A 72,089-nucleotide genomic window follows, 5' to 3' on the forward strand; every position below is an offset into this window, starting at 1 on the left:
TTAATATTTATGTGATGTGTATTTATGATTATTGATATATTTTACTGTCTTGTTGGGCTTTGCTCATGGGTGCTCTACTGTGCAGGAAAGGGTAAATTTATTTCTAATCAGCCATGAGTGTGGGAGCTGGGCGATGAATGTACATGTTCGGGCCACACTAGACCAAGTGGGTTGGGGTCTACCAGTGTTGAAACTTTTGTAACTCTGTTTTGCCACTTAGGTCGGCTAAGGAAAAAGACTTGTAATATTTTGCAAAGCAATTTTTTGGATCCCAAAACATGTAACTTTTGTTTGTAAGGTTAAAATTATTACAAGTTTATTTTCATTTTATTTTCGTTAAAATTTTAATTTCTACGCTTATTTTATTAGTAATCTCCTTTGGAGGATTAGGGTTTCTTAATCATCTTGGGTAGCGTGCCTAAATGTTAGGGCGTTACTGTTTGGTATCAGAGCCTTGATTGAGCCGGAAGTGTGGTTGACGAGGATATCGGACCCCGTAAGGGGGGGTGATTGTGACAGTCAGTAGTCCTGTGATCCGTAAGGGGAAACACCGGGTAAGATGTGCAATCCCACACTGCCTAGGGAAGGTCAAGTGAGAAGATTCTAAGACTGTGTAGGTATGGGACTTTACAGTTGAAGAGGGCTCAAATGGATTGATTGGTACTATCTATATCAACAAGGTGCACCTTGTTTTTCGGCAGCCCATCACGAAAGAACTCCATAGATAAGCGTGCTTGACTTGGGGCAATTTCAGGATGGGTGACCTCCTGGGAAGTTTTCCCAAGAAGCGTGTGAGTGAGGACAAAGCACGCTGAAAACACTCGTGTTGGTCTGTAGGGTCAGTCATTAGTCCATGAAGCAGCCATAGTATCGTACTCGTGTATAAGAGCCATTCATTCTGTGGGTGTAAGGGCCCAATGGAGGCTTGAAGCGGGGATGTTACAAATGGTATCAGAGCGCCAATGTTTTTAAACTTCCTGTAGACCGGCCGAACATGTACAATAATCGTCAGGGATAAGCTCGACTCATGGTGCAGTAAGTGTTGAGAGTAAATACTTTACTGCTTATGTGATCAATTATTTACCGCTTTCCATTTTAGGCATTATGTAAGCATCTAGAGTATTTATATGATATTTGATGCCATGCTTTAAATTCTATATGATTAAGTGTTTATTTATATTGAGTAAATTGTTGAGTTAGGGTTTAAGGCAACGAGTGCATAAGTGTGGTATTAGTTCTTAACTCGTTGGGGTTGTTGATTACAGGGGTACTTGTAAAATGGACCATCCGCAATCATTTAGACCACAGGGCGAGCAAGTAGAGCTTGGGGTTGACCAAACCAATCCACCGGCACCGCCTGCACCTCCACAGAATCCAAAGGATAATGTGGGGGTTGGCAATGCTAATCCTCCTATTGACTGATAGCAGATGTTCCAAGAAATGCGAGGTATCATACCTCATCAAGAGGAAGAGTTGCGTTGATTAAGGGAACCGGCATCAGCTACCCCTGTTGAGCAAGGGTTACCACCAGCACCTGTGCTAGTGATGGGTAACCAGGGGTTTATGATGCCGCATAGAGATTCTGTGTTTGAATGGTTTGTGAAGCTGCAACCGCCAACTTTTCTGGGAGGTACTGACATAATTAAGGCTGAGTAGTGGATGAGTACAATCACCTGTATCCTTGACGGGAACAGAGAGAGTGATTTGTGCAGCTTTCATATTACAAGATCATGCCCGCGTCTGGTGGGATATTGTGGGACAGACTCATGTCGTCAGTTTAATGACTTGGGATGAGTTTAAGAATTTGTTTGAAGAAAAATTTTATAACATCGTTGTGATGACTTCACACATGGAAGACTTTGTGAAACTAACTCAGGGGAAGATGTCTGTGGTCGAATACACTCTGGAATTTGATCGGTTGTCCAAGTTTGTTGGTGATTTGGTGCCCCCACATTTCACCAAGAAATAGAAATATGTGAGAGGACTGAATGCCACAATCAGTCGGGACTTAAAAATTACCACTTCACATGACACTTTGTTCAAGAAAGTTGTAGAGCTAGCCTTAATTGTTGAGGAGGCTAAGCAACATGTAGTGAAAGAGCAGACTGTAAAGGATGTCATCACGACATCGAACCCTCCTGCTAGTAGTAATATCAGTAAGGGGACCGACAGTGGTAACCCTGATCACAAACGGAAGGCTAATGCTTCTGGTGTTGGGTTTTATGCCCTAAATAAAACTCATTTCAATATAATCAGATTTACTTATTAATATAGATCAGAAATAACATTTAATGTTGCATGGTTCACATGATTTATTTCATGATTATATGTACATAATGTATGGATTCTATTTAAGTCCAGAACATATCAATTTGTTAATGATTATAGTGTTGTCAACACAATGGAATATAATCTTAATTATATGTTCGAAAGTTTATTCCCTGATTTGTCAGAACCCTGGATTTAGACTGACATGGAATAATCAGCGATAGGTATTCTTACACCTTAGATAAGTGTTATGTCCTTTCCAGGACATTGGCAAAGTTTACCAGCATCGGATGTATGGAGTATACATCGGAAGGGACCAATATTGAACTTTGATTAGATATATTAGACTTTACCGTAATATCTATTTAACTCAATATCACCTGTTGATCCTAGATCAAATGATCTTAATCCTGATATGATTAGGTTCAATCTCAAGAGTGTTATTCGTGTTCTTTGATTTGTTAGTTAAGCCTACTTTTGGGTCAGGGTGATACGTACATTTTGGGAACACGGTAGTGCAATTGAGTGGGAGCGCTAACATAAATATGGAATCTATAGCTTCTATCTGGCAAATAGAAAGTAAAGGATGATTTCCTTCGAGCTTAACCAAACGAAAATAAATGGTGGAGATCTCATTTCACTTAGCTGAAATATCATTTATACAGGGTTAAGTGTTTTAAGGATAAAATACATTGTAGGGTGTTACGGTAATTTAATCCCTTTACAGTGTAAATCGTCTATATAGAGGATCATTGATCACATTAGGGTTATAACAATGGATAACTAATGACGTGTCTATATCGTGGAACATATAGAGCGTTCTATATACTGAGAGTGCAATTCTAAGTTCTATGCGTGGATTCAACGAAGAATTAATAAGTCAGTGAATTTAAGATATAAATTCTTGATCTACTTATTGGACGCTCGGATATATAGACCCATGGTCCCCATACTAGTTGAGGCCATACTGCTTGTAAGACTCCGTTAATTGATTTTGATTAATCAATTATAATTCTAAAGTTAGACTATGTCTAGTTTATGAATTTTCACTAAGCAAGGGCGAAATTGTAAAGAAAAGAGAATTCTAGGTTTATTTATTAATTAAGAGACTTTATATGTCTAATTAATAAATATATTAAATGACAATATTATTTAATAATTAATTTTTAGTTATTAAATAATTAGAATTGGCATTTAAATTGTTGAATTTGAAAATTGGCGTTTTTGAGAAAATCAGATGCACAAATGATAAAACAGCAAAATTGCATAAGTGAGGCCCATTATCCAAGGCCCATGGTCGGCCACACTTATAGGGTTTTATCATTTATCTTTTCATTATTTTAATGCCAAATAATATTAACCTAAACCTAGGTGGTTACCTATAAATAGATAGTGATGGCTCTCATTCACAGTTAACTTTGTCAGATGAAATTGAGCCTCCTATTCTCTATAGTCGAAACCACCTTCTCTCTCGCTCTTTTCTTCTCTAAATTTTGAAATCCTTGAGTGAATGAGTGAGTGCCCACACACATCAAGTGGTATCTCTATCATAGTGTGTAAGACTGTGGAAAATCAACCATCAAGAAGGAGATTCAGCATCAAAGAAGGAGAAAAAAGAAATCCAGGTTCAGATATTGATAATGCTCTGCTACAGAAAGGAATCAAGGGCTAGATATCTGAACAGAAGGAGTCATTATATTCCGCTGCACCCAATGTAAGGTTTACGAAACTTTATATGTGTTTATTTGATTGTTTTAGAATTCATATTAGGATGTTAATGAAACACACTTGTCAGTAAATCTAGATCCTGGTAAAATATATCCAACATCTGGAACATCAGGGGTAATAGAAAGTATCAGGGAAACAGAGGTGGCCATCAGGGCCGCGGATCTTCATTCCAATCTTATCCTGAGTGTCTGAAATGCAAGAAACACCATCAGGGTGAATATCGGGCCAAGACTTGTTTCCAGTGTGCCATGGTGGGCCCCTTCATCAGAGATTATCCTCAGACCAAGAAGGAGGAGCCTAAGAAGAATACTACTCAAAACTCAAGACGACTTTTTACCATGACTCAGGCTGACGCAGATGCTAGTCCGTCAGTGGTGACAGGTCAGTTATCTATAAATGGCTATTCTTATTCTGTATTATCTGACTCGGGAGCTACTCATTCCTACGTGTCAAGTAGAGTAATTGAAAGTTCCCATAAACCATGTGATATATATGCTTCGGGGTTTGGTACCCTGTTACCATCGGGAGACCCTATAGTATCCACTAGGTGGATTCGATCATTGTCATTCTGGATTGACGGTTGTGAATTAACTGCCAATTTAATAGAATTGCAACTGTCTGATTTCGAAATAATCCTGGGAATGAATTTTTTGTCCAAGTATGGGGCAACGATCGACTGCAAACGGAAGATGGTGGTATTTGATCCCGATAGTGCTAACCCATTAGTGTTTGTGGGTAAAGTTGAAGGGACACGTATGTTGGGTTTTGTGCCCTAAATAAAACTCATTTCAATATAATGAGATTTACTTATTAATAAAGATCAGAAATAACATTTTGTGTTGCATGGTTCACATGATTTATTTCATGATTATATGTATATAATGTATGAATTCTTTTTTAAGTCCAAAACATATGAGTTTGTTAAAGATTATAGTGTTGTCAGCACAGTGAAATAGAATCTTAATTATATGTTCAAAAGTTTATTCCCTGATTTGTCAGAACACTGGATTTAGACTGACATGGTATAATCAGCGACAGGTATTCTTACACCTTGGAAAAGTGTTATGTCCTTGCCAGGACATTGGCAAAGTTTACCAGTATCGGATGTGTATGGAGCATACATCGGAAGGGACCCATATTGAACTTTGATTAGATATATTAAAAACAACCGTAATATCTATTCAATTCAATATCACCTGTTGATCCTAGATCAAATGACCTTAATCCTGATATGGGTAGGTTCGATCTCAAGAGTACTATACATGTTCTTTGCTTTGTTAGTTAAGTCTACTTTTGGGTCAGGGTGATACGTACATTTTGGGAACATGATAGTATAATTGAGTGGGAGCGCTACCATAAATATGGAATCTATAACTTCTATAGGAACTTAGAAGTGAAACGATGATATCCTTCGAGCTTGGCTAAACAGAAATAAATGGTGGAGATCTCATTTCACTTTGCTGAAATATCATTTATACGGAGCTAAGTGTTTTAAGGATAAAATACATTGAAGGTGTAGCGGTAACAGTAGTGCCTTTTCAATGTAGATCATCTATTAGAGGGTCATTGATCACATTAGGGTTATAACAATGGATAACTAATGACGTGTCTATATCATGGAACATATAGAGCTTTCTATATGACTGAGAGTGCAATTCCAAGTTCTAAGTATGGATTCAATGAGGAATTAATAAGTTAGGGAATTTACTTGGTAAATTCGGTTCGACTTATTGGAAGCTCGGTTATATAGATCCATGGTCCCCATACTAGTTGAGACCATACTGCTTGTAAGACTCAGTTAATTGATTTTAATTAATCAATTATAATTTTAAAATTTAGACTATGTCTACTTTATGAATTTTCACTAAGCAAGGGCGAAATTGTAAAGAAAAGAGATTCTAGGTTTATTTATTGATTAAGAGACTTTATATGTCTAAATTAATAAATATATTAAATGGCAATATTATTTAATAATTATTTTCAAGTTATTAAATAATTACAATTGGCATTTAAAAGGTTAAATTGGAAAATTGACATTTTTGAGAAAATGGGAATGAAAAATAACAAAATGAGAAAGTTGCAAAGTGAGGCCCAATACCCTTTGTATGGTCGGCTACTATGCACAAGAAATACCATTTGTAGTTTCCATTATTTTAATGCCATACAATTCTAACCTAAACCTAGAGGGTATTCTATAAATAGAAAGTGTTGGCTTCAGGAAACAAACAACACACACATAACTTTGAACATTGTTTCCTTCAGAAAAGGCCACACGCCACCTTCTCTCTCTTTTCTTCTCTCTGTATTTTCGAAATTCCTTAAGTGAATGAGTAGTGCCCACACACATCAAATGGTATCTCAATCATAGTATGTAAGACTATGGAAAATCTGCATCAAAGAAGGAGAAAAGAAGATCCAGATTCAGATCTTGATTATGCTCTGCTACAGAAAGGAATCAAGGACTAGAGATCTGAATGGAAGGAGTCATAATATTCCGCTGCACCCACTATAAGGTTTTCTAAACTTTATATGTGTTTATTTCATCGTTTTAGAATTCATATTAGGGTGTTAATCAAACATACTTGTTAGTAAATCTAGATCCTGGTAAAATAATTCCAACAACTGGCACCAGAGCCATGGTAATGATTTACCTTCATGTAATATGAATTAAAACGATGATTTATATGTTTTTGTGTTGATTTGGATGGTTTCATGTGGTTTATGTGTTAGTTGATGAATGTATATGTTGTACAGTACCTTTTTCTATGAAAAATATTTTTTTTTTCTATTTTTTGAAAATATTTTATTTGGATTCCTTGTGAAAAATTAAGCAATTTTGTTTTTTACGGAACTCAATTCTGATAAAAATTGAGAAAGTTATGATTTTTTTTGAAAAAATTGGATTTCGGGAGTCCGGGTGCTCAATCGCGCGCGCGTGAGCCTCGCCCGTGTCTCCCCTGCATGCGCCGAGAGTTGCCGCACTAACACCCTGCAAACGCCGAGAAACCTCGGCTGGGTGCCCTGTATCCGCGCGCGTAGGAGGCTGCGTGCAGCCTTCTTGGGCTGCACGTGCAGCCTCCTCGGCTGCCTTTCCCCAAAATTGTGATTTTTTGGGATTTTTCCCCAAAAATCAAATTTTTTCATGGGATTGTTACCCAAAATGCATTTTTCCAATTTTAAATATTTCTAAATTGAAATATTTCTAATTTTAAATATTTTCAATTTGGAATTTTTCCGATTTTTAAATATTTCCTTTTTGGAATATTTCTAATTTTAAATATTTCCTATTATGGTAAGATTTAAAAATTTGTTAACTTCTTTAATATTTATTTATTATTTAATTATAAGATTAGATATTTTGATATTTAACATATTTTAAATTAAAAGATAACTTTGCCTTTTTATTTAAAATATTATATTAAAATTATCTTATATGACAAATTAAATAATTAATAAATTTGAAATTAACATAAATATTTTTATAGATATACTTACCATAATATTTTCAAATTCAAAATTTGTTATTTTGTTAAATATTTAATTATTTATAAATTATAAGTATAAAAAAATGATATTTTTTCTATATATATCATTTTTTTTCTTATTGGAAATTTATAAATCATATCTTAAATATTTAAATAACATAGATATTTTTGTAGAGATTTCAATATTGCTTAATTTGAGATATTTTGACATATAATTATGGTAATTATTATTCATTTATTATTTTATTCCTAAAATAATAATTATCTAACAAAATTTATTTTAAAATTTGTTTATTTTATTACTTTAATTTTATTAAATTATAAGATCTGAAAGTGATATTGAAGATTCTTTCTTTTCAAATCATTGATCTTATTTGATATTTAATTCAAATAAACCTAGATATTTTAAAATTAGTTTCCTTTATTTGGTTAGTTTAAGAATAATAATTTAATTATATTAATATCTTATTTTCACATCTGCTACATGGACAATGTTTGTTTATTAATATTGTTTATTCAAAAAAAATTTTAACAAACCTATTTTTTATCTGATCTAAATTGCTATGATTAACTTGTTGACAGATCCAATGATCTGATTTTAATCATAGTCCAATTGTCAATAGATCTTATAAATAATTTGTAACAGGTAAATTTTGTACTTCTTTCATCAGTGTAAACCTAATAACATGATAGGGCCCATCCAAATCATTTGACCTGTGTGAGCCTATATGTTTGCTATTGGGCTTAGATGCATATAGGAAGCCCATTTAAGTTTTACTAAGTAAATGGACTAGGTTGCTAAAATAAATTTTGACATAAGTAAATTTATTTAGGCCCAATTAGATTTGAGCTTATTCAATGAATAATAATTATTTATTTAAAGGTTAAATTCCTCTCTTTTGGGCCTTGTGTGAGAGTTGGGGGCCAATAGAAGTGGGTACGACATACTGAACCCAGCTCCGCCTCACATGAACTACCCCAATTGTGAAGGCTCATTTTTCTTATTTAAATAATTGTATTAGGTTAATTATATTAGTCTAACCTAATTAAAATTGAATTAGCAACATAATTAACTTTTAAAATATATGAAATTTATTTTTCATTTTAATATTTTAAATTTAATTTTAGAAAAACACTTAGTTAATGATATATATTCTAGAAAGTTATTTCTCGCACTAATTATTATTTCTAATATTAAAAAGGAAAATATCATTGATTGTGAAATTAATTGTTTAATAATTAATTTTGGTACAATCTAAGTTTAGTATATTTTCCTAGTATTAAACTAGAATTAATAATTAAGTTTTCTCTATACTTAATTATTTATATCTTGAATTTAATACATTTAATTAAATTAAAAATTCAATATCTAAGTTGATTTTCATCATGATACTTAAATATTGTTATTTTCATGTTATTTAATTAAAGTTGAAAATTATCTTAAGTTTGGAATCTTATTTCAGAATAACTTAAAGCTGAATAATTTTCAAAATATATTTTATTTTATTTTATTAATAATTTCCCAAAATTTCAAAATTACATTTCTTTAATGTAGAAATTTCGAATTTTATTTGAAAAATAGATTAAAGTTGAAAATTATTTATTTTAATTTTGGACCAACTTAAATAAATGATTTTTTCATTAAATGATTAATTAAAATAAATGAACTAAAATATATTATAATTAGAAATTGAATTAATTAGTTTATGAAAGTCTAGATAGTCATTATCTGTTTTAATTGAAGTATTTTTCTAGTATATTTAATTAAATAGAAAATTAATATTTAAGTTGATTTTTAATCATGATACTTAAATATTTGAAATTTTTCTTAGATATTTAATTAAATAGGGAAAATATATTTTTTGTTGAAAATTAATTTTTATTAATTTTGGGCCAACATAAAATTAGAGTAATTTTCCAGGATTTATTTTTATTTTATTTTAAAGCATTTTTGAAAGTATTATTCTTATACATTTTTTTCGAAATGCAATATATATTTATAGAAAATTGAATTTGAGTTGTAAATTAATTTAAATTAATTTTGAAACAACTTAAATTGAATAATTTTCTAAATATTTATGGAAATTATTACTAAGATGGAAATAATTCACGTTATTTTCATATCCATCTAAATTAGAAATTTTAATTAATATATATTTAAAATAAATTGATTAAAATAAATATTAGAAGAAAATACAACCTTCATTAAATAATGAGCTTTATTATAAGGATATTCGATCTCCATTGTTGGTTTTACATAGCTATTGTTTTAGTGAGTAATCCTCCCTAATGGAGGAGCGTTCATTGGCAAGTTAGCACCGTTTAATCTCGAAAGATAAGTAATCTTTTAAGTTTTTTATATAGTATTGATCACCCTAATGGTGGCGACTGTATAAGACTTGCAAGAATATGAAACAATGGTGGAAGCTCATAAGATAGAATAGCCTTGACTCTCGCCTAAACGGGACAATGCGGATTCACATCTTGATCGAATAAAAGGTTGCTAGAATGTTTGTCATTTTAGATGAGCTGACAACTCTATTCAATGGATGGTAGCTTTGACTCTCGCCTAAACGGGACACTGATATCAGTTTGTTGAAAACCTTGGAAATTATTTAGGATTGTATGTTTTAGTATTTTCACTTGTAATTCCTACTTGCTATATGCTTCATAATTTCTGAATTGTGTATGAATTTGTATTGAACCATGCAATTTTCTGTTATTAAATTGTAGTTTAACTTCGAATCTTCATTGTTGGTATAACTTGGTTTGTTTTTCTAATGAGATAAATCCCTAATGGATTTTTCACCATTAGACTACCATAATAGTGTTAGATCTCGAAAGATAAATATTGTATATGCAACATCTAGCTGTTCATCAATTGATGACACCTTAGACTAGTATTTTACAATATGAAATAAGAAGATTGTATAAATAAGATTACTTTGTCTCTTGCTAATCGGAGCATCGTTGGATTCTCATCTAAAACAAAATTATCCTAATTCCTCTTAGCTTATTCATTTCGAATTAGCTCAATGACATATCATTGGATGAATGGTCTATAAATCATATAAAGTCATTCTATATTTTCTCTTAAGAAATTAAATGACGCATATGATTATATTCTCGAAATTCTAACCCAAAATGATATAAATCCTCAATCTTAGAAATCTCCTACTTGTATAGGCAAATCATAGAGTTAAATTAGTAGTCGTGGTCCAAGAAAGAATTACTCATTATACAGTTACACTTTCACAAGTGTTTCATAACTATTTTCTATCAATGGATTCAAACTGTATGAGTTTAGTATTCTGTGACCAGAATCCACTTGCGTTATTCTAAGAACTCTTTGATGTAACTAAATTAAGTCATCAAAAGATACAACTACATATTTTATAAATCTATGGCATTTGTATCTTGTTCATAGTGGTTTTGACAAGATCATTCTCTGCAAAGAGTTAATATGCCTATATCCACTGAAATTAAGTTCATCTCATTCGCAGATGGATGTACATTCAGGGGTGGATATGAGTTTTCGTTGTATTCTTAAAACGATCATTCTAGAATTTACCTTATGCAAAAGAAATTTGAAATGTTTGAAAAATTTCATGAATTTCTAGCAATGGTAAGTAGTTAAAGATCTTGCGAACTGATAGGGGTGGAGAAAAAGTTAGTAGATATGCAGTTCAAAGATCATTAATTTGATTTTGAATTATATCCAAACTTACCTCCCCAGAAATTCAAGTTGCATATTGATGATTAGTTACTAGTCGTTGCCTAAATCCTTCTATGGTAATATAATTTCAGAATGATGCAATGGTTGTATACTTAATGTAAATCATTACTAGATTCATGGATGACCTAATCGAAATCTGAAGAAAAGCTAAAACACCTAACCTTGGTTTGCATGTATGTTAGCTATGCTAAGTGATTAGGGGTGGATCATCCCATAGTCATTAGATAAGAAAGTGTTTGTTTAAACAAATACTATTTTTCTAAGAAAATGACTAAGTCTGAAAATAAAGTAGCAAATAAAGGAGATAATTTTTTTTACTTGATTCCATAAGTGTTCTATCATCTTATTCGTTACAAGATGACCCCACTGCCTCTGTTGTCTTAACACAACAGAAGAGGTCAATACCATTTAGTTTTCTTAGACATAGTTCATGGTACCTTGTCGTAGTGGGAGAGTTTCTAGGAACTCAGTCTTCTTATGACTTGGAAGACACTAGTGATTAAAATCCATTGTGAGTTTAAATAAGTAATGGATTGTCAGGATAAGAAACTAAGAAGAAAAGTCAAGAGAACTATGGTTTGATCCATTCACATGGAGTAACCAAAAGTTTTCTATTACAAGGACATAAAAGAAAATTTTCGTTAATAAGTCTATTCAATGGACTTAACAAAACTTCCTGTTCCTAGTATTATAGGTTTGAATTTATCTAAACCTATGGCTTGTGGTATACCTGGTAATTACTTACTCTAATACAAGCAGCTTACTTTAGTAAGATGCTGAAGCATTTTCTTTCCAATGGCAATCTATAGAAGCTTTACAACTTCTTAGATATAGATTTTATTTATCTAAGGAAAAGTTTCAACTATTCCAGAAAAGATAAAGCCATGAAAGAATTTCTTAAATCAACAGTGAGAGGTCTCAGATATGCTTTTGTATGCCTTAGACCAGACACCTGCTGTTAAGTGGGAGTAATGAGTAGGTATCAGATTAATCCAGGAGAAGAACATTGGAAGACAATCAAGTAAATCTTAAGATTAAGAAGAGGAACTATATGTTAGTCAATAAGGGTGATTTTAAGACTCTTAGACTACACCACATCAGATTTCGAGACTTGCCTTTGTGCTAGAAAGTCTGCTGATAAAATGGTGATTACTCTGGGGTTGGAGTAGTGATTTTGGAGAAGTGTAAAAACCTATCTGAAATCTCTTAGTCTACCAGAGAGAGACTGAATGTTAAAAGTTGCAGGAAAGATACTTATTCAGTCTAAGGAAAGTTCTATACAATTGTGGCACCGTTCCAACATGTCTTAACTACTAGTGTTATTTCCTAAATAACCAAAAGTAGTTGCCAAAGGTATAGAATCCAGTATCCCAAAAGAGTAGACATATAGAGAGGAATTTCACAATATCAAGGATATTGTGATCAAGGGAAAGTAATGGTGGAGAAAAGGTTGTTGTTAATTCAACCTGTCAGATCCTATTACAAGGAGTTTACTACTATTACACTTGATTTGTATATCAAGGTGTTAATGATTATTTGAAATGCATATTTTGTTTTATATTAGTGCAAGTGGGAGTTTTGTTGGGTTTTATGCCCTAAATAAAACTCATTTCAATATAATGAGATTTACTTATTAATAAAGATCAGAATTAACATTTTGTGTTGCATGGTTCACATGATTTATTTCATTATTATATGTATATAATGTATGAATTCTTTTTTAAGTCCAGAACATATGAGTTTGTTAAAGATTATAGTGTTGTCAGCACAGTGAAATATAATCTTAATTATATGTTCAAAAGTTTATTCCCTGATTTGTCAGAACACTGGATTTAGACTAACATAGTATAATCAGCGATATGTATTCTTACACCTTGGAAAAGTGTTATGTCCTTGACAGGACATTGGCAAAGTTTACCAGTATCGGATGTGTATGGAGCATACATCGGAAGGGACCGATATTGAACTTTGATTAGATATATTAAAACTTACCGTAATATCTATTCAATTCAATATCACCTGTTGATCCTAGATCAAATGACCTTAATCCTGATATGGGTAGGTTCGATCTCAAGAGTACTATACATGTTCTTTGATTTGTTAGTTAAGCCTACTTTTGGGTCAGGTGGATACGTACATTTTGGGAATATGATAATATAATTGAGTGGGAGCGCTACCATAAATATGGAATCTATAACTTCTATAGGAACTTAGAAGTGAAACGATGATATCCTTCGAGCTTGGCTAAACAGAAATAAATGGTGGAGATCTCATTTCACTTTGCTGAAATATCATTTATACGGGGCTAATTGTTTTAAGGATAAAATACAATGAAGGTGTAGCGGTAAGACTATGGAAAATCTGCATCAAAGAAGGAGAAATGAAGATCCAGATTCAGATCTTGATTATGCTCTGCTACAGAAAGGAAGCAAGGGCTAGAAATCTGAATGGAAGGAGTCATAATATTCCACTGCACCCACTGTAAGGTTTTCTAAACTTTATATGTGTTTATTTCATTGTTTTAGAATTCATATTAGGGTGTTAATCAAACATACTTGTTAGTAAAACTAGATCCTGGTAAAATAATTCCAACAACGTATACCCAGAATAACACTTTTGAAAGCTAAGGATCTGATGAACAGAGGTTGTTTGGGATTCATAGTCACTGCATTGGATTCCAGCCAACCTGTGACATTTGGACCTGAGAATACAAGATTGGTGTGCGAGTTCCTTGACGTCTTTCCAGAAGATTTACTGGGATTACCACTTACCCTGGCGATTGAATTTGTAATTGAGTTGGTTCCAGGAGCGGAACCAGTATCAAAAGCACCGTATCGAATGGCTTCAGCGGAATTGAAAGAACTAGAGATACAATTGCAAGAGTTATTGAATCTGGGATTCATTAGGCCTAGCTACTCTCCTTGGAGTGCTCCAGTGTTGTTTGTAAAGAAGAAAGATGGGTCTCTGCGAATGTGTATTGATTACCGAGAGTTGAATAAGCTTACCATCAAGAACAAATATCCTTTACCTCAAATTGATGATCTTTTTGATCAACGAAAGGGAAGACGGTCTTCTCCAAGATCGATCTTCGCTCAGGCTATCACCAGCTGAGAATTTGAGAGGAAGATGTCCCAAAAACTGCTTCGTACTCGATATGGACATTATGAATTTCTAGTGATGTCTTTTGGACTCACCAATGCCCTGGCGACATTCATGGATCTTATGAATCGGGTATTCAATGATTACCTGGATAGATGTGTGATCATGTTTATTGATGACATCTTGGTTTATCCTGAATCGGAAGAGGAACATGAGTTGCATCTTAGATCTGTATTGCAACGGTTACGAGACCATAATTTGTATGCTAAATTCAAAAAGTGTGAATTCTGGTTATCTCGTGTCTCTTTCATGGGGCACATAGTAGATAAAGATGGGATAATGGTGGATCCAGCCAAGATTGAAGCTGTTCGGGATTGGCCAACACCAAAATTGGCTACTGAAGTCAGAAGCTTTTTGGGCTTAGCTGGGTATTATCATCGATTTGTTAAGGGTTTCTCAAAGATTGTTGTACCCTTAACGGAGTTGACCCGAAATAATTTGAAGTTTGTTTGGACTGATCGGTGTGAGAAAAGTTTTTTAGAGTAGCAGCGCTTGATTACCGCTCTAGTGCTAACTCTTCCTTCAGATAAGGAAAAGTTTGTTGTTTATTGTGATGCCTCGAGAAAAGGTGTCGGCTGTGTTCTTATGCAAGCTGGAAAGGTAATAGCCTATGTTTCTCGGCAGTTAAAGGAGTACGAGCAAAGGTACCCTACTCACGACTTAGAACTCGCACCAGTAGTATTTGCGTTAAAGATTTGGCGGCATTACTTATATGGTGAGAAATGTGAGATATACACTGATCATAAAAGTGTTAAGTACTTCTTTACCCAGAGAGACCTGAATATGAGACAAAGACGCTGGCTAGAATTGGTGAAGGATTATGATTGCGAGATCCTTTATCACCCAGGTAAGGCCAACGTGGTTGCCGATGCCTTGAGTAGAAAGGGGCAGAGTCAGATAAATACTGTGAAACAAATCTCCCAACAGTTAGAAAATGAGATGACCCGAGCTAAAATCGAGTGTGTTGTAGGGCAGTTGGCTAATACTACCCTATAATCTACTCTTTTAGAGCGAATCAAAAAAGCACAATTGCAAGATCTAGAGTTAATGAAATCCCAAGATAGGGTTTCGATTGGGAAGACTAGTGACTTTACAGTGGATGAAACGGGAATGTTACGATTTATGAATCGTGTTTGTGTGCCTATGGATGACGGTATTAACAGAGAGATTATGATTGAGTCTCATACAACTTCTTACTCAGTTCATCCGAGGTCAACGAAGATGTATCAAGACCTCAAGGCCATGTTTTGGTGGCCAAGCATGAAGAATGACATCCCTGAGTTTGTTCCTAAGTGTCTTACCTGTCAACAAGTGAAGGCTGAACATCAGAGGCCTGCAGGGTTGCTGCAGCTATTGAATATTTCAGAGTGGAAATGGGAAGACATTGCTATGGACTTCGTGGTGGGATTACCACAAGACAGTACAACTCTGTGTGGGTCATAGTGGACAGGTTTACAAAGTCAGCGCACTTCTTACTTGCCCGAATGAACTTCTCCATTGATCAGTATGATGAGTTATATGTTAGAGAAATTGTTTGTCTTCATGGTGTCCCAAAGTCCATTGTTTCGGATAGAGATCCGAAATTCACATCAAGATTCTCGGAGAGTCTGCATCGAGCTATGGGAACTCAGTTAAAGTTTAGCACAGCATTTCATCCTCAGATGGATGGACAATCCGAGAGGACTATTCAGATCTTAGAAGACATGCTACGTGCATGTGTGCTTGACTTTGCAGGATCATGGGTAAAGTACCTTCCGCTGATCGAGTTCTCGTACAACAACAGCTATCACGAAACAATCGGGAGGGCCCCTTACGAGCTTTTATATAGAAGAAAATGTAAATCACCTATTCACTTGGATGAGGTAGGTGAAAGAAAGTTCTTGGGTCCCGAGGCTGTTTAGAGAACAAGTGAGGCAATTAAAAAAATTAGAGCGTGAATGCTCGCGGCTCAGAGTAGATAGAAGAGTTATGCTGTTCAAAGCGACAGGGTATTGATTTCAGATCGGGGACATGGTATTTCTCTAAATATCGCTAATGAAAGGCATCAAGCGCTTTGGTAAGAAAGGAAAACTTAGCCCCAAGTTCATTGGATCTTTTGAAATCCTTGAGAGGATAGGGCAAGTAGCGTACAGGTTGGCTATGCCCCTAGTGCTGGCAGCTGTACATGATGTGTTCCATATTTCGATGCTTCAAAAGTATGTCTCAGATTCGTCCCATATCCTGAGTTATGAAGCATTGGAACTATAGCCAGAATTATCATTTGAGGAACAACCGTTGCAAATAATTGATAGAAGGGAGAAAGTCTTGAGAAACAAGACGATTGCACTGGTGAAAGTGTTATGGAGGAACAGTAAAGTAGAAGAGGCAACCTGGGAACTCGAGACGGACATGCAGCAGAAATATCCGAAGTTGTTTAGGTAAATTTCGGAACGAAATTTCTATAAGGAGAGGATAATTGTAATACCCTAGGATTAAGGAAATGGATTAGCAAAACCCTAACTAGTTAATTGAGTATTATTATAGAATTATATTATTATATAATTTATTATATGCGAATTAATATGAGAAATGACATGTTAAGGCCCCGTTGGTGAGCCAGGGGCATTTTTGTAATTTTGACCCGAGAAGGGTAAAACTATGAATTTAATTTATTTACGTGCTTATCAACTATATTATTATATAGTATATTTTTTGTGTCCTTTTTCAGGTGTGTTCTAACAAGTTGGCGCGGTATAGTCACAACTGGGTATTTCGGACCGAACCGGATTCGGGCCGAAATATAATTTTGGGAGATATTATTGGCATTTTATTTATGTGTGAATAATCTGAAATTTTTTTTGAGTTTATTTGTGATGTGAATGACCATTTTGTCCTTGAATGCTTTTAAGTGTGTTATATGGCCCTAGGGGCAATATGGTAATTTGGCCTCCATGTATTATTTGTAGTAAATGGAATTATTTGTAAAAGAGAGATTTTATTTTCTGGTTTTTCAACACCCAGCCGACCCCTCTCTCTCTCTCTCTCTCTCTCTCTCTCTCTCTCTCTCTCTCTCTCTCTCTCTCTCTCTCTCTCTCTCTCTCTCTCTCTCTCTCTCTCTCTCTCTCTCTCTCTCTCTCTCTCTCTCTCTCTCTCTCTCTCTCTCTCTCTCCCTAAACTTCTTTTCCAAGTTTTGATTTTTGTTGAGAAATAGCTTGAATTTTTGCTAACTTTTGGAGCTTGGAATTTGGAGGTGTTGAGGATTGTTCTTGTTATAATTTGAGGTAGTAATTACTGTTTTAAATTTAATTTTCCCTTGCTGAAATTTGTTGAGAGTAATGTTTTTGGGCTTGGAATGCATGAGGGTTGAAAAGGGGAGCTAATGGTGATTTCTTTGTAACTTGAACTTGTTTAATTATGGATTTCGCACCTATGTTGTTAGCAAGTTTTAGGGTTATTTTTCAAGTTTAGAAATCTAATTTTTATCCCAATTTATTGTTGTTGGATGATGTTGAAGCATGTGGGGATTTTCAAGTTCTTGAATTGCATGTATGTCTTAATTGGGTTGTTCTTGATGTTATGAACTTGTAGTGTCTTAAACTCTTGATCTTTGCTTTGGGTAAGCTTTGGGTGTGATTAATTGAGTTATATTTAGTGTTTATATTATGATTTATAGCTCTGAATTTATTTTGCTTGAAGCTTGAGATTTTGACTTGGATGAGCAAGTCTTTATTGTTGGAGTTTTATGGATTTAGGCTCTTGGTTTGGAGCTTAGTTTAGATGTTGTTAAATCTGAACTTTGAGGAGTATATGGTTTGATTTTGATGCATATTTTATGTATTTTAATGCCCTATTTTAGAACTTTCTAGTTAGTGGTGTATGACTTTGAATTATATGAAAATTTGTGTTGAATTTGTTTAATTTTGGGGCTGAAATTTGGTGCTGGTTTTTGGTATTGTTGGAGAGTGAATTAGGTGTAATTCCTCTCTAATTAATGTGTTTATGCTAGGTGAAAGTTTGGTATGATTGTGGGTTGATATAGCATGAAAATTGGTATTTTTGGATGCATTTTCGTGGCTGAAAACTAGGAGGATGTTTGGCTTTACAGTTTAAAAACTGTTTTCTGTTTTTTAAAACTAAAAACAGTTTTTAAAAACTATTAGGAGTCGTTTGGCAAAAAATTTTAAAACTGTTTTTTAAAAATTGAGTTTTAAAAAACTAGAAAACAGAAAACATCAAAATGTTGTTTTCAATTTTTAAAAATAATTTTTTTTGTCTAAAATATTATATTTTATATTTTGCTCACATACTCGAATCCTAAACCCGAAACCATACCCGAACCTAGAACCGGATGGGTTAATGTCATGGTATGGTGCTAAAATATTGATTTTTTTCGTAAGAAAAAATCTAAAAACAGTTTTTAAAAATTTGTGCCAAACACCATTAAAATTTTAAAATGACAAAAACTGTTTTCTATTCTCACTGTTAAAAACACAATTTTAAAAACTGAAAACTGAAAACACAGCCAAACAAGCTCTAGGTTTTCTGGGTTTTTAAACACAATAGCCGCGACCATTTTATGGTAGCATATTGTGTTTTTTTGGAGTTTTTGTTTTGGTCATAACTTTTGACTTGGGATTCCGTTTGGGACGTTCTTTATATCGTTGGAAAGCTCTTTTCGAGCTCTATCTAAATATTTAGAATTTTAATGCCCAGTTGATAATTTGTGAAAATGGATTTAGGGATTAACCCTATACTTGTGTATCCCGGAATTGTGACTAGGATTACAGGCACTTGGTCATGAGCACCGAAGGATTTAGAATCTCCATATTGGTGGAACTTCAGGTAAGATAATAGTTATCACGTAGAGATATGCGCAATGGCGCTTATATAAAATGTGATATCTTTATATATTAAAAGTGTTTATCTAACGGCATGTCTTGGTTTAACGGCATTTCTTGGTTTAGCAGAATATACCTTAAAAATAAAAGAATATTATGTTAAATTTAACGATGTTAATAGGTTTGATCTGCCGCTCCCGTTAATAAATAAACCCAATAATTAAACTCAAAAAATTAAACAATCTTTTTTTAAATTAAAAAAAAAAATCATCTTAGCCACATATCTCTTTAACAAACCCTATAATATTTGAAATTTTACGAATAAGTTCTCCATTAACCCTAAGAAAAAAAAAACAGAGTGAATATTCATAGATGGTTGATTGAAAACCATTGGGTTCTTAATCCCTACCTTCTAAACGAAAACCATTTGTTCTACGATTGAAAACGATTTGGGTTCTTAATCCATACTTTCTAAACGAAAACGATTTGCGTTCTTAATCGAAGCTCAACATGGAAGAAGAACGATTTGGGTTCTTAATCTGTACTTTCGTTTACAAAGAAGAACAAGTGGAGGCATGGAAGAAGAACAAAAATTTCTCAATCTCAGTTGGAGTCGATGATTGAAAACCATTTGGGTTCTTAATCCCTACTTTCTAAACGAAAACGATTTGTTAAATTTTTTCTTGAACTTATTTTCTTTTGTGGTAGAATTGGAATATTACAGTGTTTCTAAAAAATAATTATATTTTCAAGTCAGTATTTTTTTTTCTTTTTTTACAGCACTGGAAACCCAAATTTTAATTGTGAAACAACACTTCTCTCAGGTTCGAACTACCCAGCATCAAGAGGATTTTCCAAGTCAAATGAATTTCTGTTCGTTATTGTTCCTCTAATTTTATTATTCCTGTAAAGATGGTTGATTTCCTTTTCGACGATTTTTTTTTCGGTTGAGGGACTAAACACAAACGGTGAAAAGTTTGATAAAGGTATTGTTGGGTTTTATGCCCTAAATAAAACTCATTTCAATATAATCAGATTTACTTATTAATATATATCAGAAATAACATTTAATGTTGCATGGTTCACATGATTTATTTCATGATTATATGTACATAATGTATAAATTCATCTGAAACCCTTTTCACATACTTGATCCTGTTTATTGTGCCGTCAACACATTGGAAAGTAAACATGACTATGTGAATAAAGTTTCCTAGATTTACCAGACATAGGGTTTTACTGATATGATAATCTACAACAGAGTTTACTTGCATTTGGAGAAGTGCTATGTTCTTTCCAGAGCATTGGTTAAAGTAAAGCTCAGGTTGGATGCATGGAGTATGCATCGGAAGGGACCGATATTGAACTTTGACTTAGATTTATTAAACTTACCGTAATATCTATTCAAGTCAATATTGCCTAGTTGATCCTAGATCAAATGTTCTTAATCCTGTTATGGTTAGGCTCAATCTTGAAAGGCTATTTGTGTTCTTTGATTTGTTAGTTAAGCCTACTTTTAGGTCAGGGTGATACGTACATTTTGGGAACACGATAGTGCAATTGAGTGGGAGCGCTAGCATAAACATGGAATCTATAGCTTCTATCTGGCGAATAGTAAGCAAAGGATGATCTCCTTCGAGCTTGACCAAACGAACATAAATGGTGGAGTACTCATTTCACATAAGCTGAAATATCATTTATACGGGATCAAGTGTTTTAAGGATAAAATACATTGTAGGGTGTAACGGTAATTTAATCCCTTTACAGTGTAGATCATTCATATAGAGGATCATTGATCACATTAGGATTATAACAATGGATAACTAATGATGTGTCTATATGGTGGAACATATAGAGCATTCTATATACTGAGAGTGCAATTCTAAGTTCTATGCGTGGATTCAACGAAGAATTAATAAGTTAGTGAATTTTAGTAATAAATTCTTGATCTACTTATTGGAAGCTCGGTTATATAGACCCATGGTCCCCGCACTAGTTGAGATAATATTGCTTGTAAGACTCATATAATTGGTTTTGATTAATCAATTATAATTCTCAAATTAAACTATGTCTATTTGTGAATTTTTCACTAAGTAAGGGCGAAATTGTAAAGAAAGAGTTTTAGGGGCATATTTGTTAATTATGATACTTTGTATGGTTCAATTAATAAATATGATAAATGACAATATTATTTAATAATTATTTATAGTTATTAAATAGTTAGAATTGGCATTTAAATGGTTGAATTAGAAAATTGGCGTTTTTGAGAAAATCAGATGCAGAAAAGATAAAACTGCAAAATTGCAAAAAGTGAGGCCCAAATCCACTAAGCATGGCCAGCCACTTTTGTAGGCAATTTAAACTGATATTTTCATTATTTTGATGCCAAATAATTTAAACCTAACCCTAGTGGAATGCTATAAATAGATAGTGAAGGCTTCAGAAAAATTACACTTAAATTTTCTACTTTTTCATTCAGAAAAAACTAAACCTTCTCTCTCCCTATCTTTGGCCGAACCCACTCTCTCTCTCTTCCTCATTGAGATTTCAAAATTCTTAGTGTAAGAGTAGTGCCCACACATAGCAAGTGATACCTCAATCATAGTGAGGAAGATCGTGAAGAAAGACATTCAGCAAGAAGGAGTTTCAGCATCAAAGATTCAGAGAAACAGATCCAGGTTCAGATATTGATAATGCTCTGCTACAGAAAGGAATCAAGGGCTAGATATCTGAACGGAAGGAGTCATTATATTCCGCTGCACCCAATGTAAGGTTTCCTAAACTTTATATGTGTTTATTTCATCATTTTAGAAAGTTCATATTTAGGGTGTTAATCAACATACTTGTGAGTAGATCTAAGATCCTGGTAAAATAAATTCCAACAGGTATGCCATTGTTGTTTCGATACTTGTCATTTGTATGTAGTTTCCTTGCTCATTTTAAGTTTTCTCAGTTGGGTATTTATGCACAATACTTCTTATAAATGATTAGGCCTTTTGAAAAAAATCTATCTTGTTTTGATTGTAGACATTAGAAATTTGTCCAAAATTTGCTATCATTTTTCTTGTTTGTTCGTCTTTTTTGATTTTTGAGCTTTTTAAGATGTACATTTTGGTTGAAGTTTGATATTCAATCCTTTTTTTTTCTCTCTTATTTGTTTTAGTTACTAGAATTGTTGCACAAAGTGAGAAGCATGGCATGTTGTTGCACCTTGATGTAAATACAGAGATATATCCTATGAAAAAAGGAGATAGGTTCTTGACGGTTCTGTCTCCCACCCTTAATTGGAATGGAGGACCTGTTAGTAGTTTGGAGAATCATGTACTGTTGAATTTCCATTTGTGTAAGACATTGATGAACTATAAGTCTAGATTCAAATTGTTGATGTTGCTTGTCTATTTATTCATGCACACATTTGAAGTCATCTGTTGGTGTGGGCTCAAAATTTTGTTTTGTGGACTTGCTTGTTGTCGTTCCATATATATAGCTGTTGTGTATTTTTTGTATATATATGCGCCTTCTTTCCCATGCTAAATTACTTACTATGAGAATGAGATTGAGATTATAGTAATAATTTATTGTAATGTTAAGGTACCTAACTGCTTAGTTCTTTATCTTGATAAATATGAAGCACCAGGTAACTCTCATAAAATTACTACACGCAAAGATCCACCCAAGGTGGATTCCTCATCACTGAAGGGATTCTGGTCTCCAACACCGCGACCGGGTAGGTTTCTTAATTTGTCTCCACTGTAAAGAGTTTTTTTTCTTTTTAATTTTTCAGTGTTGAAATTTGTTAGTTGTGGCCAATGGACTAGATTGGTAACCACGCTGTTCAAATTGAGTTTAATACTTAAGTATATTTAGCTGTTCGTGCCTTAGATTATTTACCCTATGTTTTAAGGTACAGTACCAGTACCACAATGAGCCTTCAATGTGATAGAGTTGCCATAAGGTAGGAAGAGAGTTTTAGTATTTGTTCTTTAGGAATTAAGAACTTGGACCCATAATTAGACATGAGCATATAACTAAAAATTGTCGCTAATATCTTGAGGGTAGGACTGCATTTATTTATTTGTTTTGGTTGATAACTAAACTTCAATTTGTACGAAAATATACAACCAATATAAATTTATTTCACTCACACTTATGTTATTTTTTTTTTTTTTTGTTAGTTTCCCACATGTCCCTGGGATTTACAAAGAAGAACAAGTGGAGGCATGGAAGAAGATAGTGGACGCAGTCCATGCTAAAGGCAGCATCATTTTCTGTCAACTTTGGCACGTTCGTCGTGCCTCTCATCAAGGTAAACTCATAAAATTACTAAATCAATCATTCATTTTTTATTATGCTTTTGGTCACACCACAGTATTCGTTTTATTTTCTATATATATAAATATATATATATATACTAATTAGTTAGGTCAGCAAAAATTGGTTTATTATTCTTTTCGATTTCAATGGCCCTTCTTTTCCAAGTTTCCTTCTCTTTCTTTATTTCCTTTTTTTTTTTTGTATTCATTTCATATGTTTCTCTTCTTCATTCTTTACTTTTAGTTTTTTCAATTGCTTATATGTTTTCTTTTGATAGTTGATTCCGATCTTTTAATATTAAGTTAGATTAGATTAAATCTAATTGTTGGGATTTGAGTACATAATCATGACAAGTGCATATACTGTTATTTTGGTATGTTTTCTTTTGATAATTAGTTGATATATTATATTTTGGAGTAAAAAAAATACTATTTTTGGGATTTAGGTGGATAATGCTGACAATTGCATATCTAATTTTCAGATTTGCTTATAATTTATCCTCTAAGCAATAATGCCCATACTTTTTTCTCATTCTTCTACTGATTTAATTTCACTACTATATGCATTATCATTGGTTTGTGGCACTTGTTGTTGTTGTTGTAGTTGTGATAGAGGAAGGATTGGTATATAGCAAGCTACGCCGCCACTACTAGGAATATGTGCATAGTCTTGTTCAGTGTAGTTGTATTTTAATCATCATCATCTAGAGTAATGCCAATACTTTTTTCCCATTCTTCTACTGATTCAATTTCACTACTATATGCATTATCATTGGCAATGGAAGAGTAGGGAGAAGTTTCACTATACTCTTTTTATATTTTCAAATAATGTTCCATATATTAAGACTTTTTTAATAATTTTTTCTTCTATTTTAAGATCGAACATTTTCTTTAATTTTAGTTACATAATGTTTGTTTTAAATTTTGCAAAACTTATATCTTGTTCCTCTAAATTCTCTATAAGTAAATAATAAGTATTATTTTGTTATGGCTTAAATATACCCAATTATATTTTACTAAACAAATATGATAGCACACATATTACTATAATAAAACAAATCATTCGCATCATCATATATTTAATACAATCTAAATAAAACAACAAAGAATTAAACTCTAAATAAAACTAATATTTACGTGCCTCGGCACGTAACTTCTAACTAGTATATATATATATGAGAAACTAAAAATCGGGATTAGAGTTATTACACTAATTTGAGCGGTTTATTGAATTAGGGTTGTTACCCAAGTAAATTATTAATATCTAATTGTTATGCCATGATATATAAATGTATATTGAAGTAAAGGGTTATGTGTTCAAGACATAATCGGGTTAGACTCGGTAACTAGAACTGAGATAAATCGTTCTAAGGCCTTAATGTAAATAGACGTGTGAGCGTAACACGTAGGTCTATGCCACATAGACATAAATAGGCGTGTGAGCGTAACACGCGGGTCTGTGTCATATAGACAAAAATGAAATGGCATTAATATTTATATGATGTGTATTTATGATTATCGATATATTTTACTGTCTTGTTGGGCTTGGCTCACGGGTGCTCTACTATGCAGGAAAGGGTAACTTTGTTTCTAATCAGCCATGAGTGTGGGTGTTGGGCGATAAATGTACATGTTCGGGCCACACTAGACCAAGCGGGTTAGGGTCTACCAGTGTTGAAACTTTTGTAACTCTATTTTGTAAAACAATTTTTGGGATCCCGAAACATGTAACTTTTATTTGTAAGGTTAAAATTATTACAAGTTTATTTTCATTCCGTTTTCGTTAAAAGTTTAATTTCCACGCTTATTTTATTAGTAATCCTGTTTTGAGGATTAGGGTTTCTTAATCTTCTTGGGTAGCGTGCCTAAATGTTAGGGCGTTACACTAGAGTTCAAAGTTAAAAGTGTTTGAACTACATGTATCAATAACTTCTTCCACCCCTAAGTGTTATAGAGATTCTGTGGAGTTTTGAATATAGTCTGGAGTTCAATAGATATAAAAGATCTTTGAACTGCATATATGTCTTCTTAACTTCTTCCACCCCTATCAGATCAAAAGTTTTTTTTATCAAATAAAATCTTAATAATTGCTTAAGAAATGAGAATTATTCATAAACATTGAATTTTAAAAAATCAAGTGTTTATGTGGTATTATCTCTTTTCAAAGATTAAAAAAATACCATAAATTTTGTATCAATATTAAAACACAAAACACATAAAACATGATAAACATATAAATATAATTTGTATTGGCATAAAAGTTAAAGAATATGAATCTCAATTTTATAAAAGCAATTCATAATGAAAACCTCTTAAAGAGAAAATTTTATTAATACTCTCAAAAATGTCATAATGAATTGTCTCCAATAATATAAAATAGGGATAAAAATTCCATACTAATAATTGAAACTGAATTGTTCATTGACTAAAACAATTAACTCAAAAATTAATGAAGATAACGAGCTTCATCTTCAACTTGGACAATCTCCACCATTCTGTCCAACCATCCGTCTTAACTCGCTAGGAAAACAATTCAAGTTTAAGCAGCTGAAGCTGAAGTAAGAAGAAAATAAATATGGTTAGTAGATCTAGAATTAATAACCTAAATGGATAATAATTCTCTAAAACACATGAGTTTATAACAAAGTTAGAAATACCTTGTTTTTTTGCCAAAAACTTAAGACACTGGGGTTCCAGTGCTCTTTTCGTTGCAATAGAAATATTTTTCTTTATCTTTTGATTTTGGATTAGCACCCTTCTTATTCTTATTAGCTGTGTTAACAGCTTTAAGAGACTTCTTGTTATTCCTCAATTTCTTCTTCTTTCCAGGTTTCGAAGTAGAGGCAATGTTTGCCTCAGGCTTTGTCGTACTAGCAGTAGCATTACTAGAACTAGGAGCTTTGTTTCTTCTTTTCTGCGGTCCTCCAATCAAATTTTCAAATGTCTAAAGGTTGTTGATTAATTCGTGGAACTCAAATGTCAACTTATTCATGACATAATTTGAAGTAAAGGGCAGAAAAGCTGGAATCAGACTATTTAAGATCAAACTCACTTGAGTTTCTTGATCTATAATCGCTCCATGATTCTCAGCTTCCTCAAAGTAACTACCCATCTGGAGCAAGTAATCACACACTTTCTGATGAGGTTTCATCCGTGGATTGATAAAACTTTATTTTCTCTTCATTGCTTATTTTCAAGAGAAGTCGCTTTTTTTTATTATTATTAATATAATATATAAAGGTATAATATTTTAATGATGTGAACATAATAATAGAGAAACTGACATAGAAAATAATATTATTATTATTATTAATAATAATAATAATAATAATAATAATAATAATAATAAAAAAAGTGAAGTTAAGTAATATATTTTTCTTAGAGAGAAATGAAGTATATTATTATATTTTGAAGAATATAGAGTAGAGTAAGCTATCCTTTTTTTTTTTTTTTTGCTATTAATTAGTACTTAGTATTCATAATGTATATATTTTGATGCAATCAAAGCCACTCACGTAATGCTTAATAAGATTCCTTTGGTATGAGAAATCAATAATACTGAATTTCAATTACTTCAATTCTTAGCTACCCTTGGTCCAACATAAAATCTCATTTTCCCAAACCTAATATATAGCAAAAAAGGTGTTGAAGTCCTTGGAACAAAGTAGAAATTTTAATCACATATATTATATATATGATCCAAAGACTAATTAAAAAATTACAAAGATATTAATAATACACTGTGAGGAACCATGTATAGGCAAAAAAAATATTAGTTGTTGGATTCTTCACTCTTCTCTTCTAACTACCTTCCTCTTTTTGGCTTAACGTTTTTCAAAACCAAAAAACCATAAAATAAAATTAAAAAAAAAACTATTCAATATGAAAAAACAAAGGACATGTCGACACCAGAAATGGTGATCGTGATCTCATCTCATCTGAAATTCTCAATAATAATAATAATAAATAGTATAATTCCTTTTGACTACATGTTATATCTTTCCCTCATGTCTTGAATTTGGCCTTCTAACAAATCGTCCCTGTAAAATAAAAAGAAAATAATTACCACAGAGAAATCCACTAAGTACGTAAGTACATTATAAATAATGTTAAGCAACAATATAGTCTAATGTGGCCTTTTTTCTTTTTTTTAAAAAAAAAAATCGGCGTTGGAGCTAAAAAAATAAGCAAAACAATTAAAATATAATGAATTGAAAAATTCAACTGTGATCCTTGGAATTTCCAATACTACGGTTATTAGCAAACAAATTATTAGGATACCATGCATTTGTAGGTGTAGAGTACTAGAATATATTCAACATTAAAGGATGGGAATATTAATTTGGTGGTAGTTTAATTAGAAATTATTTATTAAATTATTGCTGATAAATATTTTTATATATAAGAAGGTGCACCAAAGCTTACAATATTAGAAACAAATACAAATAATGTGCCCAAAAAGTTTTAATTTGCTGATTGGCTAAGTATTTTGCTGTACATGAGTTTCCGACCTTTACAAGCAATTGAAACTCTTTCGGCTTTTTCACAAAGCTTTATCAAGCATTGAATTTTTTTTGAAAACAAACAAAAAGGAAAGTATATGTTTGTGAGAAGTGTTAATTACAATTTTAAGTTAATTTTTATGTCTGAAAATATGTTAAAATAATTTTTAGTTTTTTTTATAATAATATTTGTTATAATTACAATATTTTCTCGTAAATGTTTGAAATTTTTTAAATAGTTTATAATATTGAAAATAGATTTCTTGGTATTCTAGTCTATCACGTGTGTTTAGAAAACATCAAATCTATTTTAAGCACGGTAAATTATTCAAAAAATTTACATGATTGATCTTGTAATTATAATAAACACTGCTATAATTTTTTTTCTTTTTTTTAAAAAAAAAAAATATTCTAGTATTTATTTTTTATTTGAACACATAAATTAACTAAAGTGTTATAATAAGAAATAAAATGATTAAATATTATAATAAGAAGTTGACGGTAGCACTCACTATTCATAAATGAGTTTTTCAAATACTATTACAAAATAAACGCCAATGATTGTTGCAACTTTAAATGAAGAATCAAGAAATAAAGCATATATCTTAAACAATTTTCCTATATATCAAACCTTTTAGAAAGTAACTTTTAAAAAATTAATAATTAATATAATTTTCTCTAAATTTCACTATTTATATCCTTACTAAAAAATAACTAAGTAGAATACAATTTAATTTTAATCTTTAAGTATGAGTGTAAAAGTTATCTTGTTTTAAAAACAAAACCAAAAAAAAAAAAAAGAAAAACTTGGGAGAAAAGAGAAAGACACAGGTGGTGTATTTAAAACGTCGATAATAAATATTTCAAACTTACCTCTAATCTAAATAGTGGCTTTGGTTTTAATTTGGAACAATAAATTTTCATTTAATGGACGACGAAGTAAAAAAAAAATTGGTGTTACCTTAAGTTTGGCAAAAATTAAAGAAAAGTTGTAAATTTCTTTAATTTTGTTTTTTAGTGTGACACCTTTCCAAACTGAAATTTACCAAATTAAGTTAGTAAGTGAAATAATGAATGAATACATGATGACGTCTCCTTCCTATGTTTCATAAAATCTTTTGAAAGTCTCAACTTTGATTTAAAAAATAAAATAAAGGTACCTTCATTCTGGGCCGTCGATCTGCGTTGACTTTTCTAACTTGGTATCTGATCTTCTTAGAGAAGAGGCGCGTACGCCGTTTTTCCTTGTATCGCAATACGCTAGCTTCTCTTACTCCGCCTGCCTCCGGGAACAAATCAATCTGCGCCAATCTGGCCTGCCCATATTAATTTCAATAAAATTAAAATCAAAAAAACCACAGACCTGTGATTCACTGGTTGGCACCACATCATAAAAATTATAATTGAAGCCAACAAAATATGACAAGTGTCGTTTTCTTTCACATTCTACTCACACTAACTAATATGCCAGCAAATTTTAAACAAACAGAAAACGACACATTCTGCCTCTTACTATTATTAAAAGAAAGGTTACATTACAGTATCTCTTTTTAAAATTCTTACATAGGCTAGGGGTTTAATTTAAGTATATTCAAGTTCGATTTTTTAATTATTTATTACTATACTAGATGAATATTCTTCTTCTAATTCTTTTATTTTCTTCATAGAATATTACTAGCTCCACTACTGTTCCCCTTCTAAAACATCGGAACACAATAAAATCACATTGGGAAAATAATTAAATAAAACAGCATTAACTAATTAAAAAAGAAATCTGAAAAGGCACATTAAAAAAAAGTCAGTTCCAATGTCGAGTTTCGAACTAATAATAAGTGATTTAAGTGAACTGAAAAGAGAAAAGGTATATTTTATGGAACGTGAAACACACGCGCCAAAGCATCAACTCATTTTACTAAAAGTTTAAAACTAATCAAAAGTTCCAACACAAAACTTTTATTATTTGTCTTTTGAAAGAAAAAAAAAAGAAAAAAATAAATTAAGCTTTGCGAGACTTTGATTTCCGTGCGGGAGTTGAGAAACCTACGGTGACGTCATTTTCAGGTAGGTCTGATCCCGGAGGAGCATCGTCAGAGAACGGTGAACCTTTATTGGACCAAGCATTCAAAACGTCGTCGTAATTGAGCTTAAGTGACAATCCTTCGTTGTTCTTATTATTAGTCTTCATCAAATCTGCAACAAGCGCCGATTTCTCCTTTTGCTTTTCCTTCGCCGGCGCCGCTGCAACCGCCTTCTTTTTCTTCTTTTTATCAGGTGCCGGCGCCGGAGACGGAGCTTTCGTAAACTTGGGCGAAAGCTCCATTACATCGACTGTGGGAAAGCTCCACCAGTTCCCCTCATCAACATTTCTCAGAGCACTAATTCCTCCACCTCCTCTTCTCATAATCCCCAACCCTAATTCAAATCTCCCTTCCAATCCCAACCCCAACCCCATCGGATATCCGTAACAAAATCCCCCTACGACGCTAGATTCAGCGGCGGTGGAGGAGGAATCCACCGTCAGATTCCCCATAATGCTATCAATTCCTCCCTCGTCAAATTCCTCATCGAGAATCGATTCCGCATCAAAATCATCATCTTGCTGGTAAGCGTATCCCGTAGAAGAATTAGTAGTAGTCTCTCCCAAATCCATCAATTCAGAATCGCAATTGGAATTGGGCGGAGAATCGAACTCGCCCGGGCTCTGACACGACGTGGAAGAATTACCAGGCAGCTTCAATTCGACTCGAGAGGTGTGTTTTCGATGGTGGAGCAAGAAGCCCGAGCCATCTTCATCGTCGTTGTCGATGAGTTGAAACGGTAGGAGCAAATCGGCGGAGTCATCGAATGAGGTGGGCGAGTAAGCGTGGGTTTTGTTGAAGTGAGGAGGGAATTTTGAGAATTGAATGGGATTTGAGAAGAGATTTGGGTAAGCTGTGGAGAGCAATGCTGCAGCCTCATTGTAGGTCTGGTTGGGTCGTTTCCGAGGGGTTCTGGGCTTTCTTGTAGTGATTGCAAGACCAGAATTGCTTGATTCTGATAGAGTTGAAGATGGTGGAGATGATGAACTCGCATTCGAATTTCGAGTTGATGTAGATGATGCCGATTTCACGATTTCTAATTCGAATGCATAAGTTCTACCCCCTCCTCCGGTTAGACACGAAGACATTTGTAGATTAGTACTGTTTTGTGGTACAAACATGTGGGAAATAATTATTAATTATTACAAAAATTCAAACATTGAGACAATTTAGAACATGTTGAGAGAGATTGAATTTTTATTACAACCTTGTTTTTCAAGTGACTAAAGAAAGAAATATTGCACAAAACCCTAAACCCTTGTAAAGTACACTAAGGAAAACTGCGATTTTAAGGGGAGAGAAAACAACAGGGGGTGAGAAAAAGCCAAAGAGATTCTTTATTTTATAGAGATAAAACTATAGAGAGGAAAAAAACACAGGAATAAAGAGACTTTTTTCCAAGGAATTAAATTGATTATAGTTTAGGTAGAAAACAGCTTCAACTTTTTTTTTTCTCTCTGTTAAAACAAAACAAAATAGAAAAACAGAGAGCCCAGATTATATACTACTCCGCTCAGACCACGATGATGATGATGAGAGTGAGTTTTGGATGAAGAGTAGAATAAAATATCTCTTGTTAAGGAAAGTTACCCAATACGGGAAACGATAACTCTTAGTTGATATACACTGAAAAAGAGTATAAAAATACAGAGAGAAAGGGAGAGAGAGTGAGAGAAGATGGTCACGAGTTGGCCGAACAGATAAAAAGAAAAAGAACCGTTAAGAGTTCTGTACTAATAGGGTTCATTTCATGACAGGCCAGTCACTCAATTTTTTTTTTTTTTTTTGGAGAAATTAAAGAGGAGATTAGGGTAGAAGAAAGACAGAGAAAAATGGAGATGAGTACAGAAGAAGAGACAATGTTCAGTCTCTGCAGTTCTGACTGTGGGGCCACTCTGCTTATTTACAACTCGGTTCTTTTTGTTTTAGTTTTTAGTTTTCTTATTATTATTATTCCATTATAACGATTGCTTCAATTATTTTATTTGTGCATTTACTGAATTAACCTTTTTCTTTTGCTTTCTTTATAATTATTTCTCCTTTCTCTACCTTTATTTTCTATTAGAAAATAATGACTAATTATTCAACAAAGACCACATTTAATGTTAAAAATGTTAACATTTTCATTATTTTTTATGGTCCAGCTTTATATAATTGTCATGTAGATGGTGCTCTAAAATTTTACCTACGATTTGACTCGGTAGATCCTCCTAGAATATGTTTTTTTTTTTCTTAAATATTTTAATTGCTAAAATTATATTATTAGTGCTCAGATTATGAAGATTCTAACCGAAGATGATGCTTAACTAAAAACCAAGTTTTCTTCCCTATTTGATAAGTTAATCCTTTCTTTTTATCCAAAAGGCTTAAATATGTCTTTATTCTATATAATACCATTACCACTTCTTTTTTCTTTTAAATCTAGCTAGTCTTTAGTCTACACAGTCCATCCATGTGGAAATTTGGCAAACAATTAATCTCTTCTACAATTGCTACTAGTAAAATTTGTGTATAATAGGTATATACCTCTAAACCCTAAACTTGGTTGAATAAATGCTGTTATAAAAATATATGTATACAATTTGATTTTTAGTGAATATATTCTTTTGGTACTTGTTATTTGTCTTCACACCAGTTATACGGTAAATTAATCACCTCAAAAGTATAATTTATCTTTACAAAGTTTGGTAAATATATATTTTTTTGAAAACAAATTAGGCCCAAGTTGTAACTTGTAAGTCTACATCACAGTGGCCTTTTAGTAAATATAAAGGTCTAAGGAGGGCATAAAGGGGTTTATGGAACTTGTAATCCTGTTGATGGGCCAAGTATGGATCGGTCCTTAGGATTAGTCCAAGTGTGCCACCCATACCACCTGCAAGACTTTCTTTGGAGATTTCATGGTAAAGGTTTCTTATCTGCTGACGTGGCAATCTTCTATTGGTGACTTCAGATTTTAGGGCTTACCTGGCATGTCTTTTAAGGAATGGATGATATTCACGTGTATCAAGGTGGGATTTTGGATGTCTCTCTTAGAATTAGGAGCAATGATTTGTTAGACTTTTTTTTTTTATTTTTGAATTCTTTTCATTTCTTTTTTTATATATATTTTTTTCTTTCTTGTTTTGGTGTCTGTTTGCCAATTTATTATGTGTGGCAGATGCGAATCATACGTTGAGCTTATTAGCTTCAATGATTTGTGATTTGATGATCTTTATTGTTTTGTGGCAAATCTTCAACTTCCCCTATTATTAGTATGTATCTTTCTTAAAGCCACTTTCACTAAATATTTCTACACTTTGGCTTTCATACGATAATAACACTTTTATTATTATTATTATTATTATTATTATTATTATTATTATTATTATTATTAAGAAAATAACAAAATATTGCTACCTTTTCAAATATATTAAGTAGCCTATGGCACTTTCACTCGTTTTTAATTGATTTACTTTTATCTTGAAAGATTATTTTTATTAATTGATATTTACTTAGAAAAATACAACGGTAAGATTATAATATCTTTACCAAGATCAATATCGGTCTCAGTCCAATGTATATTCCGTGCATTCGAAACTAGCATACTTTGCCAATGTTCTGAAAATAACATAACACTTATCCAAGGTGTAAGTATACTTTATAGCTGACTATCACATCAGTGTAAATCTAGTGCACTGATGAATCAAGGGACATTATCTTTTGAAGTATATAATGTTGGAATATCTTTTACCAGGATCTAGATTTACTAACAAGTATGTTTTTAACGTCCTAAATATGAATTTTTGAAATGATAAAAATAACACATAAAACGGTATGAGAAACCTTACATTGGTTGCATCGGAATTAAATGACTCCATCCGCTTATATCTCTAACCCTTGTATCCTTTCTGTCGCAGAGTTTTCACCAAAATCTGAGTCCAAAACTCCTTTAATTGTTTGGATTCTTCAAAGTCTTACACACTATGATTGAGGACTAACTTGCTATGGGTGGGCATGCACTCAATCAATAAAGGCTTGAATTTGATTTGTGAAGAACACTAAGGATTTCAAAAATTAGAGAAGAAAAGAAGAAAAACAAGTCTCATAAACCTAGAGAGAAATAAAAACTAGGTTTATTGCCTTTGAAGCATTAGTTGGATAATGAGACTTTCTTTTCTTTTTATACTACTTCTCTTAGGGTTAGGGTTGATTTATTTAAAATAAAAAATGATAAAAATAGAGCAAAAATACCCTTAAGTGACCGACCATTAATGGGCCCAAACACTAGTTAGATATTTGCCATTTTTCTCAACTATTTATCTATTTTTCACAAATACCACTTTTTGCACTTTCAACCCTATAAATACCAAAATTATTTAATTAATAATTAAAATAATTATCAAATAAAATTTTCATTTATAATATTTATTAATTAGACTCCACAAAGTCTCTTAATTATTAAATTAACCCTAAAATCCTATTTCTTCATAGTCAAGCCATAACATAGTGAAAATTCATAAACTAGACATAGTCTAATTTTAGAATTAGAAATTGATTAACAAAAATCAATTAATTGAGTCATACAAGCAGTTTGTCTCAACTAGTTTGGGGACCATGGACTTATATAACCGAGCTTCCAATAAGCAGATCTAGAATTTACCAAGTAAATTCTCTAACTTATTAATTTCTCATTGCACCACTATAGAACTTGGAATTGCACTCTTAGTTATATAGAACACTCCATATGTTCCATGATATAGATACGCTATTAGTTATCCATTGTTATAATCCCAATAATCAATGATCCTTTATAGATGATTTACATTGAGTAGGGATAAAATTACCGTTACACCCTTCAATGTATTTTATCTTTAAAATACTTAGCAACCTATAAATGATATTTCAGTGAACTAATATAATCACTAAAATGAGCGCTCTATCATTTATCTCCATTTAGCCAAGCTCGAAGGAAATCATCGTTTCACTTCTATGTCCGGATAGAAGCTATAGATTCTGTATCTATGATTAGCGCTCCCACTCAATTGAACTACCATGTTCTTAACCTATACGTCACGGGAAGAACCATCTGGTTGACTTTAACTAATAGATTCAAGAACACAAATAATGCAACTGAACTAGAACCTAACCATCTCAAGATTGAGATCATTTGATCTATGATTAACTAGGTGATATTGAATTGAATAGATACTATGGTAAGTTTATCATATCTAATCCAAGTTTAATATCGGTCCCTTCCGATGCATACTCCATACATCCAACCCAAGCTTACTTTAACCAATGCCCTGGAAAGGACATATCACTTATTCAAGGTGCAAGTAAACTATGTTGTAGATTATCATATCAGTTAAACCCTGTGTACTGATAAATCATGGGAATACATTTAATCACACAATCTTGATTACTTTCCACAGTGTTGACAACACAATAAACAAGAATTTCAAGGTGATAAGGATTTGGATGAATTTATTAATCAAATAAGTAAGCAAATGATCACATGAACCAAATAACACATTAAACAAGTAATGAAATTAAATCTGTTTCTTTATTGGTAATTGAATAGAAAAGATTACATTAAAATAGAGTTTTATTTAGGGCACAAAGCCCAACACATAATCACAATTACCTTCCACTATGTTGACATCACTATAATTGCGAATAACTATATGTTCTGGACTTAACAGAAATTATAGACATTAAACCATAAACATGAACACTACATGTAAACATAAATGACTTCTAATCTTTTATTGATAAAAAATCAGATTATATTGAAATGAGTTTTATTTAGGGCATAAAATCCCAACACCCCTCACTAGTTGAGATAATACTACTTGCAGACTCAGTTAATTAATTTTAATTAATCAATTATAATTCTAAAATTAGACTATGTCCTATTTAAGAATTTTTACTAAGCAAGAGCTTAATTGTGAAAAAAAAGAGGTTTTGGGGTCAATTTGTTAATTAAGAGATTTTGGATGGTCTAATTAATAAATTACATAAATGACAATTTTATTTAGTAATTAATTATAATTATTAAATAAATAGTTTTGACATTTATAGAATTGAATTGGAAAGTATGGTATTATTGAAAAGAAGAATGAGTGGTTGAAATAAAGTTGTAAAAATCTAACTAGAAATTGGTCCATTGAGTGTACGACCATGATGTGGATTTTTGCCCAATATTTTATTCCCTTTTAATTCATATAATTCAGCCCTAAGCCTTAGTTGAAACACTATAAAATGAACAAGATACTCTCATCTCATCCTCTTGCTTGTCAACTTAACTAATGTCAACTTGACTATTCAACCAACCTAGATGAAAGAGTTCATTCTTCAGTTATTTCAGCCTCCTTCATTGTTCTTCACATTCAAAACCCTTAGTGATGAGTGTCGTACCCACACATAGCAAGTCAAGTACTCAATCATAGTGAGTAAGACGGTGGTAACCAAACCTGAAGGAGAGAAAGAGATCCATGTTCAGATTTTGATAATGCTCTGCTACAGAAAGGAATCAAGGGCTAGAGATCTTGAACGAAAGGAGTCGTATTATTTCGCTGGAATCAATGTAAGGTTTTCTTGAACCCTTATGTGTTTATTTTCATTATTTTAGAGAATTCATATTTAGGATGTTTATCAGCATACTTGTTAGTGAATCTAGATCCTGGTAAAATATTTTTAACAACTGGCCTCAGAGCCATGGTAATGATTTTCTTTCATGTAATATGGATTTAAAATGATGAATATTGTTTGTGTTGATTTTGATGTGTTCATGTTAGTTTATATGTTACTTGATGATGTTATATGATTTACGAAATTTTCCCACGAAGATAATTTTATTTTTATTCTGAAAATATTTTATTTGGATTCCTTGTAAAAAAATTAAGCAATTTTGTTTTTTACGGAACTCAATTCCAATAAAAATTGAGTGAGTTATGGAGTTTTGAAAATTTGGGATGCATAGGCTCAATCGCACGCACATCAGTCACTCGGACAAGGTGATGTGCGCACGCGTGCCTAGGACAATTTTTGTCTGAACGCACGCTGATGCCCCTCGCTGAGACACGGGCCTTGCCCAGGAAGCTGCAGGCACCGAGAAACCTCGCCAGTCCACCCTACAAATGCCCCTTCCGCGCGCGCGTGATAGGCTGCGTGCAGCCTATTGCACGCCCAATCCTGGGCTACACCCCTAATGCGATTTTTGTGGGATATTTTCACAAATTTAGATTTTTCCCAATTTCAAACCCTAAAGATCAAAATAAAATATTATTTTTAATATATTTAAACTTAAATATCAATTTTAAATTAATATTATTTAATTTTTGAATAGATTATTTTTAATTTTTGATATTTTGAGGTTTAAATTTAAAATTGATTATTTTGATTTTTAAATTATGGTCAGATTTAGAATTTTGTTAATTTCTTTAATATTTTTATATTATTTAATTATAAGATCAGATATTTTAATATTGAACATATTTTAAATTAAATGATAGCCTTATCCTTTTAATTTAAAATATTATATAAAAATTATCTTATAAGATAAATTAAATAATTAATAAATTTGAAATTAACTTAGATATTTTTATAGATATTCTAACCATAAAATTTTGAAATTCAAAAATTAGTTATTTTGTTAAATATTTAATTGTTTATAAATTATAAGTTAGAAAAATGATATTTATGCTATTTTATATCATTTTACTTATTAGAAATTTATAAATTGTATTTTAAATATTTAAATAACATTGATATTTTTGTAAAAATTTGAATAATGCTTAATTTGAGATATTTTGACATATAATTAGGATAATTATTATTTGTTTATTATTTTATTCTTAAAATAATAATTGTCTAACCACGTCTATTTTAAAATTAGTTTATTTTATTATTTTTATTTTATTAGATTATAAAATTAGAAAATGATATTGAAAATATCTTTTTGGTTATTTTCAAATCATTTATCTTATTAGATATTTAATTTAACTTGATAAAATAATTCAAATAAACCTAGATATTTTAAATTAGTTTGAATTTTTTAAATTTTGAAAAGATATTTAAGGTTGTTTCAACAACCCTAAATTTTCAAAATTTAGTTGTTTAGTTTAAATAATAATTTAATTATATTCATATCTTATTTCACATATTGTTACATGGATATTGTGTTTGTTTTATTTAATTGTTTATCCAAATTTTTTTTAACAAACCTATTTGTAACGTCCCCGCTTCAAGCATCCATTGGGTCCTTACACCCACGGAACGAATGGCTGTTATACACGAGTACGTCACTCTGGCTGCTTCATGGACTGATGACTCACCCTATAGACCAACACGAGTGTTTTCAGTGTGATTTGTCCTCACTCGCACGCATCCTGGGAAAACTTCCCAGGAGGTCACCCATCTTTGAAATTGCTCCAGGCCAAGCACGCTTAACTATGGAGTTCTTTCGAGATGGGCTACCAAAAAACAAGATGCACCTTGTTGATATAGGTAGTACCAATCAATCCATTTAAGCCCTCTTCAACTGTGTAGTCCCATACCTACACAGTCTCAGAATCATCCCACTTGACCTTCCCCAGGCGGTGTGGGATTGCACAGCTTACCCGGTGTTTCCCCTTACGGATCACGGAACTACTGACTGTCACAATCACCCCCCCTTATAGGGTCCGACGTCCTCGTCGACCACTCTTTCGGCTGGGTCAAGGCTCTGATGCCATTTGTAACGTCCCCGCTTCAAGCCTCCATTGGGTCCTTACAACCACGGAATGAATGGCTGTTATACACGAGTACGTCACTCTGGCTGCTTCATGGACAGATGACTGACCCTACAGACCAACACGAGTGTTTTCAGCGTGCTTTGTCCTCACTCGCACGCATCCTGGGAAAACTTCCCAGGAGGTCACCCATCCTTGAAATTGCTCCAGGCCAAGCACGCTTAACTATGGAGTTCTTTCGAGATGGGCTACCGAAAAACAAGATGCACCTTGTTGATATAGGTAGTACCAATCAATCCATTTAAGCCCTCTTCAACTGTGTAGTCCCATACCTACACAGTCTCAGAATCATCCCACTTGACCTTCCCCAGGTGGTGTGGGATTGCACAGCTTACCCGGTGTTTCCCCTTACAGATCACGAGACTACTGACTGTCACACTATTATTTATTTGATCTAAATTGCTATGATTAACTTGTTGACAGATCCAATGATCTGATTTTAATCATAGTTCAATTTTCAATAGATTCTATAAGAAATTTGTAACAGGTAAATTTTGTATTTATTTCATCTATGCAAACCTAAAAACATGATAGGGCCCATCCAAATCAGTTTGACATGTATAAGTCTATATGTTTGCTTCTGGGCTTAGATGCATATAGGAAGCCCATTTATTTGTAGATATTTAAATGGATTAGGTTGCTAAAATAAAATATCACCCATATGATAGTTTATTTAGGCCCAATTAGTATTGGGCCTATTCGGTGAATAACAATTATTTAAGGGAAACTTACAAAAATACTGTTTTTTTTCCCCAAGTTTTACAATAATACTGCCACACGGCAATAATTTCTTTTTTACTGTCCAAGCCCCTTTTTTTTTTCTTTCATACTGTTCAGACCTAAAATATTTACTTTTATACTGTTAACAGTAATAAAGCACAAACGACACCTCCTTCGTGGTTGGGGACGGACAAATCAACACCAGAATCATAGAAACACTAGGAAAAAAACCATAAAATCTGGCAAAGAGAAAAAATTATTAAATCAACAACAATCCTATAAAAAAAAATATAAGAAAACACTACTAAAACAACACAAAAAAACTACAGAATATAAAAAAAAAAACAAGCATGAAAAAACTTTGGAATGGTAGTATTTCGATCGGGTGTACTTGGATTCCCATCCTATAAAAAAACATAAGAAAACACTACTAAAACAACACAAAAAAAATAAAGAACATAAAAAACAAGCATAAAAAAATATTAAAACTAAAATAATGAAATTACACACCTCGACAACCCTTTTCCTAATTATGTCTTCGAACAGATCAGTTGATTGAACAATCTTCACTTGGTATTTACTCTTTCCCTAAGAGTTAACAAAATAAAACCAAAACAAGAACAAGACACAGAGTCAAACAAACAGAAAACTATAAAATAAGACTAACAAAAAAAAAACATGCAAGAAAAAAAAAATAGGAAATATAATCAACTTGAAAAAACTCTTAAAACAACACAAGATCAATAGAAAAAAACCTTATAAGATTTGGGAGACTTTTGAACTTTCTTTCGGCTGTTTGCAACAAACAGAAAACTATAAAATAAGACTAACAAAAAAAAAAAAACATGCAAGAAAAAAAAATAGGAAATATAATCAACTTGAAAAAACTCTTAAAACAACACAAGATCAATAGAAAAAAAACCTTATCAGATTTGGGAGACTTTGGAACTTTGGCTCAAACTCAAAATCGGAGTCGGAGTTCTCCAACACAGATTGAGGGTATTTTTTGATTTAGTGTTCTTTGAAGTACCATAACCTATATTTGCAAGAACAGATCTAGAAAATCAAAATAAAAAAAAAAACCACTCTTTTATTTCCCCCCAAAAGTGTGATTAAAAATTAGAAAAACTAAAAAATGAGAAGAAGATGAAGAAGAAGAACTGAACAAGAAATAAAATAAAAAATTTATATGTTAATGGAGAGAGTAAGAGAACTTAAGGAGGAAGTGTTGGGTTTTATGCCCTAAATAAAACTCATTTCAATATAATCAGATTTACTTATTAATATAGATCAGAAATAACATTTAATGTTGCATGGTTCACATGATTTATTTCATGATTATATGTACATAATGTATAAATTCATCTGAAACCCTTTTCACATACTTGATCCTGTTTATTGTGCCGTCAACACATTGGAAAGTAAACATGACTATGTGAATAAAGTTTCCTAGATTTATCAGACACAGGGTTTTACTGATATGATAATATACAACAAGAGTTTACTTGCATTTGGAGAAGTGCTATGTTCTTTCCAGAACATTGGTTAAAGTAAAGCTCAGGTTGGATGCATGGAGTATGCATCGGAAGGGACCGATATTGAACTTTGACTTAGATTTATTAAACTTACCGTAATATCTATTCAAGTCAATATCGCCTAGTTGATCCTAGATCGAATGTTCTTAATCCTGTTATGATTAGGCTCAATCTTGAAAGGCTATTCGTGTTCCTTGAATTGTTAGTTAAGCCTACCTTTTGGTCAGGGTGATACGTACTTTTTGGGAACATGGTAGTGCAATTGAGTGGGAGCGCTATCATAAACATGGAATCTATAGCTTCTATCTGGCGAATAGTAAGCAAAGGATGATCTCCTTCGAGCTTGACCAAACGAACATAAATGGTGGAGTACTCATTTCACATAAGCTGAAATATCATTTATACGGGGTCAAGTGTTTTAAGGAATAAATACATTGTAGGGTGTAACGGTAATTTAATCCCTTTACAGTGTAGATCATTCATATAGAGGATCAGTGATCACATTAGGATTATAACAATGGATAACTAATGATGTGTCTATATGGTGGAACATATAGAGCATTCTATATACTGAGAGTGCAATTCTAAGTTCTATGCGTGGATTCAACGAAGAATTAATAAGTTAGTGAATTTTAGTGCTAAATTCTTGATCTACTTATTGGAAGCTCGGTTATATAGACCCATGGTCCCCCCACTAGTTGAGATAATATTGCTTGTAAGACTCATGTAATTGGTTTTGATTAATCAATTATAATTCTCAAATTAGACTATGTCTATTTGTGAAATTTTCACTAAGTAAGGGCGAAATTGTGAAGAAAGAGTTTATAGGGGCATATTTGTTAATTATGATACTTTGTATGGTTCAATCAATAAATATGATAAATGACAATATTATTTAATAATTATTTATAGTTATTAAATAGTTAGAATTGGCATTTAAATGGTTGAATTAGAAAATTGGCGTTTTTGAGAAAATCAGATGCAGAAAAGATAAAACTGCAAAATTGCAAAAAGTAAGGCCCAAATCCACTAGTATAGGGCTTGCCACTTTTGTAGGAAATTTAAACTGATATTTTCATTATTTTAATGCCAAATAATTCAAACCTAACCCTAGTGGAATGCTATAAATAGATAGTGAAGGCTTCAGGAAAATTACACTTAAATTTTCTATTTTTCCTTCAGAGAAAAACCTGAGCCTTCTCTCTCCCTATCTGGCTGACCACTCCCTCTCTTCTTTTCTTCTTCAATATTTCGAAATCCTTAGTGTATGAGTAGTGCCCACACACAGCAAGTGATACCTCAATCATAGTGAGGAAGATCGTGAAGAAAGATCATCAGCAAAGGAGTTTCAGCATCAAAGATTCAGAGAAAGAGATCCAAGTTCAGATATTGATAACGCTCTGCTACAGAAAGGAATCAAGGGCTAGATATCTGAACGGAAGGAGTCATTATATTCTGCTGCACCCAATGTAAGGTTTCTTAAACTTTATATGTGTTTAATTTATCGTTTTAGAAAGTTAATATTTAGGATGTTAATAAACATACTTGTGAGTAGATCTAAGATCCTGGTAAAATAATTTCCAACAACTGGCCTCAGAGCCATGGTAATTGATTTACTTACAAGAAATTTGGACTTTAAAACGATTCTTTGTATTTTCTTTGGATGGTATCATGTTGTATTGAGTGTTATTTGATGATTGATTGATGTTTGTGAAATTTTCGTGAAAAATAATTGCGATTTCATCTCTGGAATTATTTTTATTGGATAGTATGGAAAAAATTAAGCAAGTTAGCCTTTTACAGAACTCAATTTGGATTTTATTTGAATTAGTTATGATTTTTTGAAGATTTTACAAAATCGGAGTTGTGCTGATAGTTTCCTGCGATCGCAGAACTGTCCGTACAGTTTCGAATTTTTCCTTTTTTCTTCAATTTTTCATACTTTTTCATGGAATTAGCTTCCAATTTTTTGTATGGTTTTGTATATATACTATTACTATTCCTAATTCAATTCTAATTATCATTTTGAATTAATTTAAATATTTTTTAAATTTAATTCAAGATATTAGTGTAATTTGAATTTGAATAGAATTAGTATCTATCTTCTTGCTTAAAAATCTATCTTATTTTTAAATTTGATTATATCTTATCTTATTTTTAAATTTAAGGTCAAATTTTATAAGATATTTATGAAATCTTTTAAGATATTTATAAGATATCTTATCTTTTAAGATATTTTTAATTATATCTTATCTTTTAAGATATTTTTTTTTCTTTTTAGATATTTTGACCTTATTTAAATTTAAAATAAGATATTTATAATCATGTAATTTTAAATAGATGTAAGATATTTTGCTAACTTTTAAATTTTGTTATTTTATTTATTTAAATTAAATTTAAAATCTGAAAAGATATTTATTTATCTTAATAAATTTTTTATATAATTTTTATTTATAAAATAACATTTAAAATTTAAAAGTAGTTAGCAAATTTTTGAAATGATATTTAGGTTGGTTGAAACTTAATTTTTCAAAAATTGTAGGTTTAATTTTAATTTTTTTTTTAATTTTCGAATTTTTTCAAATTCTTTTAAAATTTTCGAATTTTTTTTTTATTATTTAATTAATTATTTTCGAAATTAAATATTTAATTTAAAATTAAATAAATCCTACATCCAACTATCCAACTAACCTTGTTGCAGGAGTATGTGTTTTAGCTTATGTGTAAGTTTTCAAAACCTATTATTACTTGATTGCAAATAGCCATGGTTACTTTTTGCCAGATCTAATGATCTGATGGCTCCCTTGGTCAAGATAATAATTTGTAACAGGTATAATTTACAATCTTCTTTCATCTGTGTATGACCTAGCAACATGATAGGACCCATCCAAAGTGTGCCTGTGTGAGCCTATGTGTTTAATTTGATTATAGATACATATAGGTTGTTGTTGCTAAAATAAATTATCATAGTTATTGATAGAATTTATTTAGGCCCATTTAGTTTTTGGGCCTATTCAATTAATAACAGTTGTTCTTATTAAGGTTAAATTCCTCTCTTTTGGGCCTTGTGTGAGAGTTGGGAGCCATAGAAGTGGGTACGACATACTGAACCCAGCACCCCCTCACATGAACCACCCCAATTGTGAAGGCCCATTTGCCTGATTTGAATAACTGTACTAGGTTAATTAAACTAGTTTAACCTAATAAAATTGATTAGCAACATAATTAATTTCATTTATTTTGAAATTAATTTAAGAAAATTATAGTTTAAAGAATTCTTTATTCTAAGCTAAACTATATGTATTTTCTTGTATTTAATTAAATATAGAATTATAACCATCTAGATTCTTTCTGGAGCTTAATTTAAATTTTTCATTAAATATTCCTATTTAAGTTGAAATTTAGTTATCTACAACTAACCAACTTAAATCTGAATATCTTTTGAATTTCAAATTTCAAAATTAAGTTGAGGAATTTTAGGCATTGGTTATTAAGATTCTTTAAATATTTTTTAAGTTAATATTTTTTCGAATATTAACTTAAAATGGAATATTTTCAAATTAAGTGGTTACAACTTAATTTTTGATATTTAATTAAAATTAAATTTGAAAAATATTTAAGTTCTAGATTTTTTCTAATACAACTTAAATTAGATATTTTTTCAAATTTTGTGGAAAAGATACTTAGTCAAATAAGATATTTTCTAGATAGTTATTTCTAGACTACTTATTATTTCTAATATTAAATAGGAAATATTATACATTGTGAAATTAATTATTTATTAATTAATTTTGGTACAATTTATTTTAAGTATATTTTTCCTAGTATTAAACTAGAGATTAATAATTAAGCCTTCTCTACACTTAATTATTTATTTCTTGAATTTAATACATTTAATTAATTTGAAAATTAAATATCTAAGTTGATTTTTATCATCATACTTAAATATTTCTTTTTCATGACATTTAATTAAATAGAAAATTATTTTTAGTTGAAATTTATTTTTCAACTAAATTTAAATAATTTTCAAAATATATTTTTTCTTTATTTTATTAATCAAATTTCGAAATTGCATTTCTTAAATGCTGGAATTTCAAATTTTATTTGAAAAATAGATTAAGTTGTAAATTAATTATTTATTTTAATTAATTCTTGGATCAACTTAAATCAATGATTTTTTCATTTATTGATTAATTTAAAATAAATTGAATTAAAGTATATTATTAGAAATTGAATTAATTAGTCAAAGGAAAATCTAGATAGATGATATTTTTGCTTGAAGTATTTTTCTAGTGTATTTAATTAAATAGAAAATTAATATTTAAGTTGATTTTCATCATCATACTTAAATACTTGAAATTTTTCTTATATATTTAATTAAATAGGAAAATTATATTTTTTGTTGTAAATTAATTTTATTAATTAATTTTGGGCCAACATTAAATTAGAATAATTTTTCCAGGATTAATTTTTTATTTTAACATGCATTTTCGAAAATTGTATTCTTAAATACTTTAATTTTTCGAAATGCAATATATATTTATAGAAAATTAAATTTGAGTTGTAAATTAATTTATATTAATTTTGTAACAACTTAAATTGAATATTTTTCTAAATATTTATTGGAAATTATTACTAAGATGGAAATAATTCATGTTATTTTCATATCCATCTAAGTAAAATTTATAAATATTAAATTAAAATTTCCAATTTAGAATGAAAAATTCTAAATTGGAAATTTTAATTAAATAAATATATATTTAAAATAAATAGAATAAATAAAGAGAATCAAAGAAAATACAACTCACTTTAAATAATGAGCTTGATTATTATTAAGATATTCGATCTCCATTGTTGGTCTTACAAAAGTTAAATGTTTTCAATATAACCTCGAGACGCTAGACTTCGTCCCCCTATGGATGGTTATTCGTTGAACGCATTTAACACCGTAAGATTTCATTTGATAAGTGTTTTGTAAGTTTTCGTCTCTATTAGACTCTCCCCTACGGTGACTACTTAGAGATAAACTTATGAAACATGAAACAATGGTAGAGGCTCATGAAATGAGAATAACCTTGACTCTCGCCTACCGGGACAACGTTGGATTCTTATTTTGATCGAATAAAAGGTTGCTAGAATGGTTTCTATTTTAGATGAGCTGACAACTCTATTCAATAAATGATGCTTTGACTCTCGCCTACCGGACCTTTGTATCGGTTGTTGAAAACCTTGGAAATTATTTAGGATTGTATGTTTTAGTATTTTCACTAGTCATTCCTACTTGCTATATGTTTATAATTTCTGAATTGTGTATGAATTTATATTGAACCATGTTATTTTCTGTTATTAAGTTGTAGTTTAATTTCGAATCTTCATTGTTGGTCTAACATGTTTGTTTATCTAATGAGATAAATCCCTAGTGGATTTTCACCATTAGACATACATAATAGTGTAAGATCTCGAAAGATAAGTATTGTATATGCGACATCTAACTGTTCATCAATTGATGACACCTTAGACTAGTATTTTTACAATATGAAACAAGAAGATTACATAAATAAGATTACTTTGTCTTTCGCTAATCGAAGCATCGTTAAATTCTTATTTTAAACGAAATTATCCTAATTCCTCTTAGCTTATTCATTTCGAATTAGCTTCAAAACATATCATTGGATGAATGGTCTATAAATCATTTCATGTCATTATATTTTCTCTTAAGAAATTAAATGATGCATATGATTATAATCCCGAAATTCTATTCCCAATTGATATAAATCCTCAATCTTAGAAATCTCCTACTTGTATGGGCAAATCTGACTTAGAGTTTGTATTAGTAGTGGTGGTCCAAGAAAGAATTACTCATTATATTTGGTTGAATTTAAGTCTTTGACTTTAATTTTAGAATCCAAACAGAAATTTTCTTATATTTCTAATTCCAGATACAATACAGTTACACTTTCTCAAGTGTTTAATATCCATCTTCTATTATTGGATAAAAACTGTATGGAATATGAGTTAGGTATTCTGTGACCAGGATCCACTTGAAGTATTTTAAGAACTCTTTGATGTAACTATACCTAAGTCATCAAAAGACACTACCATTTTTTTTAATCTATGGCATTTGTATCTTGTTCATAGTGGATTTGACAAAATCAATCTCTGCAAAGAGTTAATATGCCTATATCCACTGAAAGTAGTTCATCTCATTCGCAGATGGATGTACATTCAGGGGTGGATATGAGTTTTTCGTTGTATTCTTAAAACGACCACTCTAGATTATACCTTATGCAAAGAAATTTGAAATGTTTGAAAAATTTCTTAAATTTCTAGCAATGGTTAAAACCATTAAGGTAAGTGGTTAAAGATCTTGCGAACTGATAGGGGTGGAGAAATAGTTAGTAGATATGCAGTTCAAAGATCATTAATTTGATTTTTGAATTATATCCAAACTTACCTCCCCAGAAATTTCGAGTTGCATGTTGATGATTAGTTACTTGTCGTTGCCTAATTCCTTCTATGGTAATACAATTTCAGAATGATGTAATGGTTGGCTACTTAATGAAAATCATTACTAGATTCATGGATGACCTAATCAAAATCTTAAGAAAAGCTAGAACTGTTAACCATGGTTTGTTAGCTATTCTAAGTGATTAGGGGTGGACCATCCCATTGTCAATAGATAAGAAAGTATTTGTTCAAACAAATACTACTTTTCTAAGAAAATGACTAAGTCTGAAAACAAGTAGCAAATAATGGAGATATTTTTCTTGATTCCAAAAGTGTTCTATCATCTTATATAACATATGATGATCCCACTATCTCTGTTGTCTTGTCACAACCGAAGAGATCAATACCATTTAGTTTTTCTTAGACATAATTCACGGTGCCTTGTCGTAGTGGGAGAGTTTCTAGGAACTCACCTTCTTATGACTTGGGAGACACTAGTGATTAAAATCCATTGTGAGTTTAAACAAGTAATGGATTGTCAAGATAAGAAACTAAGAAGAAAGCCAATAGAACTATGGTTTAATCCATTCACATGGAGTAATCTAAAGTTTTCTATTACAAGGACATAAAAGGAAATTTTAGTTAATAAGTCTATTCTATGGACTTAACAAACTTCCTGTTCCTAGTATTATAGGTTTGAGTTTATCTAAACCTATGGCTTGTGGTATACCTGGTAATTACTTACTCTAATGCAAGCAACTTACTTTAGTAAGATGCTGAAGCATTTTCTTTCTAATGGCAATCTATAGAAGCTTCACAACTTCTTAGGTATAGATTTTATTTATCTAAGGAAAAGTCTTAACTATTCCAGAAAAGATAAAGCCATGAAAGAATTTCTTATATCAACAGTGAGAGGTTTTAGATATGCTTATGTATGCCTTAGACCGTACACTCCGTTGAGTGGGAGTAATGAGTAGGTATCAGATTAATCCAGGAGAAGAACATTGGAAGACAATCAAGTAAATCCTAAGATTAAGAAGAGGAACTATATGTTAGTCTATAAGGGTGTGTTTAAAACTCTTAGACTCCACCATATCAGATTTCGAAATTTGCCTTTGTGCTAGTAAATATTTCTGATAAGATGGTGGTTACTCTGGGGGTGGAATAGTGATTTTGGAGAAGTGTAAAAACCTATCTGAAGTCTCTAGGTCTACCAGAGAGGGACTGAATGTTAAAGTCAGCAGAAAGGTACTTATTCAGTCTAAGGAAAGTTCTATACATTTTTGGCATCATTCCAAATTGCCTTAAACTACTAGTGTTAATTTCCTGATTAACCAAAAGTAGTTGCCAAAGGTATAGAATCCAGTATCCCAAGAGAGTAGACATATAGAGAGGAATTTCACATTATCAATGATTTTGTGATTAAGGAAGAGTAATGGTGGAGAAAAGGTTGTGGTTAATTCAACCTTTCAGATCCTATTACGAGGAGTTTACTACTACTACACTTGATTTGCATATCAAGGTGTTGAGATTATTTGAAACGCACTTTTTGTTTTATATTAGTGCAAGTGGGAGTTTGTTGGGTTTTATGCCCTAAATAAAACTCATTTCAATATAATCAGATTTACTTATTAATATAGATCAGAAATAACATTTAATGTTGCATGGTTCACATGATTTATTTCATGATTATATGTACATAATGTATAAATTCATCTGAAACCCTTTTCACATACTTGATCCTGTTTATTGTGCCGTCAACACATTGGAAAGTAAACATGACTATGTGAATAAAGTTTCCTAGATTTATCAGACACAGGGTTTTACTGATATGATAATCTACAACAAGAGTTTACTTGCACTTGGAGAAGTGCTATGTTCTTTCCAGAACATTGGTTAAAGTAAAGCTCAGGTTGGATGCATGGAGTATGCATCGGAAGGGACCGATATTGAACTTTGACTTAGATTTATTAAACTTACCGTAATATCTATTCAAGTCAATATCGCCTAGTTGATCCTAGATCGAATGTTCTTAATCCTGTTATGATTAGGCTCAATCTTGAAAGGCTATTCGTGTTCCTTGAATTGTTAGTTAAGCCTACCTTTTGGTCAGGGTGATACGTACTTTTTGGGAACATGGTAGTGCAATTGAGTGGGAGCGCTATCATAAACATGAAATCTATAGCTTCTATCTGGCGAATAGTAAGCAAAGGATGATCTCCTTCGAGCTTGACCAAACGAACATAAATGGTGGAGTACTCATTTCACATAAGCTGAAATATCATTTATACGGGGTCAAGTGTTTTAAGGAATAAATACATTGTAGGGTGTAACGGTAATTTAATCCCTTTACAGTGTAGATCATTCATATAGAGGATCATTGATCACATTAGGATTATAACAATGGATAACTAATGATGTGTCTATATGGTGGAACATATAGAGCATTCTATATACTGAGAGTGCAATTCTAAGTTCTATGCGTGGATTCAACGAAGAATTAATAAGTTAGTGAATTTTAGTGCTAAATTCTTGATCTACTTATTGGAAGCTCGGTTATATAGACCCATGGTCCCCCCACTAGTTGAGATAATATTGCTTGTAAGACTCATGTAATTGGTTTTGATTAATCAATTATAATTCTCAAATTAGACTATGTCTATTTGTGAAATTTTCACTAAGTAAGGGCGAAATTGTGAAGAAAGAGTTTATAGGGGCATATTTGTTAATTATGATACTTTGTATGGTTCAATTAATAAATATGATAAATGACAATATTATTTAATAATTATTTATAGTTATTAAATAGTTAGAATTGGCATTTAAATGGTTGAATTAGAAAATTGGCGTTTTTGAGAAAATCAGATGCAGAAAAGATAAAACTACAAAATTGCAAGAAGTGAGGCCCAAATCCACTAGTATAGGGCTTGCCACTTTTGTAGGAAATTTAAACTGATATTTTCATTATTTTAATGCCAAATAATTCAAACCTAACCCTAGTGGAATGCTATAAATAGATAGTGAAGGCTTCAGGAAAATTACACTTAAATTTTCTATTTTTCCTTCAGAGAAAAACCTGAGCCTTCTCTCTCCCTATCTGGCTGACCACTCCCTCTCTTCTTTTCTTCTTCAATATTTCGAAATCCTTAGTGTATGAGTAGTGCCCACACACAGCAAGTGATACCTCAATCATAGTGAGGAAGATCGTGAAGAAAGATCATCAGCAAAGGAGTTTCAGCATCAAAGATTCAGAGAAAGAGATCCAAGTTCAGATATTGATAACGCTCTGCTACAGAAAGGAATCAAGGGTTAGATATCTGAACGGAAGGAGTCATTATATTCTGCTGCACCCAATGTAAGGTTTCTTAAACTTTATATGTGTTTAATTTATCGTTTTAGAAAGTTAATATTTAGGATGTTAATAAACATACTTGTGAGTAGATCTAAGATCCTGGTAAAATAATTTCCAACAGGAAGATAGTGAGAAAAAAATGATAAGTGTATGGATTTTGAAAAAAAAAATAAATAAAAGAAAGAGACCCATGAAGAAGAAGAAGAAGAACAGAAGAGGAACAATTACTATTACATGACACCTTATCTTCATGTTCATCAGATGAGTCCACCCATCTTCTAAAAAGAACAGGTACTTCATGTTGTTCTTGTTCTGCAAATATTTTAGAAGGAAATGTGTTTGATAAATAGTGAGAGATGGGGTGTGAGATTTTTGAATCTATTTAAATAAATAAATAAAAATAAAAAACATGTCACTTTTGTGACAGCCCACATCCCATCAACCATTTAATCAAAGATAATATAATAATTATTAAATAATTTTTAAATCATTAAAATAAAAAAAAATAATAAAGAACTAGTCACTTTTACACAAATAGTGTGGGTTTGGTTTCAATTTGTGGGTGTATTTTTTCAAAAACTGTGGGCAAAGTGGGAATGAATGGGATGAGTTGGGTGCCTCAAAACAAAGACATGTGGCAGATAAATAAGTTATCTTTGAATGTGTGTGTAAAAAAGGTGCGTACACATATGTTTATTTTAGTAATACTACTATATATGTCGTTTTAAGCTCCTTTTCTTTTATAAATTTGCTTATATAAAAACCTATAACTAATGGCAGTATACTGCCAAATAAATATAAACACAGTAAAAACGTAAATGTGAGCGTGTCACGGTATTTTTGTAATATATGGGGAAAAGTTAGTACATCATGTAAATTTCTCTTATTTAATTAAGGTTAAATTCCTCTCCTTTGGGCCTTGTGTGAGAGTTAGGGGGCCATTAGTAGTGGGTACGACATACTAAACCCAACCCTCCCTCACATGAACAACTCCAATTGTGAAGACCCATTTGTCTTATTTAAATAATTATATTAGGCTAATTATACTTTGAATTAGAAACATAATTAATTTTAAAATAAATAAAATTAATTTTCTATTAGATTATTTTAAAATTAATTTAGAAAAACACCCTTTGTTTAATGAAATATTCTAGATAGTGATTTCTAGTAACTAATTTATATTTGGGCTTTTTTCAATTTCAACCAAAAAAAAAGTAACAATATTAAAAAAAAAATACTTCCAGCTGACCAAATAAACAAATATACAACCCAAATAAAAAAAAATTACACAAATACCACTTACACACACCTTCAACCCAGGATCCATGCTTCCTGGAAAACTATCGTGCAACCATCGCGCAACTACGCAACAACACAACGCAATCGAAATGAAAATTCAATCAGAAAGAGAACCACCATTAATTTCGATGACTTCACTTGAGAAAACGACCAAAATCAATCAAAATAGGGCTGCTTCGAATTCATAAAAAAAAGTGTAGAAAAACTACTATGAAACTAAAATTCAACTAGAAATCTAGTTTAATTTACATAAAACTAATGTCCTGACTTCAATTTTTAGAGCCATGAAAGGCAGATCTCAAAAAGTTGAACTGGAGTTCCCAAACAATCTAACTCAAGTATAATCTAAAAAAAATTACATCAATACTATAGTAAAATATTTATCCTGGTGTATTTTTGTTGTTTTCCAAATTTCTAATGGTGAATTTATTCATATTAAATCATTAAGAGACATGTAGATAGAGTTACGTACGTGGAAACAATGTTCTGATTTTTAATGTTTCACAATAGTTACATTACAGTTGCCTAAACATTTTGCTAATAGTTATTTTGTCTGATTGAAACCTTCGTCTGATGCAACCTTCAGCCAACCACCCAACAACCACCCAGAAACTTTTGTCTAATTGAAGTCTTCGTCTGATGCAACCTTCGGCCTATTTACCTAGCAACGACCATGCAACCGTTGTCTGATTGAAACTTTCGATTGATGCTCTACCGCGCAACCATGCAACAATCACCCTGCAACCATCGTCTGATTGTGTAAGTGATGATAGTGTAAGTGGTATTTTGGTAATTAAAATCCCATAAAAGGTACAAATATTGTCTTTACCTTAAGGAGGTATTTTTGTAAATAAAATTTCAATTTATATTTTCTATGTAATAATTCCTTTATACTTTCTCTTATTTAATTAAGGAGAAAAATATATTTAAGTTGAAAATTAATTTGTTAATTAATTTTAGACCAACTTAAATAAGGATATTTTTCTTAGAACTTAAATAGAATTAATAATTGAGTTTATTTTATTCAAAATACTTAATTATTATTTCTACTTCTAGATATATTTAATTAATTATAAAATATATTTAAGTTGAAAATTAAATTAATTAATTTTGGAACAACTTAGATTAGAATATTTTTTTAGTTATTAAATTAGAATTGATAATTAAGTTGATTTTATTCTAGATACTTAATTAAGTACGTACTGGCCACCACAAGCTCCTCCGAATTGGGAGCAGAGGTTTGCGGAGATGCAAGATCGGATCCGCCAATAAGATGAAGAAATTTTGAGATTAAGGCAGCAGGGTCTTCCTGCCGTGCCTCCACAGCAAGCTCAGGCCGTTGTAGCTCCAGCGGTGCCAACAGAATAACCTACTGCTCGTAATTGTATGGAGCCGTTATATGAAAGATTTCGTAAGCAAGCACCTCCAGTGTTTCTAGGAGGTCCAGATGTGATGAAGGCTGAGTAGTGGCTCACAGTGATTGAGCGAATTTTGAATTTATGGGTGTTGTTGGTAATGACCGGGTGACCTGCGCCACATTTCAGTTCCAGGAAGACGCCCTAGTGTGGTGGGAATCGGTGTCCCTCACCCGGGATGTCACTGTTATGACCTGGGAAGAATTCTGAGAGTTATTCAACCCCAAGTATCACAATGAAGCTGTCCGCAGTGCTAAGCGAAAAGAATTCACTGAGTTAGTACAAACCGAGGGGATGTCAGTTACTGAATATATCACAAAGTTCGACCGTTTGGCTAAGCTCGTCGTGGGTATCGTGCCAACATATTTTAGTAAGAAAGAAAAGTACCTGACCAGTTTGAATGTGGAGATTAGACATGATTTGGTGATTACTACCAACGAAGCAACGTCATATGCAAAAATGGTTGAGAAAGCCCTGCGAGCCGAGGGTGTAGTAAAATTCCTTCAGGAGCTCCGAGTGACTCCAAATGTCGGTGGCACCCCCACCCTTCCTACTCCTGTTTATGGTAGGGAGGGTGGTGATTCCATCATTGATCATAAGAGAAAAGTTACCCCGGCATCTGATGGTGCGGGGCAGAGCAAGCGGTTCCGTGGGAACCAAGGCAGTGGTGGACGCTAGGGTTACTCTTACGCTGAGTGCCCACGTTGTAAGAAACATCATCCGGGAGAGTGCAATAGAAAGACATGTTCTCAGTGCGGCATGGTGGGGCATTTCAAGAAAGATTGCCCTCAGGAAAAGAAAGAAGAGCAGAAGTCAGAGTCAAAACTCGTACCTGCTTGGGTGTTTGCCATCACCCAAGCTGATGCTGCAGCCAGTCCTTCTGTGGTGACCGGTCACCTTCTAGTCAACAACTCCTCTTACACTGTGTTATTTGATTCAGGAGCTATACGCTTATATGTAGCTATGTGGGTAATTGATCTTTTGGGTAGGCCTTGTGATATTCCTGAAAGAGGGTTCGAAACCCTAATGCCTAGCGGGGAGTTGGTTACCTCCAATAGGCGTATTAGGTCTATGCCAGTTAGGATCGAGGATAGGGAGTTGAGTACTGATCTTATAGAACTGGGATTAACGGAGTTTGACATTATACTTGGGATGGATTTTTTGTCCAAGTTTTTGGCCAGTATAGATTGTAAGCGGAAAATGGTGACTTTTTCAGCCAGAAGATGAAGATCCATTTGTTTATGTTAGATCAGTTCAGGGGTCTCAGATCTCGGTTATTTCAATACTAAGGGATAGGGATCTACTACACAGTGGATGTGTAGGATTTTTAGCGGTTGTAATTGATTTCAGCAGACCCGAAACATTTGGGCCTGAGGTAGTCAGAGTTGTTAAAGATTTTCTCGACGTTTTTCCAGAGGAGTTGCCGAGATTATCACCACAACGAGAAATTGACTTTGTAATTGATTTGGCACATGGAGCCGAACCTATTTATAAAGCTCCGTATAGGATGGCTCCAGTAGAAATTAAGGAGGTTAAGTTATAGCTTCAAGGGATGCTTGATATTGGGTTTACCCGACCCAGTGTATCGCCCTTGGGAGCTCTGGTTCTGTTTGTGAAATAGAAATATGGTTCCTTCAGAATGTGTATTGACTATCAGGAACTAAATAATTTGACGATCAAGAACAAATATCTGTTACCCAGAATTGATGATTTGTTCGATCAACTTAAAGGAAGGACGGTATTTTCAAAGATCGACCTACGATCCGGTTATCATCAACTCAGAATCCAAGAAGAAGATATACCAAAGACTGCATTTTGAACTAGATATGGGTACTACGAGTTTCTAGTAATGTCATTCGGATTGACTAATGCTCCTGCAGCCTTTATGGATCTCATGAATAGAGTATTCAAGGATTTCCTCGATAACTGTGTCATAGTATTTATCGATGACATCCTTGTGTACTCTCAGTTAGAAGAGGAGCATGAGCATCATCTTCGAATAGTGTTGCAGCGACTTAGGGATCACAAGTTGTATGCAAAGTTCAAAAAGTGTGAATTCTGGTTGTCTGAGGTATCTTTTCGGGGGCATATTGTTGGGAAGAATGGAATTATGGTTGATCCAAGCAAGATCGAGTTAGTGAAGAATTGGCCGAAGCCAAAAGCGGTGACGAAAGTTTAAAGTTTTCTTGGTTTAGCAGGGTACTATCGGCGTTTCATCGAGGGATTCTCTAAAATCTCCATGCCACTGACCGAGTTAACTAAGAAAAATTAGCGATTCGTGTGGTAAATGTGAAGCAAGTTTTCTGGAGTTGAAGGAACGTTTGATAATAGCTCTGGTGTTAGCTTTGCCATCAGATCAAGATAAATTCGTTGTTTATTGTGATGCATCCAAACAGGGTCGGGGATGTGTTTTGATGCAAGCGGACAAAGTCATAGCCTATGCCTCTCGTCAACTGAAGGATTATGAGCAGTGCTACCCAACTCATGACCTAGAACTTGCTGCTGTGGTTTTTGCTTTAAAGATATGGCGACATTATCTTTATAGTGAGAAATGTGAGATTTTTACTGATCATAAAAGCCTCAAGTACTTTCACTCATGATAGACACGGTTAGATCATAATAAGAAGAGATAAAATATCTATAACAGAAAGTGTTGTTCTTTTTTAAAACATTACAATTCAAATTTAGATTCACTACACATATCTCTCTTATTTATTATCTTATATTAAATGTGGATATATAACATAAAGTGTTTTATTTTATTTTCTAACATTGCAATTCAAATTTCAACTAATTGCGCATATCTAAATAATATCTTTCTATTATTATTTATTTTGCCCAATCCACATACATACAAAAATATATTTCTATTATTGTTTTTTTTAAAAAAAAAAAAATAAAATATTTATCTTTCTTAAGGAATCACATACTCTTAGTTATTGTAGTTACCAAAAAAAAAATATATTTGTATTATTACTATTTAAAAAAATAGAAAACATGTGTCATATTTCTGAAAAAAAAAATAAAAAGTATTATCAAATAAAAATTACTAAAGTTAAACTATAAGCATAATTAATAATAAATTTTAAATATTATTATATTTTTTTTTATGTATAGTACTTAAATTAAATATTTTTTAATAAAAAATAATATTATTTATTAAATAACATTAAAAAAATTATATAACTAAATATATATAATTAAAATTAAAATTAAAAATATAACTAAATATACGCGCCAAATATTAATCTAATTCACAATAATTCTGACCTAAAATACTTTTCACACTAAACCAAACATCACATATTTTTCAAAAATACCACAAAATAATTAAGGGTAAATACTATTTTGGACCCTGTATTTTGCAAAAGTTACCAATTGGACCTTCTATTTTATTAAATGATAAAATTGACCATGTATTTTTCAAAATGGTAAAGATAAGACCTTGAGTTTAATTTTTGACAATTTTTTTAATACAAATAACTTGAAGACAATTCCTAATACGAACAGATTCAGAAAATGTAAATAGTTTTATTATAACACTTTTAGATCGGATTATTATTAAATTTTATTTTGACAAAAAATCAGTTCAGAGTTCTATTGTACTATTTTAGAAAATACAGGACCTATTTTGTCATTTAACAAAATAAAAGATCCAATTAGTAACTTTTACAAAATATATGATCCAAAATAGTATTGGATAATGCTTGAGTAGAGATATTAAAAACTACTTTACGTAGAGTCATTTTTTTTTAATATGTGTCATTATTTTATTTTATTTTCATTAAATATTATTTTCTTATTTAATTTTTTTACATATATAATTATTTGTTAAAAATCACTATCTATTTGTTAAAACAAAAACTATCATTCACTTCTCTCTTCTTCTCCTTCATCTTTTTCTCTAAAAATTCTTAAAAGCTATTTATCAAAGAACCTAAACTAGAACTAAAACTAAGAACTTTGATTTTTTTTTTTTAAAGAAAAATAGAGGTTGAGACTCAAAATTCTTTAATGGCGAGGTCAAAGAACATTGTAAAATAAAGTTGTACATATCTCTCCTCTCAAATTATATCCACCAAAAAATAATTTTTTTTTTTTTGGTGAATATGAGTATTTTTGACAAATAATTATAAAAAATAACTAATTGAAGAAATGAATTAAATATGGAAATAAAATGAAATAATGACACCTATTTAAAAAAATGACTCTATATAAAGTCATTTTTGATACTCTACCGAAGCATTATCTAATAGTATTTAGGGAAATTTATATTAGCCACCCTTTTTTTTTTATCTTTATTTCAAAATTAACGGCTGATCATCTAATGTAATATAATACGGTTTTGACGTTTTCTATGTAACCTGTGTAATATATATATATATATATATCTTTATATATTAAAAGTGCCTATCTAACGACATTTCTTGGTTTAACATTCTTGGTTTAACAGAATATACTTAAAAATAAAAGAATATTCTGTTAAATTTAACGATTAGGTTTGATCTCCCGTTAAAAAATAAACTCAATAATTAAACCCAAAAAATTAAACAATCTTTTAAATAAATAATCTTTTAAATATTAATAATCTCTTTTTAAATTAAAAAATCATCTTCTCTAACAAACCTATCTTGGGAGAATATTAATAATTTTTTTATTTATTTTTTAAAAAAGAAAAATATAGATAAAATATCTAGAAAAGATAATATAAAAGAAGATTGATTGTGTTGGCTTAGAGATTTTTGGGCTTGGGCTTAAAAAAATAATTAAAAAAAAAAGATGAAATGGGCTGTAATTAGTATTTACCTTATATGTTTGTGCTTATTTTTAGTTTTATTTTTAATTTTACCACCAAGAGGAGAAGGTTGAAAAATATTAGAATATGAAAATATTATTGGTGCTTATTAGTAATTTGCAAAGAATGTGAAAGTCTATAAATATATAGCTGTGTAGCTATTATTAGATATGAAATGAGATAATAGAACTTTTTTCAATTAGAAGATTAATGTACATTTTACTATTAATAACATACATTATTGTAACACAACTATGTTTTACTTACTAAATATACTGACACATATTTTATTTTTATAAAACAAATCGTTCAAATAATTATACTATTTTAATTATTAATTAAAATAAAAAACTAAAATATTAAATAAAACTAACACTACGTGGCTTGGCACGTAACAATCACCTAGTATATATATATATGTATATCGTATAGTGAAGAAAAAAAACCATATACTGTAACTCCTTTATTTATTTATTTTTTTTTTCTTTCAGAGCTTCTATATCTCTTTTTTTTTTCATATATATATATATATTTTTCTCTCTTCTTTTTAACTTAAAACATCATTTTTGAGCACATTATTGCTCGATTAAACTTAAAAAAAACCATCATAATTTATTTTTAAATGTAAATATTTTAATACATAAGAAACATATATTTATTATTTTTTATCGTTTTATAAATCAAAGAAACTATTAAATTACTTATAATATCAATTATATATACTCATTAGTTATTATTATGTTATTATTTTTTTAGTTAACAATTTAAATTTATTTTTAAAATAACAATGGATAACTTAGATATTTTACAAATCTCGCTAATAATTTATGCAAGTTATTTTGTATTATTGTAACATATTAGGGCTCGTTTGGAACGCCGTATTAGGCCGTATTGTATTGTATTGTATTATATTGAATTGGATTATATATCATATTTTTATATAATACTATGTTAAACTTTAATTTGTACTAAAATATTATATATTTAGGTGTCTAAAAAAGTTAATACCACATATAGTTTTACATAAAAATATTGCATAAAATACAATTCAATATAATACAATACAATACAATACGACCAAATACGGCGTTCCAAACGAACCCTTAGTCTCTTAAATAAGTTTAAAGGTAACACAAATGTTGCTAAAAAAATGATGTAAACATTTCTTGAACAACAACACAACATAATATAATCTGAAAATGAACACATAATTTTATTAGAACTCATTAATTTCTTAAATAAGTTAGAAGGTAACACAAATGTTGCTAAAAAAAGTAATGTAAAAGTTTCTTAAACAACAAAATAAGTATATAATTTTAAAAGTAACTAAACAAAAAATGTAACCAAATGAAATTATTTTTATCTTAAAGTGGATCTTTTCATTATAAAGTAACTCATTGGTAACTTATTGATCTCTAAAGTAACTAAAAAGTAAAAAGAGTTGTCTTTTTATGCAGAAAAATAATAACATATCTTTTTATAAAATGTAACTCATTAGTATCTTATTGGCATCATACGTTATTAATTTTTATAATAATATGTTTATAAATTTTACTAATAAATTATGTGGTAACTGGTAAGTTCATTATAAGCTATCTTTTAGTAATTATCCAAATTACTCTATAAAGTAGATTTATTTAAAATATTACATTGTAACTTTTAGATCTAAAATAATAAAATACTTTGTAATCACTTTTGGAAAATTTTGTCTAAGTAATTTAGTTACTCCTTAGATATTTTTGTTAACTAAATATAAGAAACTAAAAAGATGCTCTTATTTCAATGACAAAAAAAAAACATATATTTCTTACATATTAAAGTGATTATTTTAAAAAATTGATCACGAATGTATTTTTTTTTTTAAGTTAAAATAACTAGAGGTGCAATAAAAATTATTTTTAAAGAAAATCTTTTAATAAAGAAAAATAAATATTTTTTTAAAAGAAATTTAAAAAAGATACCTATTTTTAGCTTGGGAAGATAACTAAAAAAAAGGAGGAAATTACACTCTATACCCTTTTTATATTGTCCTCTTTTATTTTTACCTTCTTTTTTAAAATCTATCATTTTTATCTCTTTTTTTAAATATTGTACCAATTTTACCCCTGTCACTTCAAGATACTCTCCATGTGATTCTCTTATGTAAGGGTATTTTGGGTACAATACATATAAAAAGAGGTATGTTTCAAATATATATATAGAATTAGAGGTAAATTTGATTAATTGATGAATAAAAGAGGCATTTTTCAACTTACCCCAAAAAAAGAGTAATAAAAACAAAAAGTGTACGAGCTAATCTATTTTTAAAGTTTTACTTTTATAATTGAATACAAAGTATTCTTGCCTGATATTGAATACACGGTATTATTTGCTGCATGTAACGTTAGTTTTGAATGATTATTTGTGATTATTATTATAAATAATTTTATAATTATGTATATTAATGTAAAACTCCCAAGTATTTACCCATAATTAATTTTGTCACTTTTGTAAAATGTCAAGAAAAACAAAAGACTTTACACATATAAATAATAATTACAATAAAATTGTGTTAATAAATAATAAAAAAGATTTTGCGGGTCCATGCCACTATCTCAACCACAGAGTTTATTAGTTAAACTGTGGTACTTAATACTACACGTATAAAAATTCCTAAATTTATATTATCATTTTTATACAATTATTTTTCTTTTCGGCTGAAGGATACATAATTGTATAACAGTATAAGCGTTATAGTAATATATAAGTTAAGCTTAGATTTGAGAATGAATTTGAATTGGGGTAGGGTTTATCCCCTACTTTGTAGCCACAATAACCGATCCACGTGTATGAAAATCACCATACATTCATAAATATAATAGTAATATTTATAGTACCTTGTCGTTTACAAGATGAGTTGGAAATCTCATGGTCCTTGAAATTGGATAAACACCAAGTTGAGCAAGTGTTTAAATTAAGTCATAAATTTCGTGACAATTTTTACATTAATTCCTTTTGCACACTTTCAATGATGTTTTTATTTTTTCCTTTATCTGCTATTATTCTCAATTTTTGTCTTCAATCTCCTCTAGATCCATCCATTATAACTTACTACTAGTAATTTCTTGTCCTCCCATTTCTTCTTTAATTATCATGGAAAAGGTTTACTAATTATCTCATGAAAAGCTTTTTGACAGATATTTTTAGATTCTTAACAAAATGCTTACATTACATTCAAAAAAAAATTAGCCAAAAGGTCATGTAGGATAAACCATATTATTTTATAAAAATAAAACAATAAACCATATAATTTTTTTTTTTTATATGGTTTAAAAAACCATATAAAATTTAATATACAGCTATATCGAGAAAAAATAATACATATATATAAACATTTATATACTTACTCCATAAAGTAACATATTTATACTAGTTATATCTGAGTAAACTTATACTACAAAAAATAGTTATTTTTCATGATAATATATTTTTTTTTGAAGAAAAAAAACTTTTAATCATAATAAAAAATTATTTGTGATTAAAATATAATATTTAAATACAAGTTGTCACTAATTTACTTTTAGTCACAAAAAATATTATGATTAAAAGCACATGTGACTTAAGTATGGTAATTTATAATTGGTCACGACTCTTTTACTTTTAATAACAAGTTTTGTTATGACTAAAAGTAAATTTTTTTGTAGTTAGTATAAATTTATTAGAAATGCTAAAAAGACACCCATAGTGCCTAGCATCTTCCTACGTGTTTGTTTATCGAGGTTTTGGAAAAATAAATTATAAATAATTAGAAATGAAGAAATAAATATTGGATTTTGTGCCCTAAATAAAACTCATTTCAATATAATCAAATTTACTAATAAAGATCAGAAATCACATTTTATGTTGCATGGTTCACATGATTTATTTCATGATTATATTTAATGTATAAATTCTATTAAGTCCAGAACATATGTTTTTGTTCGTGATTATAGTGTTGTCAGCACAGTGGAATATAATCATGTTTATATGTTCAAAAGTTTAATTCTCTAATTTGTTAGTTCACTGGATTTAGACTTGCATGATAATCAGCGATAGGTACACTTACACCTTGGATAAGTGTTATGTTCTTTCCCGGGCATTGCTAAAGTTTACCAGTATCGGATGTATGGAGTATACATTGGAATGGACCAATATTGAACTTTGATTAGATATGATAAATTTACCGTAATATCTATTCAATTCAATATTACCTAGTTGATCCTAGATCAAATGATCTTAATCCTGGCATGGTTAGGTTCGATCTCAAGAGTATTATACATGTTCTTTGATTTGTTAGTAAGCCTACTTTTTGGTTAGGGTGATACGCACATTTTGGGAACATGATAGTACAATTGAGTGGGAGCGCTAAACATAGATATGGAATCTATAGCTTCTATAGGTATTTAGAAGTAAAACGATGATTTCCTTCAAGCTTGCTGAATAGAGATAAATGATTGAGATCTCATTTTAGTGATAATATTATTTCACTAAAATATCATTTATAGGTGGCAAGTGTTTTAAGGATAAAATACATTAAAATGGTGTAACGGTAATTTTATCCCTATGCAATGTAGATCATCTATAGAGGATCATTGATTATTATGATTATAACAATGGATAATTAATAGCATATCTATATCGTGGAACATATAGAGCGTTCTATATGACTGAGAGTGCAATTTCAAGTTCTATGAGTGGATGCAATGAGGAATTAATAAGTTAGTGAGTTTACTTGGTAAATTTGAGGACTGCTTATTGGAAGCTCGGTCATATAGGCCCATGGTCCCCATACTAGTTAAGACCATACTGTTTGTAAGACTCAGATAATTGATTTTAATTAATCAATTATAATTCTAAAATTAGACTATGTCTAGTTTATGAATTTTCACTAAGCAAGGGCTTAATTGTGAAGAAAAGAGATTCTAGGTTTTATTTATTGATTGGAAGACTTTATTATGTCTAATTAATAAATATATTACATGGAAATTTTATTTGATAATTAATTTTAATTATTAAATAATTAGAATTGGCATTTAAGTGGTTAAATTGGAAAATTGGCGTTTTTGAGAAAATGAGATGAAAAATGACAAAATGGCAAAATTGCAAAGTGGGGCCAATCCAATACCCATGGCCAGCCACTTAGTGTAGGTTTTACCATTTAATTTTTTCATTATTTTAATGCTAAATAAATCTAACCTAAACCTAGGTGGTTACCTATAAATAGATAGTGATGACTCACACTTGAAGATTGATGAAATTTCTTGTCTTCAGAAAATTGGGCCTCCTAGCTATAGCCGAAACCACTTCCTCTCTTTTCTTCTTCATAATTTCGAACCTTGAGTGATAGAGTGAGTGCCCACACACATCAAGTGGTATCTCAATCATAGTGTGGAAGACTGTGAAGAATCCAATCAACAAGAAGGAGAATCGAGCTCAAGGAAGGAGAGAAAGAGATCCAGGTTCAGATCTTGATAATGCTCTGCTACAGAAAGGAATCAAGTGTTGGAAATTATTTTGCCAGGATCTTAGATCTACTCACAAGTATGTTGATTAACACCCTAAATATGAACTTTCTAAAACGATGAAATAAACACATATAAAGTTTAGTAAACCTTACATTGGGTGCAGCGGAATAATATGACTCTTTTCGTTCAGATATCTAGCCCTTGATTGCTTTCTGTAGCAGAGCATTATCAATATCTGAACCTGGATCTCTTTCTCTGATTCTTTAGTGCTGAAACTCCTTCTTGCTGAAAGTCTTTCTTCACGATCTTCCTCACTATGATTGAGGTATCACTTGCTGTGTGTGGGCACTACTCTAACACTAAGAATTTAAAAATTGAAGAGGGAAGGAAGAGAGCAAGGTGGCGGCTAAAGATAGGGAGAGAGAGAGGCTCAGTTTTTCTGAATGAAAAGTCAGAAGGAAAGTGTGTAATTTTCCTGAAGCCTTCACTATCTATTTATAGCATTCCACTAGGGTTAGGTTTGAATTATTTGACATTTAAATAATGAAAATATCAGAGGGAAAAACCCTACAAAAGTGGCCAGCCCTATACATGTCGATTTGGGCCTCACTTTTTGCAATTTTGCAGTTTTATCTTTTCTACATCTGATTTTCTCAAAAACGCCAATTTTCTAATTCAACCATTTAAATGCCAATTCCAACTATTTAATAACTATAAATAATTATTAAATAATATTGTCATTTATCATATTTATTAATTGAACCATACAAAGTATCATAATTAACAAATATGCCCCTAAAACTCTTTCTTTACAATTTCTCCCTTACTTAGTGAAAAATACACAAATAGACATAGTCTAATTTGAGAATTATAATTAATTAATCAAAACCAATTATATGAGTCTTACAAGCAATATTATCTCAACTAGTGCGGGGACCATGGGTCTATATAACCGAGCTTCCAATAAGTAGATCAAGAATTTATTACTAAAATTCACTAACTTATTAATTCTTCGTTGAATCCACGCATAGAACTTAGAATTGCACTCTCAGTATATAGAATGCTCTATATGTTCCACCATATAGACACATCATTAGTTATCCATTGTTATAATCCTAATTTGATCAATGATCCTCTATAGGAATGATCTACACTGTAAAGGGATTAGACTACCGTTATGTTGGAATTTATTTTACCAGGATCTTAGATCTACTCACAAGTATGTTTATTAACATCCTAAATATGAACTTTCTAAAACGATAAATTAAACACATATAAAGTTTAGGAAACCTTACATTGGGTGCAGCGGAATATAATGACTCCTTCCGTTCAGATATCTAGCCCTTGATTCCTTTCTGTAGCAGAGCATTATCAATATCTGAACCTGGATCTCTTTCTCTGAATCTTTGATGCTGAAACTCCTTTGCTGATGATCTTTCTTCACGATCTTCCTCACTATGATTGAGGTATCACTTGATGTGTGTGGGCACTACTCATACACTAAGGATTTCGAAATTCTCAAGAGGGAAGAGAAGAAGTGACAGCTAAAGATAGGGAGAGAGAAGGCTCAGGTTTTTCTCTGAAGGAAAAATAGAAAATTTAAGTGTAAATTTCCTGAAGCCTTCACTATCTATTTATAGCATTCCACTAGGGTTAGGTTTGAATTATTTGGCATTAAAATAATGAAAAAATCAGTTTAAATTTCCTACAAAAGTGGCTGGCCCTACACTTAGTGGATTGGGCCTTGCTTTTTGCAATTTTGCAATTTTAACACCTTTTGTATCTGATTTTCTCAAAAATACCAATTTCCTAATTCAACCATTTAAATGCCAATTCTAACTATTTAATAACTATAAATAATTATTAAATAATATTGTCATTTATCATATTTATTAATTGACCCATACAAAGTATCATAATTAACAAATATGCCCCTATAAACTCTTTCTTTACAATTTCGCCCTTACTTAGTGAAAATTCACAAATAGACATAGTCTAATTTGAGAATTATAATTGATTAATCAAAACCAATTACATGAGTCTTACAAGCAATATTATCTCAACTAGTGGGGGGACCATGGGTCTATATAACCGAGCTTCCAATAAGTAGATCAAGAATTTAGCACTAAAATTCACTAACTTATTAATTCTTCGTTGAATCCACGCATAGAACTTAGAATTGCACTCTCAGTATATAGAATGCTCTATATGTTCCACCATATAGACACATCATTAGTTATCCATTGTTATAATCCTAATGTGATCAATGATCCTCTATATGAATGATCTACACTGTAAAGGGATTAAATTACCGTTACACCCTACAATGTATTTATTCCTTAAAACACTTGACCCCGTATAAATGATATTTCAGCTAATGTGAAATGAGTACTCCACCATTTATGTTCGTTTGGTCAAGCTCGAAGGAGATCATCCTTTGCTTACTATTCGCCACATAGAAGCTATAGATTCCATGTTTATGCTAGCGCTCCCACTCAATTGCACTACCGTGTTCCCAAAATGTACGTATCACCCTGACCTAAAAGTAGGCTTAACTAACAAATCAAAGAACACGAATAGCCTCTCGAGATTGAGCCTAATCATATCAGGATTAAGATCATTTGATCTAGGATCAACTAGGCGATATTGACTTGAATAGATATTACGGTAGGTTTAATAAATCTAAGTCAAAGTTCAATATCGGTCCCTTCCGATGCATACTCCATGCATCCAACCTGAGCTTTACTTTAACCAATGTTCTGGAAAGAACATAGTATTTCTCCAAATACAAGTAAACTCTTGTTGTAGATTATCATATCAGTAAAACCCTGTGTCTGATAAATCTAGGAAACTTTATTCACATAGTCATGTTTACTTTCCAATGTGTTGACGACACAATAAACAGGATCAAGTATGTGAAAAGGGTTTCAGATGAATTCATACATTATGTACATATAATCATGAAATAAATCATGTGAACCATGCAACATTAAATGTTATTTCTGATCTATATTAATAAGTAAATACGATTATATTGAAATGAGTTTTATTTAGGGCATAAAACCCAACAAACTCCCACTTGCACTAATATAAAACAAAAAGTGCGTTTCAAATAATCTCAACACCTTGATATACAAATCAAGTGTAGTAGTAGTAAACTCCTCGTAATAGGATCTGAAAGGTTGAATTAACCACTACCTTTTCTCCACCATTACTCTTCCTTTAATCACAAAATCATTGATAATGTGAAATTCCTCTCTATATGTCTACTCTCTTGGGATACTGGATTCTATACCTTTGGCAACTACTTTTGGTTAATCAGGAAATTAACACTAGTAGTTTAAGGCAATTTGGAATGGTGCCAAAGATGTATAGAACTTTCCTTAGACCGAATAAGTAACTTTCCTGTGACTTTAACATTCAGCCTATCTCTCGGTAGACCTAGAGACTTCGGATAGGTTTTTACACTTCTCCAAAATCACTATTCCACCCCCGCAGTAATCACCATCTTATCAGAAATATTTACTAGCACATAGGCAAATTTCGAAATCTGATATGGTGTAGTCTAAGAGTTTTAAACACACCCTTATAGACTAACATATAGTTCCTCTTCTTTATCTTAGGATTTACTTGATTGTCTTCCAATGTTCTTCTCCCTGGATTAATCGATACCTACTCATTACTCCCACTCAACAACAGTGTCCGGTCTAAGGCATACAAAAGCATATCTAAGACCTCTCACGTTGATATAAGAAATTCTTTCATGGCTTTATCTTTTACGGAATAGTTAAGACTTTTCCTTAGATAAATAAAATCTATACCTAAGAAGTTGTGAAGCTTCTATAGATTGCCATTAGAAAGAAAATGCTTCGACATTTTACTAAAGTAAGTTGCTTGCATTAGAGTAAGTAATTACCGGGTATACCACAAGCCATAGGTTTAGATAAACTCAAACTGTAATACTAGGAACGGGAAGTTTTGTTAAGTCCATTGAATAGACTTATAAACGAAAATTTCCTTTTATGTCCTTGTAATAGAAAACTTTAGGTTATTCCATGTGAATGGATTAAACCATAGTTCTATAGGCTTTCTTCTTAGTTTCTTATCTTGACAATCCATTACTTGTTTAAACTCACAATGGATTTTAATCACTAGTGTCTCCCAAGTCATAAGAAGGTGAGTTCCTAGAAACTCTCCCACTACGACAAGGTACCGCGAATTATGTCGAAGAAAACTAAATGGTATTAACCTCTTTGGTTGTGACAAGACAACGAGGCGATTGGGATCATCATATGTCATATAAGATGATAGAACACTTTTGGAATCAAAATTAAATATCTCCTTTATTTGCTACTTGTTTTTCAGACTTAGTCATTTTCTTAGAAAAGTAGTATTTGTTTGAACAAACACTTTCTTATCTATTGACAATGGGATGGTCCACCCCTAATCACTTAGAATAGCTAAGAAACCATGGTTAACGAGTTCTAGCTTTTCTTAAGATTTTGATTAGGTCATCCATGAATCTAGTAATGATTTACATTAAGTATACAACCATTACATCATTCCGAAATTGTATTACCATAGAAGGATTTAGGCAACGACTAGTAACTAATCATCAACATGCAACTCGAAATTTACGGGGAGGTAAGTTTGGATATAATTCAAAAATCAATTTAATGATCTTTGAACTGCATATCTACTAACTATTTCTCCACCCCTATCAGTTCGCAAGATCTTTAACCACTTACCTTAATGGTGTTTAACCATTGCTAGAAATTAATGAAATTTTTCAAACATTTCAAATTTCTTTGCATAAGGTATAATCTAGAGTTATCGTTTTAAGAATACAACGAAAAACTCATATCCACCCCTGAATGTACATTCATCTGCGAATGAGATGAACTACTTTCAGTGGATATAGGCATATTAACTCTTTGCAGAGATTGATCTTGTCAAATCCACTATGAACAAGATACAAATGCCATAGATTAAGAAAATGTGGTAGTGTCTATGATGACATAGGTTTAGTTACATCAAAGAGTTCTTAGAATACTTCAAGTGGATCCTGGTCACAGAATACCTAACTCACATTCCATACGCTTTAATCCATTAATAAAAGATGGATATTAAACACTTGAGAAAGTGTAAGCGTATTGTATTCTCGGAATTAGAAATTTAAGAAAATTTCTATTTGGAATCTAAAATTAAAGTCAAAGACTTAAATTTATACCAAATATAATGAGTAATTCTATCTTGGACCGACTACTAATACAAACTCTAAGTCAGATTTGCCCATACAAGTAGGAAATTTCTAAGATTGAGGATTTATATCAATTGGGAATAGAATTTCGGGATTATAATCATATGCGTCATATAAAATGACATGAAATGATTTATAGACCATTCATCCAATGATATGTTTTGAAAGCTAATTCGAAATGAATAAGCTAAGAGGAATTAGGATAATTTCGTTTAAAATAAGAATCCAACGATGCTTCGATTAGCGAAAGTCAAAGTAATCTTATTTATATAATCTTCTTGTTTCATATCGTAAAAATACTAGTCTAAGGTGTCATCAATTGATGAACGGTAGATGTCGCATGTACAATATTTATCTTTCGAAATCTAACACTATTATGTATGTCTAATGGTGAAAATCCACTAGGGATTTATCTCATTAGATAAACAAGCCAAGTTAGACCAACAATGAAGATTCGAAATTAAACTACAACTTAATAACAGAAAATAACATGGTTCAATATAAATTCATACACAATTCAGAAATTATAAGCATATAGCAAGTAGGAATGACTAGTGAAAATACTAAAACATACAATCCTAAATAATTTCCAAGGTTTTCAACAAACCGATACAAAGGTCCCGTAGGCGAGAGTCAAAGCATCATTTATTGAATAGAGTTGTCGGCTCATCTAAAATAGAAACCATTCTAGCAACCTTTTATTCGATCAAAATAAGAATCCAACGTTGTCCCGTAGGCGAGAGTCAAGGTTATTCTCATTTTATGAGCTTCCACCATTGTTTCATGTTTCATAAGTTTATCTCTAAGTAGTCACCGTAGGGGAGAGTCTAATAGAGACGAAAACTTACAAAACACTTATCAAATGAAATCTTACGGTGTTAAATGCGTTCAACGAATAACCATCCATAGGGGGACGAAGTCTAGCGTCTCGAGGTTATATTGAAAACATTTAACTTTTGTAAGACCAACAATGGAGATCGAATATCTTAATAATAATCAAGCTCATTATTTAAAGTGAGTTGTATTTTCTTTGATTCTCTTTATTTAATTTATTTATTTTAAATATATATTTATTTAAAATTTCCAATTTAGAATGAAAAATTCTAAATATAAATTTTAATTTAATATTTATAAATTTTACTTAGATGAATTATTTCCATCTTAGTAATAATTTCCAATAAATATTTAGAAAAATATTCAATTTAAGCTGTTACAAAATTAATATAAATTAATTTACAACTCAAATTTAATTTTCTTTAAATATATATTGCATTTCGAAAAATTAAAGTATTTAAGAATACAATTTTCGAAAATGCATGTTAAAATAAAAAATTAATCCTGGAAAAATTATTCTAATTTAATGTTGGCCCAAAATTAATTAATAAAATTAATTTACAACAAAAAATATAATTTTCCTATTTAACTAAATATATAAGAAAAATTTCAAATATTTAAGTATGATGATGAAAATCAACTTAAATATTAATTTTCTATGTAATTAAATACACTAGAAAAATACTTCAAGCAAAAATATCATCTATCTAGATTTTCCTTTGACTAATTAATTCAATTTCTAATAATATACTTTAATTCAATTTATTTTAAATTAATCAATAAATGAAAAAATCATTGATTTAAGTTGATCCAAGAATTAATTAAAATAATTAATTTACAACTTAATCTATTTTTCAAGATAAAATTCGAAATTCTAGCATTTAAGAAATGCAATTTCGAAAATTGATTAATAAAATAAAGAAAAATATATTTTGAAAATTATTTAAATTTAGTTGAAAAATTAAATTTCAACTAAAAATAATTTTCTATTTAATTAAATGTCATGAAAAAGAAATATTTAAGTATGATGATAAAATCAACTTAGATATTTAATTTTCAAATTAATTAAATGTATTAAATTCAAGAAATAAATAATTAAGTGTAGAGAGGCTTAATTATTAATCTCTAGTTTAATACTAGGAAAAAATATACTTAAAATAAATTGTACCAAAATTAATTATTTAAATAATTAATTTCACAATGTATAATATTTTCCTATTTAATATTAAAAATAATAAGTAGTCTAGAAATAACTATCTAGAAAATATCTTATTTGACTAAGTATCTTTTCCACAAAATTTGAAAAAATATCTAATTTAAGTTGTATTAGAAAAAATCTAGAACTTAAATATTTTTCAAATTTAAATTTAATTAAATATCAAAAATTAAGTTGTAACCACTTAATTTGAAAATATTCCATTTTAAGTTAATATTCGAAAAGATATTAACTCAAAAAAATATCTAAAGAATCTTAATAACCAATGCCTAAAATTCCTCAACTTAATTTTGAAATTTGAAATTCAAAAGATATTCAGATTTAAGTTGGTAAGTTGAAGATAACTAAATATCAACTTAAATAGGAATATTTAATGAAAAATTTAAATTAAGTTCCAGAAAGAATCTAGATGGTTATAATTCTATATTTAATTAAATACAAGAAAATACATATAGTTTAGCTTAGAATAAAGAATTCTTTGAACTATAATTTTCTTAAATTAATTTCAAAATAAATGAAATTAATTATGTTGCTAATCAATTTTATTAGGTTAAACTAGTGTAATTAACCTAGTACAGTTGTTCAAATCAGGCAAATGGGCCTTCACAATTGGGGTGGTTTGTGTGAGGGGGTGCTGGGTTCAGTATGTCGTACCCACTTCTATGGCTCCCAACTCTCACACAAGGCCCAAAAGAGAGGAATTTAACCTTAATAAGAACAACTGTTATTAATTGAATAAGCCCAAAACTAAATGGGCCTAAATAAAATCTATCAATGACTATGACATTTTATTTAGCAACATTAACCTATATGCATCTATAATAAAATTAAACACATAGGCTCACACAGCACACTTTGGATGGGTCCTATCAT

General features: G+C 31.0%; 1 protein-coding gene and 2 long non-coding RNA genes across 7 annotated transcripts in view; 1 reads left to right on the forward strand and 2 right to left on the reverse strand.

Annotated features, from left to right (window-relative positions):
* Positions 1–334, forward strand: part of LOC115724642 (uncharacterized) — a 6,623-nt gene extending 6,289 nt beyond the window's left edge. The window contains exon 3 of the long non-coding RNA XR_004013239.2: positions 86–334. This is a non-coding gene — a long non-coding RNA (uncharacterized LOC115724642). The remainder of the gene's footprint in view (positions 1–85) is intronic.
* A 26,833-nt stretch (positions 335–27,167) lies between these two features.
* LOC115725387 (protein CHLOROPLAST IMPORT APPARATUS 2) lies at positions 27,168–32,018 on the reverse strand. 3 transcript variants are annotated; one of them, XR_004013392.2, is made up of 4 exons: positions 30,053–32,018; positions 29,169–29,324; positions 28,970–29,043; positions 27,168–27,546 (listed from the first exon to the last, which is right to left on the reverse strand). XR_004013392.2 is itself a non-coding variant. In XM_030654897.2 (3 exons), the coding sequence occupies exons 1-3, from the start codon at positions 31,205–31,207 to the stop codon at positions 27,499–27,501; spliced, it is 1,359 nt and encodes a 452-aa protein (XP_030510757.1). In that variant the 5' UTR covers positions 31,208–32,017; the 3' UTR covers positions 27,168–27,498. The 3 variants fall into 3 exon arrangements, 2 of the variants coding, with proteins under 2 accessions (XP_030510757.1, XP_060973281.1); XM_030654897.2 differs by lacking the exon at positions 28,970–29,043 and having other exon boundaries at positions 30,053–32,017; XM_061117298.1 differs by lacking the exons at positions 27,168–27,546; positions 28,970–29,043 and having other exon boundaries at positions 29,170–29,319; positions 30,053–32,016.
* A 7,207-nt stretch (positions 32,019–39,225) lies between these two features.
* On the reverse strand, positions 39,226–51,273 carry LOC133038861 (uncharacterized). 3 transcript variants are annotated; one of them, XR_009688423.1, is made up of 4 exons: positions 51,156–51,273; positions 40,503–40,616; positions 40,091–40,168; positions 39,230–39,984 (listed from the first exon to the last, which is right to left on the reverse strand). It is a non-coding gene; the product is annotated as an uncharacterized LOC133038861 (long non-coding RNA). The 3 variants fall into 3 exon arrangements; XR_009688422.1 differs by lacking the exon at positions 51,156–51,273 and having other exon boundaries at positions 39,226–39,984; positions 40,091–40,372; positions 40,503–41,572; XR_009688421.1 differs by lacking the exon at positions 51,156–51,273 and having other exon boundaries at positions 39,231–39,984; positions 40,503–41,571.
* Positions 51,274–72,089: the final 20,816 nt, after the last annotated feature.

The sequence above is a fragment of the Cannabis sativa genome, chromosome 6 (genome assembly GCF_029168945.1).
Source record: "Cannabis sativa cultivar Pink pepper isolate KNU-18-1 chromosome 6, ASM2916894v1, whole genome shotgun sequence".
Taxonomy (NCBI): domain Eukaryota; kingdom Viridiplantae; phylum Streptophyta; class Magnoliopsida; order Rosales; family Cannabaceae; genus Cannabis; species Cannabis sativa.

Coding starts and splice junctions, on each gene's coding strand:
- LOC115725387 (XM_030654897.2), bottom strand. CDS start 31,207: ATGTTTGTACCACAAAACAGTACTAATCTACAAATGTCTTCGTGTCTA. Junction 29,325..30,052: donor TACCTGAAAATGACGTCACC/GTAGGTTTCTCA, acceptor TAATATGGGCAG/GCCAGATTGGCGCAGATTGA. Junction 27,547..29,168: donor ATCGACGGCCCAGAATGAAG/GTACCTTTATTT, acceptor TTTATTTTACAG/GGACGATTTGTTAGAAGGCC.